General features: G+C 52.0%; 3 protein-coding genes across 11 annotated transcripts; 2 read left to right on the top strand and 1 right to left on the bottom strand.

Moving 5' to 3' along the window:
• Positions 1 to 20,121: 20,121 nt before the first annotated feature.
• On the bottom strand, positions 20,122 to 25,795 carry LOC137456850 (uncharacterized). The gene is given in 4 exon segments (XM_068168518.1): positions 20,122 to 21,143; positions 21,146 to 21,655; positions 22,801 to 23,371; positions 24,110 to 25,795. Coding segments are annotated over 4 exon segments (2,889 nt in total). The 5' UTR covers positions 25,133 to 25,795; the 3' UTR covers positions 20,122 to 20,358.
• Positions 25,796 to 31,805: 6,010 nt separating this feature from the next.
• LOC137456858 (rho guanine nucleotide exchange factor 17-like) lies at positions 31,806 to 37,425 on the top strand. 8 transcript variants are annotated; one of them, XR_010991144.1, is made up of 8 exons: positions 31,806 to 31,891; positions 32,076 to 32,322; positions 33,165 to 33,251; positions 33,664 to 33,731; positions 34,834 to 34,981; positions 35,647 to 35,821; positions 36,438 to 36,830; positions 37,264 to 37,425. XR_010991144.1 is itself a non-coding variant. In XM_068168530.1 (8 exons), exons 4-8 carry the CDS (start codon positions 33,721 to 33,723, stop codon positions 37,380 to 37,382), a joined length of 588 nt encoding a protein of 195 aa, XP_068024631.1. In that variant the 5' UTR covers positions 31,806 to 31,891; positions 32,076 to 32,322; positions 33,165 to 33,251; positions 33,664 to 33,720; the 3' UTR covers positions 37,383 to 37,425. The 8 variants fall into 8 exon arrangements, 3 of the variants coding, with proteins under 3 accessions (XP_068024631.1, XP_068024632.1, XP_068024633.1); XR_010991143.1 differs by having other exon boundaries at positions 33,664 to 33,758; positions 35,531 to 35,821; positions 36,696 to 36,830; XR_010991142.1 differs by having other exon boundaries at positions 33,664 to 33,758; positions 35,528 to 35,821; positions 36,696 to 36,830.
• Positions 37,426 to 39,825: 2,400 nt separating this feature from the next.
• On the top strand, positions 39,826 to 54,600 carry LOC137456852 (centrosomal protein of 131 kDa-like). Of its 2 annotated transcripts, none has more exons than XM_068168521.1 (11): positions 39,826 to 39,918; positions 40,101 to 40,282; positions 40,654 to 41,096; positions 41,675 to 41,803; positions 42,199 to 42,366; positions 42,507 to 42,739; positions 43,270 to 43,404; positions 44,760 to 44,837; positions 48,893 to 48,979; positions 49,350 to 49,562; positions 54,587 to 54,600. In XM_068168521.1, the coding sequence occupies exons 1-8, from the start codon at positions 39,839 to 39,841 to the stop codon at positions 44,782 to 44,784; spliced, it is 1,395 nt and encodes a 464-aa protein (XP_068024622.1). In that variant the 5' UTR covers positions 39,826 to 39,838; the 3' UTR covers positions 44,785 to 44,837; positions 48,893 to 48,979; positions 49,350 to 49,562; positions 54,587 to 54,600. The 2 variants fall into 2 exon arrangements, with proteins under 2 accessions (XP_068024622.1, XP_068024621.1); XM_068168520.1 differs by lacking the exon at positions 54,587 to 54,600 and adding an exon at positions 52,024 to 52,134.
• Positions 54,601 to 68,735: the final 14,135 nt, after the last annotated feature.

Here is a 68,735-nt window from a genome sequence, read left to right as displayed (position 1 = left end):
CCAAATCAAAGCTTTAGATATTTTCTGTCTTTTGGTGGAGAACAGGGAAAAAAAAACCCAATAAAAATACAAAGTTGATAGAATTTGGAGCTTCTCTGCCTCTGCTTCAGGGCCTGGGCAGGGGAGGAGTCATAGAATCAATAAGGCTGGAAAAGACCTCAGAGATCATCAAGTCCAAGCTGTCACCCAACACCTCCTGACTGCTAAACCATGGCTCCAAGGGCCACATCCAGTCCCCTCTTGAACACCTCCAGGGATGGGGACTCCACCACCTCCCTGGGCAGCACATCCCTATGGCCAATCTCTCTTGCTGGGAAGAACTTTCTCCTCACCTCCAGCCTAAACCTCCCCTGGCACAGCTTGAGACTGTGTCCTCTTGTTCTGGTGCTGGCTGCCTGGGAGAAGAGACCAACCCCCAGCTGGCTACAGCCTCCCTTCAGGGAGTTGGAGAGAGCAAGAAGGTCTCCCCTGAGCCTCCTCCTCTCCAGGCTAAGCAAGCCCAGCTCCCTCAGCCTCTCCTCACAGGGCTGTGCTCCAGACCCCTCCCCAGCTTTGTTACCCTTCTCTGGACACCTTCCAGCATCTCAATGTCCTTCTTAACCTGAGGGGCCCAGAACTGGACACAGCACTCAAGGTGTGGCCTAACCAGTGCTGAGTACAGGGCAGGATGACCTCCCTGCTCCTGCTGGCCACACTCTTCCTGATGCAGGCCAGGATGCCCTTGGCCTACTGGGCCCCCTGGGCACACTGCAGGCTCATGTTCAGCCTCCTCTCAACCAGTACCCCCAGGTCCCTCTCTGCCTGGCTGCTCTCAGCCACTCTGACCCCAGCCTGGAGCACTGCCTGGGGTTGTTGTGGCCAAGGTGCAGCACCTGGCACTTGGATGTGTTCAATCTGATGCCCTTGGACTCTGCCCATCTGCCCAGCCTGGCAAGGTGCCTCTGCAGAGCTCTCCCACCCTCTAACAGCTCAACTCCTGCCCCCAGCTTGCTGTCGTCTGCACACTGACTGATGATGGACTCAGTGCCCTCCTCCAGATCATCAATAAAGAGATTGAGCAGGCTGGGGCCCAGCACTGATCCCTGGGGCACACCACTAGTGCCTGGCTGCCAGCTGGCTGTGGCACCATTCACCACCACTCTCTGGGCTCAGCCTCCAGCCAGTTCCTCAGCCAGCACAGAGTGCTGCTGTCCAAGCCAGGGGCTGACAGCTTGGCCAGGAGTTTGCTGTGGGGGACGGTGGCAAAGGCCTTGCTGAAGTCCAGGCAGACCACAGCCACAGCCTGCCCCACATCCCCCAGGCAGTCACCTGAGCAGAGCAGGAGATCAGGTTGGTCAGGCAGGAGCTGCCCTTCCTGAATCCATGCTGGCTGGGCCTGATCCCTTGGCCCTCCTGGAAGTGCTGTGTGATTGCCCTCCAGATGCCCTGTTCCATCCTCTTGCCTGGCACTCAGGTCAGGCTGACAGGCCTGGGATTGCCTGGCTCCTCCTGCTGGCCCTTCTTGTGGATGGGCATCACCTTGGCAGCTTCCAGTCCCCCGGGACCTCTCCAGTGAGCCAGGGCTGGTGGGAAATGATGGAGAGAGGCTTGGCCAGCTCATCTGCCAGCTCTCTCAGCACCCTAGGATGGATCCCAGCCGCTCCCATGCACTTGTGGGGATCCAAGTGGCTCAGCAGGTCTCTAACTACTTCCTCCTGGATCTCAGGGGCATTATGCTGCTCCCTGACCCCACCTGCCAGCTCAGGAGGCTGTTAGCCTGGAGTCCTCCTGCCTTGCTGCTGAAAATGGACAGCCTGAGGCTGCTGCTGAGCAGGGTCGGAGGTGCTGGAGGTGGAAGGAGCACCTAAAACTGGTGCTGAGGAGGGTTGGAGGTGCTGGAGGTAGAAGGAGAGCCTGAAGCTGGTGCTGAGGAGGCTTGGAGGTGCTGGAGGTAGAAGGAGAGCCTCAGGCTGGGGGGGAGGGGCTTTGGGAGTCCTGCTCTGCTCCTTCAACCCAGCTGGCAGCCAGGAGGGTCCCTGTGGTCATCTCCTGGGGGGGGTCCCTACAGGGGGGATCTGGTTGAAGCCCCCAGGAGCTGTCCCCTGGGTCTTGGTCCCTGGCAGGCTGTCTGGGAGCTGAGGGCAGGTTTGCCTACAAGCTGCTCCAGGACCTCTTCTCCAACTACTCCAAGGCCCTGCTGCCTGTGGAGGACACTGACAGAGCCCTCAGCGTCACCCTGCAGGTCAGCCTCTCGCAGATCATCGACATGGTGAGAGCTGGAGCTGGCCCAGGGCCCTCACGACCCCTGCCCAGACCCTGAAACCCAGCCCAGACCCCTCAAACCCAACCCAGACCCCCTCAAACCCAGCCCAGACCCTGAAACCCAGCCCAGACCTCTCAAACCCAGCCCAAATCCACTCAATCCCAGCCCAGACCTCTCAAACCCAGCCCAGATCCACTCAAACCCAGCCCAGATCCACTCAAACCCAGCCCAGATCCACTCAAACCCAGCCTGGCACCGAGCCGCCCAGCGCCACGCCGGACACTGGCAGGAGGTGGCCACGGTGCTGGATCGCTGCTGCATGTGGCTCTTCCTCGCCATGGTCTTCCTCAGCAGCCTGCTGCTGCTGGCCAGAGCTGCCTGCAGGTCATGGCCTCAGGGACCTGAAGGACCTGATGGCCACAGGGAGCTTGCCCAGGACCTCTTCCAGGGCTGGTAGTGGCCACTGAGGCCCCATGAGGGTAGCTTGGGGCCAGCAGCTGTAGGCTTGGAGCTGCACCAGCAGCGGGGAGGAGGAACCCAACAGCAGGACCTCAAGCCCCAGCTTCAGGCTTGAGAGGTCTCAGCTGCCCCAATGACCACACCCAGGCTGTGGCTCCAAGTTCTTCCCTTCCCTATGTCCCAGAAACTGGAGCTAAACCCTGGGGCTGTGTCCTACTCCTCCTGCTTGGAGCCAAAGTCCTCCCAGGACCTCCTGGTCCCAGGCGAGCTGAGGCAGCATCCCTGGAACCAGCTGCCATGGAGCTGCTCCCACCTGGAGCCTTGGGGCTGCTCTCCCCTGGAGCCTTGGGGCTGCTCCTGCCTGGAGCCTTGGGGCTGCTCCTGCCTGGAGCCTTGGGGCTGCTCTCCCTTGGAGCCTTGGGGCTGCTCTCCCTTGGAGCCTTGGGGCTGCTCTCCCTTGGAGCCTTGGGGCTGCTCTCCCTTGGAGCCTTGGGGCTGCTCTCCCCTGGAGCCTTGGGGCTGCTCTCCCCTGGAGCCTTGGGGCTGCTCCTGCCTGGACCTCCCTGATCCCACCCAGCTCCCAAGCCAGGCTCCTGACTCCCCCCATCCCCCAAAGCAGCTCCCCCTGACCCTTGTTGTCCCTCGGGGGGGCACAGGCCCCCAGAAAGTAATTTTTAAGGTGGAATTTGGAAATGTATGTTTATTTTTGCTTCTCACTTTGGGGTCCTTTGAGTTCCATTTGTGACCCCCACATTTGGGAAACACTCCCTCCCCTCCCCATTCCCCCCCCCCAGACTTCTCTCTCCCTGTCCCCCACTGTCCCCCAAACAAAGGTCCTGCCCCTTAAAATGTCCTGAAGCGATTTTGGGACCTTCTGGAGCCGGACCTCCCCACACCAAATCCTTTCCAAACCCTTCCCAAAGTCCCAGGGAAGAACTTGGCCAAATCCTGACCAATTCCCCCCAACACTTCCTCAATCCTGCCCCAACCCCCCACAACCTCACCAAGACCTCCCAAACCTGGCCAAAACCTGACCCAATCCTGACAAATTCCCCCCAAAACCTCCCAAATCCTGCACCAACCCCCCACAGCCTGACCCAAACCTCCCAAATCCTTCCCCAAAAGTACCAAAGTCCTAAGGGAAGAACTTGGCCAAATCCTGACAAATTCCCCCCAAGACTTCCTCAATCCAATCCCAACCCCTGACCCAAACCTCCCAAGCTCTAACCAAGACCTCCCAAACCTGGCTACAAACTGACCAAATCCTGACAAATTCCACCCGAAACCTGCCAAATCCTGCCCCAAACCTCCCAAACTCCCAAAGAGGAACTTGGTCAAACACTGATCAAATCCACCCAAAACCTCCTCAAACCTGTCCCAACCCCCCAAAACCTCCCAAACCTGCCCACAACCTGACCTAATCCTGACAAATTCCCCCCAAAACCTTCCAAATCCTGCACCAACCTCCCACAACCTGACCAAAACCTCCCAAATCCTGATCAAAACCTCTCAACCCTTGGCCAAAACTTGAACAAAGCCTGGCCCAACCCACAGCAATTCCTGACCAAGCCCTGACCAAAACCTCCCAATGTTCCAGGGACAAAGATGACCAAATCCTGAATAAATCCACCCAAAACCTCCTCAATCCTGTCCCAACCCCCCACAACCTGACCTAAACCTCCCAACCTCTAACCAAGAATTCCCAAACCTGCCCACAACCTGCCCAACACCTGACAAATTCCCCCCAAAACCTCCCAAATCCTGCACCAACTCTCCACAACCTGACCCAAACTCCCAAATCCTGAGCACAGCCTCCCCAGTCCTGAGCTCAACTTGGCCAAACCCTGCCCCAACCCACACCAAAACCTCCCAAAGCCTCCTGAGTCCTGCCCCAAACCTCCCAAAGTCCCAGGGAGCAACATGGCCAAAGCCTGACCAATTCCCCCCAACACTTCCTCAATCCTTTCCCAACCCTCCACAACCTGACCACAACCTCCCAGACCCTGGGCACCGAGTCCTCCAAATCCTTCTTCCTAGAGCTGAGAGTCCTGCTAAGGATTACTAAAGCTAATAGCCCTGCTGCTGAGAATGAATGCTGCTAATGATCCTGCTGGGAGGGATCGACACCATGGCTGCAGTGGGGTTGGGGGTGGTGTTGTTGTTGTTATTATTATTATTATTATTAAGAGCTAAAAGTCCTCCTAATAATAATAGAGCTAACAGTCCTGCTGATGATTAATACTAGAGCTATAACCAGGCTAATAATGATAAATAATGAGCCAATATTAATAATGCTCATAATTAATAACAGACCTAATAATGCCACTAACAGTAATGTTTAAAAGAGCTATGAATCCTGCTAACATTGATGAGTAACATGGCTAATAATCCTAATAGTGGAAATAATTAGAAATAGAGCTAAGAATCCTGCTAATATTGAGTAATGGTGCTAACAACCCTGCCAATAATTAATAATAGAGCTAACAGTCCTGCTACTAATACTTAGATGAGCTAATAATCATCTTAATAATTAATAAAAACCTAAGAGTCCTGCTGCTAATAATTAATGGAGCTAAGAATCGAACTAATATTGATTGATAATATGGCTAATAATCTAAAGTATGGTAATAATTAATAAAAGAGCTTATAGTCCTGCTAACAGTCCTACTAATAATGACAAATAGTGTGGCTATGTATCTTAATAATAATACTAATGGCTAATAGAGGTAAAAGTCCTCTTAATAATCACTAATAAATCTAATAGTACTGGTAATGATTAATACTAGAGCTATAATCAGGCTAATAATGATAAATAACCTGGGTAACGATCTTAATTGTGGTAATACTTAATAATAGACCTAATAATACCACTAATAGTAATATTTAAGAATCCTGGCAATATTGATAAAAAACATGGCTAATACTCCTAATAACGGAAATCATTGCTAATAGAGCTAAGAGTCCTGCTAATATTGAGTAATGGTGCTAACAATCCTGCCCATAATTAATAATACAGCAAACAGTCCTGCTACTAATCATTAATGGCTCTAATAATCCTAATGATAAATAATATGGCTAATAGTCTTAATAATTGTAACAGCAAAAACTAATGGAGCTAAAAGACCCCCTAATAATAACTAACAGAGCTAACAGCACCAGTAATAATTAATGCTAGAGCTCTAATCAGGCTAATGATGATAAATAACATGGCTACGAGTCTTACTACTACTAACAATAAAACGTAGCACTAACCATAAAGAACAGAGCTAATATTCCTGCTAATAACAATCAAGGGAGCTAATAATCCTGCTTATATTGATAAGTACTATGGCTAATAGCCTCAATAATGGTAATAATAAAGTAGCTAATATTCCTGCTAATAATAACAACTAATAGAGCTAACAATCCTTCTAATACCTATAAACAATATGGCTAATCATCTTAACAATGAAATAATTAATAATAGAGCTAATAATAATGCTAAGAATAACTAATAGATCTAAGAATCCTGCTAATACCTATAAAGAATATGGCTAATAATCTTAACTATGGCAATAATTATTAATAGATGTACTAATCCTGCTAATAATAATTAATAGAGCTAAGAATCCTGCTAATACCTATAAAAAATATGGCTAATAATCTTAGTTATGGTAATATTTAATAACAGACCTAATAACAGCACTAATACTAATGCTTAAAAGAGCTAAGAATCCTGCTAATATTGATGAAAAATATGGCTAAGAATCTTAGTAATAGAAACAATTAATAATAGAGCTATGAACCCTACTAACATTGAGTAATGGTGCTAATAATCCTGTAGATAATTAATAAAAGAGCTAATTCTCTGGTTAATGACTAATAATACACCTAATAGCAATACTAGTAGTAGCTGGCAGTCCTGCTGAAAATAATTGATAGAGCTAATAACCCTGCTTATAATAATATATAATGAGGCTAATAATCCTGCTACTACTACTACCGGTCTTAGTAGTAGGAGTAATAGTAATAATAATAATAATAAAGCACCTAATAGTGTGCTAATACCAATAGGGCTAATAATCCTGCTGAGGATTACTAACAGGGGATCCCCCCAGAGGACCTCACAGCCTCCCAGAGATGTCTCCTGACCAAGCCCTGACCAAAACCTTCCAAATATTGAGCAGAACCTGACCCAAGCCAGACCAAAACATCCCAAATCCTTCCCAAACCCTTCCCAAAGTCCGAGGGAAGAACTTGGCCAAATCCTCACCAATTCCCCCCAACACTTCCTCAATCCTGCCCCAACCCCCCACAACCTCACCAAAACCTCCCAAATCCTCAGCTCAACCTCACCAAACCCTCACCCAATCCACACCAAAACCTCCCAAAACCTCCTCAAGCCTTTCCCAACCTCCCAACCCCTCACCAAAAGCATCAAACACTTCCCAAAGCCTCAGCACAACTTGCCCAAGTCCTGGCCCAAGCCTGACCACAGCCTGCTCAAAACCTCCCAAATCCTCAGCTCAGACCAAAAACCTCCCAAAACCTTCTCAAACCATTCCCAAAACCTCCCAAAGTCCTAGGGAGGAACTTGGCCAAGTCCTGGCCCAAGCTGGAACAAATCCTGACCAAATCCTGCCCAAAACCAAAGCCTGTCCAAATCCCCCCAAAACCTGCACCAACCCCCCACAACCTGACCAAAACCTCCCAAATCCTACCCAAAATGCCCTAAAGACCTAGGAAAGAACTTGGCCAAGTCCTGACAAATCCACCCAAAACCTCCTCAATCCTATCCCAACCCCCACCCAACTGGACCCAAACCTCCCAAACCCTAAACAAAACCTCCTGATGTCCTAGGGAGGAACTTGGCCACTTCTTGACAAATTCCCCCTAAAACCTCCCAAATCTTGCACCAACCCCCCATAACCTGACCCAATACCTCCCAAGCTCTAACCAAGACCTCCCAAACCTGCCCACAACCTGACACAATCCTGACTAATTCCCCCAAAACCTCCCAAATTCTTCCCAAAACCTCCCAAAGTCCCAGGGAGGAACTTGGCCAAGTCCTGGCCCAAGCCAGAACAACTCCTGACCAAATCCTTCCCAAAACCTAAAAAAATCCCAGGGAAGAACTTGGTCCAAATGAGATCAAAACCTCCCAAATCCTTCCCAAAACCTCCCAAAGTCCCAATGAGGAACTTGAACAAATCCTGACAAATTCCCCCCAAAACCTCCCAAAATCCTGAACAAAACCTCCCAAAGTCCTAGGGAACAACTTGGCCAAGTCCTGGCCCAAGCCAGAACAACTCCTGTCCAATTCCTTCCCCAAACCTCCCAAAGTCCCAGGGAGGAATTTGGTCAAATCCTGACAAATCCCCACCAAAACTTCCTCAATCCTGCACCAACCCCCCAAAACCTGACCCAAACCTCCCAACCTTTAACCAAGACCTCATAACCCTGCCCACAACCTGGCCAACTCCTGACAAATTCCCCCCAAAACCTCCCAAATCCTGCACCAACCCCCCATAACCTGACCCATACCTCCCAAATCCTGGGCAGGATTTGACCAAGGCCTGCTTCAATCCAGCAACAAATCCTGCACCAAATCCTCACAAAACTTCCCAAATCCTGCCCAAAATCTCCCAGATCCAGGATAGGACTTGGCCAAATCCTGGTCCAAACCAGACCAAAACCTCTCAAATCCTTCCCCAAAACCTCCCAAAATTCTAGGGAAGAACTTGGCCAAACCCTGACAAATTCCACCCAAAACTTCCTCAATCCTGTCCCAACCCCCAAAACCTGACCCAAACTTCCCAAGCTCTATCCAAGACCTCCCAAACCTGGGCACAACCTGAACCAATCCTTACAAATTCCCCACAAAACCTCCCAAATCCTTCCCCTAACCTACCAAAATCCTAGGGAACAACTTCCCAAGTCCTGGCACAAGCCAGAACAACTCCTGACCAGATCCTTCCCAACACCTCCCAAATCCCTGGGCACAACTTGGCTAAATCCTGGCTCAACCCACACCAAATCCTGCCCCAAAACTCCCACCAAATTCCCACCAAAATTTCCTCAGTTCTGCACCAACCCCCCACAACCTGACCAAAACCTCCCAAATCCTACCCAAACCCTCCTCAATCCTGTCCCAACCCCCAAAAACCTGACCCAAACCTCTCAACCGCTATCCAAGACTTCCCAAACCTGACCACAAGCTGACCAACTCCTGACAAATTTCCCCCAAAAGCTCCCAAATCCTGCACCAACCCCCCACAACCTGATCCAAACCTCCCAAATCCTGCCCAAAACCTCCCACACTCCTAGGCCAAACTCCCAAACTTGGCCAAGTCCTGGCCCAAGCCAGAACAACTCCTGAAAAAATCCTTCCCCAAATCTCCCAAAGTCCTTCTCCTCAATCCTTCCCCACCTCTCCAGAACCTGACCCAAACTCCCAGATCCTGAGCACAGCCTCCCCAGTCCTCAGCTCAACTTGGCCAAACCCTGGTACAACCCGCACCATAACCTCCCAAAGCCTCCTGAGTCCTGCCCCAAACCTCCCAAAGCCCTACGGAAGAACTTGACAAATCCTGACCAATTCCTCCCAACACTTCCTCAATCCTGCCCCAACTCCCCACAACCTCACCAAAACCTACCAAATCCTCAGTTCAACCTCACCAAAACCTCACCCAATCCACACCAAAACCTCCCAAAACCTCCTCAAGCCTTTCCCAACCTCCCAGCCCCTCACCAAAAGCATCAAACACTTCCCAAAGCCTCAGCACAACTTGCCCAAGTCCTGGCCCAAGCCTGACCACAGCCTGCACAAAACCTCCCAAATCCTCAGCTCAGCCTGACCTAATCCTGACCCAACCCAGACCAAAACCTCCCAAAGTCCTAGGGAGAACATGGCCAAAGCCTGGCCCAATGCAGAACAAATCTTGCCCCAAACCTCCCAAATCCTCAACTGAACCTCACCAAATCCTTACCAAATCCCCACAAAACCTACCAGATCCTGCCCAAAACCTTCCAATGTCCTAGGAGGTATTTGGCCAAAGCCTGACTAATTCCCCCCAAAACCCACCAAACGCAGTACAGAACTTGGCCAAATCCTGGCCCAAACAAGACCAAAACCTCACAAATCCTTCCCAAAATCTCCCAAAGTCCCAAAGAAGAACTTGCCCAAAGCCTGACAAATTCCCCCCAAAACCTCCTCAATTCTGTACCAACCCCCCACAACCTGACCCAAACCTCCCAACCTCTAACCAAATCCTCCCAAACTTAGGTGCAACCTCTCAAGTCCTGACCAATTCCCCCCAAAACCTCCCAAATCCTGCACCAACCCCCCAAAACCTAACCCAAACCTCCCAAATCCTGCCCCTAACCTCCCAAAGCCCTAGAGAAGAACTTGGCCAAGTCCTGGCCCAAGCAAGAACAACTCCTGACCAAATCCTGCCCAAAACCTCCCAGAATCCTAGGGAAAAACATCCCAAATCCTGGCAAATTCCCCCCAAACCCTCCCAAATCCTGCACCAAACCTCCCAAAGTCCCAGCGAGGAACTTGGCCAAATCCTGACCAATTCCCCCCAACACTTCCTCAATCCTTTCCCAACCCTCCACAACCTGACCACAACCTCCCAGATCCTGGGCACGGAGTCCTCCAAATCCTTCTTCCTAGAGCTTAGAGTCCTGCTAAGGATTACTAAAGCTAATAGCCCTGCTGCTGAGAATGAATGCTGCTAATGATCCTGCTGGGAGGCATCAACACCATGGCTGTAGTGGGGTTGGTGGTGGTGGTGTTTTTTTATTATTATTATTATTATTATTATTATTATTATTATTATTATTATTATTATTGTACTGAGCTAAAAGTCCTCCTAATAATTACTAATAGAGCTAACAGTCCTACTATTGATTAATACTAGAGCTATAACCAGGCTAATAATGATAAATTAAATGGCTAATAATATTAATAATGCTTATAACTGATAATAGACCTAATAATACCACTAATAGCAATGTTTACTGGAGCTATGAATCCTGCTAATATTGATAAATAATATGGCTAATAATCCTAATAATGGAAATAATTAGAAATAGAACTAAGAATCCTGCTAATATTAAGTAATGGTGCTAACAACCCTGCCTATAATTAATAATAGAGCTTACAGTCCTGCTACTAATACTTAGATGAGCTAATAATCCTCTGTTACAGTTTGAGCTGGGTGCCCCCCTGCAGTGTTTACTTCCTGTGTCCAGAAGTCCAGCCCAGGGGTGGACACAGGAAATTATGTAGTATTTCATACCACAATCCTTTGCACCCACTATAAGATCCAGTGCGGAGTCTAGCACTATCTCTTTTCTTCCTCCTCCGTCAGCCGGTAACTGGGGAGATGTCTCCTGGCTTTGGGCCTGGCTATGGGCAGTCTCAGATCTGGCCAGCTGAGACTAGCCTAGCAGTGGGAGGGGGAAGAAGGAGCCCTGGGGGTCTCGGGTGTACCCTCAGGTAGGGATGGGATCTCTCTGGCTCTGCTGTGGGATTTTTCTTTATCACTGTGCTTTTGCTTTTCTGTACAAGTTCACTGCTTGCTGTTTAAACTTTCCATCCCTTGTGCAATCCCTTTGTCTGAGTGTTTATTGTTGCCAGGGGTGGGGAAGGGGGCTGCCTCAACCCAGCACATCCTCTTCATAATTAATAAAGAGTCCTGCTACTAATAGTTAATGGAGCTAAGAATCAAACTAATATCGATCAATAATGTGGCTAATAATCTAAATAATGGCAATAATTCATAACAGAGCTGATAGTACTGCTAACAATCCTACTAATAATGATAAATATTGTGGCTACAAATCTGAATAATAATAATACTAATGACTAATGGAGCTAAAAGTCCTCCTAATAATAACTCACAGAGCTAATAGGACTGGAAATGGTTCATACTAGAGCTATAATCAGGCTAATAATAATAAATAACATGGCTAACAATCTTAATTATGGAAATTATTAAGAATAGACCCAATAATACCAGTAACAGTAATTTTTAAAAGAGCTAAGAATCATATCATATTCATAAATAATATAGCTAATAATGGAAATAATAATTAATAGAGCTAGGAATCCTGCTAATAGTAAGTAATGGCACTAACAATCCTGACTATAATTAATAATAGAGCTAATAGTCCTGCTACTTATACTTAGATGAGCTAATAATCCTCTTAATAATTAATAAAAGAACTAATGGTCTTGCTACTAATAATTAATGGTGCTAATACTCCTGCTAATACTGATAAATAATATGGCTAATAGTCTTAATAATTGTAACAGTAATAACTAATAGAGCTAAGAGTCCTCCTAATAATAACGAACAGAGGGAATAGTACTGGTAATGATTAATGCTGGAGCTGTAATCAGGCTAATGATGATAAATACCATGGCTAAGAGTCTTACTACTACTAATAATAAAACTTAGTGCTAATAATCATGCTAATCATAAAGAACAGAGCTAATATTCCTGCTAATAACAATCAAGGCAGCTAATAATCCTGCTTATATTGATAAATACCATGGCTAATCACCTTAATAATGGTAATAATAATGGAGCTAATAGTCCTGCTAATAATAACTAATAGAGCTAACAATCCTGCTAATATTGATAAATAACATGACTAATAATCCAAATATGACTAGCAATTAATAGTAGAGCTAAGAGTCCTGCTAACCATAGCTAATAGAGCTAAAAGCCCTGCTAATGGTTAATAGAGTTAAGAGTCCTGGGAATAAAAATTTATATAGCTAATAATCCTGTTAACAATTAATAACAGAGCTGATATACCTGCTAAGAAGAATTAATAGAGCCAATAATACTGCTAATAATAATTAATAGAGCTAATAACCCTGCTAATAAATATAAATAATGTGGCTAATAATCTTAACTCTGGCAATCATTAATAAGAAATCTAATTATTATGGTAATAACAAATAATGGCGCTAATAATCCTACTAATACCTATAAATAATATGGCAAATATTTTTAACTATGGCAATAACTACTAATAGAGCTAATTATCCTGGTAATAATATTTTATGGTGCTAATAACCCTGGTAATATCTATAAATAATAGAGCTAATAATCTTAACTATGGCAACCATTAAAAATAGATCTAATAACAGTGTTAATAATAATTAATAGAGCTAGTAATCTTGCTAGCATTGATAAATAATACATCTAATAATCTTTATGGTAATATTTAATAACAGACCTAATAATACCACTAATGCTAATGTTTAAAAGAGCTAAGAATCCTGCTCATATTGAAGAATAATATGGCTAAGCATCTTAATAATGGAAATAATTCATAATAAATAATAATACAGCTAATAATAATACTAATACTTAAAAGAGCTAATAATAATTATTACAACTCATAGTCCTGCTAATACTGATAAACCTCCCAAATCCTTCCCAAAACCTTCCACAGTCCCAAAGAAGAACTTCCCAAAGCCTGACAAATTCCCCCCCAAACCTCCTCAATCCTGCATCAACCCCTCACAACCTGACCCAAACCTCCCAACCTCTAACCAAATCCTCCCAAACTTAGGCACAACCTCCCAAATCTTGACAAATTCCACCCAAAACCTCCCAAGTCCTGCACCAACCCCCCAAAACCTAACCCAAACCTCCCAAATCCTGCCCCTAACCTCCCAAAGCCCTAGAGAAGAACTTGGCCAAACTTGGGGGCTAAAAATCTTAACTATGGCAATAATTAATAAGAGAGCTAATTGTCCTGGTAATAATAATTAATGGAGCTAAAAATCCTGCTAATACCTATGGCTAATAATCTTAATGATGGCAGTCATTAAAAATTGATGAATAATATGGCTAAGCATCTTAATAATGGAAAGAATTCATAATAGAGCTGAGAAACCCACGAGTATTGATTAATGGTGCTAATAATCCTGTTACTAATTAATAACAGAGCTAATACTCCTCTTAATAACTAATAACACAGCGAATAGTAATACTAGTAGTAATACTTAAAAGTGCGAATAATAATTAATGCAACTAATAGTCCTGCTAATACTGATAAATAATGTGGCTAATAGTCTTAATAAGAATAATAAATAATAGAGCTAAAAGTCTTCCTAATAATAACCAATACAGCTAATAACTAATAGAGCTAACAGTCCTGTTAGGGACTAATTATAGAGCTATACTCCCAATAATGGTAATAATTGCTAATAGAGCTGGTAGTCCTGCTGAAAATAATCGATAGAGCTAATAACCCTGCTAATAATTATAAATAATGTGGCACATAATCCTGTTAATAATGATAAACAACCTCCCCAGTCCTGAGCTCAACTTCGCCAAACCCTGGCCCAACCCACACCAAAACCTCCCAAAGCCTCCTGAGTCCTGCCCCAAACCTCCCAAATCCTCAGCTCAACCTCACCAAACCCTCACCCAATCCACACCAAAACCTCCCAAAACCTCCTCAAGCCTTTCCCAACCTCCCAGCCCCTCACCAAAAGCATCAAACACTTCCCAAAGCCTCAGCACAACTTGCCCAAGTCCTGGCCCAAGCCTGACCACAGCCTGCTCCAAACCTCCCAAATCCTCACCTCAGCCTGACCAAATCCTGACCCAACCCAGACTAAAAGCTCCCCAAACCTTCACAAACCCTTCCCAAAACCTCCGAAACTCCCAGGGAAGCACTTGGCCAAGTCATGGCCCAAGCCAGAACAACTCCTGACCAGATGCTTCCCAAAACTTCCCGAACTTCTAGGGAAGAACTTGGTCAAATCCTGAACAAATCCCCCCCCAAATCTCCCAAATCCTGCACCAACCCCCCAACAACCTGACCTAAACCTCCCAAGCTCTAACCAAGACCTCCCAAACCTGGCCACAACCTGACCAAATCCCAACTAATTCCCCCCAAAGCCTCCCAAATCCTGCCCTAATCCTCCCAAACTCCTAGGGAAGAACTTCCCAAGTCCTGGCCCAAGCCAGAACAACTCCTGAGCAGATCCTGCCCAAAACCTCCCAAAGTCCTAGGGAAAAACTTGGACACAGCCTAACAAATTCCCCCTAAAGCCTCCTAAATCCTGACCAAAACCTCCCAATATCCCAGGGAGGAAGATGGCCAAATCCTGAATAAATCCCCAAACCTTCTTATACCTGTCCCAACACCTCAAAACCTCCCAACCTCTAACCAAGACCTCCCAAACCTGCCCACAACCTGACCAACTCCTGACTAATTCCCCACAAAACCTCCCAAATCCTGCACCAACCCCCCAAAACCTGACCTAAACCTCCCAAATCCTCAACAAAACCTCCCAAATTCTGGCCACGATCTGACCAAATCCTGCTTCAATCCAGAGACCAAATCCTCACCAAATCCCCACAAGACCTCCCAAATCCCTGGGCACAACTTGGCTAAATCCTGGCTCAACCCACACCAAATCCTGACCAAATCCTGCCCCAAAACTCCCACCAAATTCCCACCAAAATTTCCTCAGTTCTGCACCAACCCCCCACAACCTGATCAAAACCTCCCAAATCCTACCCAAACACTCCTCAATCCTGTCCCAACCCCCAAAAACCTGACCCAAACCTCTCAACCACTACCCAAGACTTCCCAAACCTGGCCACAAGCTGACCAACTCCTGACAAATTCCCCCCAAAACCTCCCCAATCCTGCACCAATCCCCCACAGCCTGACCCAAACCTCCCAAATCCTTCCCTAAACCTCCCAAATTCCTAGGGAAGAAGTTGGCCAAGTCCTGGCCCAAGCCAGAACAACTCCTGAAAAAATCCTTCCCCAATCCTCCCAAAGTCCTACTCAATCCTTCCCCACCTCTCCAGAACCTGACGCAAACTCCCAGATCCTGAGCACAACCTTCCCAGTCCTGAGCTCAGCTTGAACAAACCCTGGCCCAACCCACACCAAAACCTCCCAAAGCCTCCTGAGTCCTGCCCCAAACCTCCCAAAGCCCTAGGGAAGAACTTGGCCAAGCCCTGGCCCAAGCCAGAACAACTCCTGACCAGATCCTGCCCAAAACCTCCAAAAATCCCACGGAAGAACTTGGACAAAGCCTGACGAATTCCCCCCAAAACTTCCTCAGTCCTTCACCAACCCTCCAGAACCTGACCTAAGCCTCCCAAATCCTTACCCAATCCTCCCAAATACCCAAGGAGGAACTTGGTCAAATCCAGGCCAAATTCCCCCCAAAACCTCCTAAATCCTGCACCAACCCCCCATAACCTGACCCAAACCGCCCAAACCCTTCCCTAAACCTCCCAAATTCTGGGCAGGATGTGACGAAATCCTGCTTCAATCCAGAGACTAAATCCTTCCCAAATCCCCACAAAACCTCCCAAATCCTGAACAAAACCTCCCAATGTCCTACAGAGGAACTTGGCCAAATCCTGACCAATTCCCCCCAAAAATTCCTCAGTCCTATCCCAGCCCCCCAACAACCTGACACAAACCTCCCAAGTTCTAACCAAGACCTCCCAAACCTAGGCACCACCTGACCAACTCCTGACAAATTCCCCCCCAAACCTCCCAAAATCCTGAACAAAACCTCCCAAATTTCTAGAGAAGAACTTGGCCAACTCCTGGCACGAGCCAGAACAACTCCTGACCAAATCCTACCCAACACCTCCCAGACTCCAAGAGAGGAAGTTGGCCAAAGCCAAACCAAATCCCCCAAGGCTTGCTGAATCCAGTCCCAACCTCCTCCAATCTGACCCAAACCTCCCAAATCCTGACCCAAACCTCCCAAATCCTGACCCAAACCTCCCAAATCCTGACCCAAACCTCCCAAATCCTTCTCCTAATCTACCAAAGTCCTAGGGATGAACTTGGCCAACTCCTGGCCCAAGCCAGAACAACTCCTGACCAAATCCTGCCCAAAACCTCCCAAAGTCAAACGGAGGAACTTGGCCAAATCCTTCCCAAATCCCCACAAAACCTCCCAAATCCTGCACCAACCCCCCACAATCTGGCCCAAACCTCCCAAATCCTCAACAAAAACTCCCAAATTCTGGGCAGGATTTGGCAAACCCTGCTTCAATCCACAGACCAAAGCCTTCCCAAATCCCCACAAAACCTCCCAAATCCTGCCCAAAACCTCCCAAAGTCTTAGGGAGGAACTTGGCCAAAGCCTGACAAATTCCCCCCCACACCTACCAAATGCTGTACAGAACTTGGCCAAATCCTGGCCCAAACGAGACCAAAACTTCCCAAATCCTTACCCAATCCTCCCAAAGACCCAGGGAGGAAGTTGGCCAAATTCAGACCAAATTGCCCCCAACACTTCTTCCATCCATTCCCAAGCCCCCAACAACCTGACCCAAACCTCCCAAGCTCTAACCAAGACCTTCCAAACCTGGGCACAACCTGACCAAGTCCTGACAAATTCCACCCAAAACCTCCCAAATCCTGCACCAACCCCCCACAACCTGAACCAAACCTCCCAAATCCTGAACAAAACCTTCAAAGTCCTAAAGAGGAACTTGGCCAAATGCTGACAAATTCCCCCAAAACCTCCTGTGTTAGGTTAATGCCAATTCTGGGAACAAAAAACCCAAGCAGGGTGGAGGGCTTGAGGGGACTTTACCCTCCCTGCAGGGCGTTGCCCCCCAGGAAGCTGAGTCTGTTCCACTCCCCCCTCCCTGCCCAGCTAGGCTAGAAAAAGCAGGACATCGTAGCTGTTGGCTCTCCTTTTGGCTCCTGCCCCTGCTGGATGAGAGCCACTGCAGCTGCCCTCCTGCTCCTCTGCCACGTGGTCACACCTGATCCTTCTCCCTGCTGCCTCCTCAGAGAAAGACTGGTTTTGTATTTGTCCCTTTGTTTGTCCCACTCCCATCCATCCTTCTCCCTTGCCCTTGAGAACCTTTCCTGTTATTGTTATATATATATATATATTGTTTAAAGACAACTCTTTACCTCTCTACTTCCAAGCTGACTCCAAATCATTGCCTGGTGGATTTATCCTTCCTTTTCTCCCCTCTCTGTTGGGAGGGAGGAGGGGGTGGTGCTGAGGGCTGGAGGCCCTCCAGGGGGTGGTGCTGAGGCTGGAGGACACCTGGGGGGTGGTGCTGAGGGTGGAGGTCCCCTGGGTGGGGGTGCTGAGGCTTGGAGGCCCTCCAGGAGATGGTGCTGAGGGCTGGAGGCCTTCTCCCTGATCTCCAGCAGCTGCTTTCTTCTTCCTTGCCCAGGTTGACCTCTCCCACTTGTCCCCAGAGGAGCGCTGGAGGTGAGTCTGGGCTGGAGGAAGTCACCCAGTGCTTGAAGCTCCCCCCTGGAGCTGCTCCTCCCAGGAGAGGACAAACCCCCAGCCCTGGGGGCTGCTGCCACAGGGGAGGCCTCAGCTGCCTTGGACTTGCTTTGACCTCCTCTGCTTGGAAATGTCCCAGGGAGGTTGGAGAAGAGGACCTCTGAGGGTCTCTTCCCACTTTGCCAAGTGGATTCTCCAGGCTGGAGGAGGCTTCACCTCCCTGGGGCTCTGGAGGACCAGGAGGAGGCTTCACCTCCCTGGGGCTCTGGACCAGCTGCTGGGTGGCATAGGTTGAACCATGCTCTTCACCTTGGAAGTCCTCACAGCTCAAAGCCACCACTGGTGGTGGTTGGGCCATGGCCTCTGGCAAGACCAAAGCCACCTGAGGACAGCCTCACGTGGATCATCTTCTCTGCCTTTGTGGTGAGGAGGTTATGAAATTTATGACTATGAATTTATGAATTATGAAAAATATTATTTTATTAATTACCAAACTATTAATAACCGATTAATCACCAACTTATATACATGTTCTAGTGCACGTTCGTGAAATAGATTCCACAACTGGCTTAGTGTTATGATTAGAACGTAATTGAACTATCTAGAAACCCTTTCTATATTTATATAAGGAAGGGTGCAGTTCTGCCGCTTGGCCACTAGATGGAGACTCGGCGGGACGCGGGCGGCTTCTGGCTCTACACAGCAATATTATAATCTGTCTATGCGTCAGCGCTTACTCTGCTAGACGCGGATCCTTTGAACCGAGTGCTAGTGGGTGGAAAGCACGTGGACGATATTCAATTCCCTTCAGACAACAGGGATCGGTCCTGGTCGGGGTCGGTCCGTGGGGTCGGCCCTCAGGAGTCGGCTCGCACGGCAGGGCGGGACGACGGTGGCCGGTAGGTGGGCTCGAACGAGGGAAGCAGGCGAAGCTACGGGGGTCGGCCCAACCACGGCGAGTCTCAGGGCTGATGCAAACAGCCTCGGGGAGAGAATGCGGCTGCGTTAGGCGGCGGATTCTCTTTACCGAGCTTAAAGGAGTAACAGGACTCTCAGAGTGGTCCCGGTTCGATGCTAGGCATACGTGGACTCGGTTATCAATCGAGTCCCTTCTCCCCGGTAACTGGGCAGATCTTACCCTCGGGGGTCAGTCCAGTCCTCCGGTGGCACGATGGGCTCTCCCGGTCGGCACGGCTGGCTGCAGCAACGTTGAGCTCCTCAGGCTCAGCAAAGGTCCTCCCTCTGTGCTTCTTCACTACGCAGACGCTTCCAGCATGCGTGCATGTATAACAGAAGCTAATAACAATAAGCTCAATGGCGAAGGCTGCAGCTCGAGAGTTGCTCTCTCGAGCTAGCACAGAGACAAAGTAAATGAGGGGGCAACGTGTTCACCAACTGGGGTGATACTTATAGATCCCTCGAGGCTGGGCTTGACCAATGGGCACTCTCATAAGCAACTGGCTTCAGCCTATAGAAAGCGTGAAGCTAGGCTTATGCCCATACTTGGTGTCAGCACGAGCGCTGCATGCGCTGGGTGCGTGCAAGCCTGGCTAATGCCTTGGCTTTTGTCTTCCTCCTGGAGGAGGGGGAACTTGCCCACATGCTGGGACAAGATTCAGTATCGGGGCATAATGTGCCTTCACCACAGCCTTCCTCTGGAGGGGTCTCCTCTGTGTTCTCCTTCCAGCTCTTTGCTTCCTTGGCCAAGCTCTGAGGCTGTCACCACCCAAACCTTCTTGGGTGTCCTGGTGCTCTTCCCAAGCTGTTGGAGGGTGGCAGGAGAAGATCCAGCAAGAGGTGTCTGGGGTCTCCCAAACCCTTTCCTTCTGTCCCTGCAGATGGTGACCCTCTTCCAGATGTGGGTGGTGCCCCTCTACTTCACCATCAAGCTCAACTTGACTTCGAGAATGACACACAAGAGACTCAGTAAGTTTCTTGTATTATGCTTCTATTCTGGCGCGCCTGACACAGGTAGAATCATTTCAAAAGACCTGTGTGTCTTCAGAGAGTTTTGGGCAAGCTTTTATGCAAAGAGTTATCTGTCTATAATGACAGGGGTCCAGATGCTTCCTATCTATACAAAGCTTATCTATCCAGATGCTTCCTATCTATACAAAGCTTATCTATCTAAAAGAGCAGAAGTATACATATTATGTAGGTGTCCTTTATCTTATACAAAAGATCATCTTGTCCAAGACTAACAGAAGTAAATCACTGAAAAATCCTGCTATTCCTTATCTATCCAAAGGCTGTCTGCCAACCCCTCTCCCCCTCCCTGCATTCCAGCATTTCAGCTAACAAGCAGAAAATTCTTATCAACTCTGTTATTCTGTTAATGAGACTTTTCTGTTCATCAATTCCCCCCCTTTCTTACAGCCAAGAGTATATTCCTATACTATATTTTCTTAAAATAATGTCCTGTTTCCAGCTCATGCCTGAGTTTATAATTTTTATACTTATGGTAGGATTCTACACTACTCTTTCCAGTACACATAATTATCTTAATCAAAACTAGCAGTAATATTATTAATAAAACAATCATTACAATTCCCAGCAACAACTGTTTAAGCCAGCGTATATTGGGCATCCATGAGGTTAACTCTTCCCAGAGGTCTGATAATCCATATGATGTATCATCCTTGCTTACCTCATGTAATACTTTCCCCTGTTCCCTTATATTTTGTACATCAGTTTTAATTTGTCCTGATCTATCTACATAGGTGCAACAAGTGGTGTTTATCAGGGTACACACCCCTCCCATTTCAGCTGTAATAATATCCAAAGCCAGCCTGTTTTGTAGTGACACACTGCTCGCAGACTTAACTTCCACCTGCAGATTCTGCACTGCATCAGCTGCTGAATTAGCAATGACTTCCATTGTAGCTGATATATTTACTATTGCTTTTTCAAGTTGTGCAACGCCTAATGCAGGGAACAATGCTCGAACAAAACTGTGATATCCAGTATTGTATCTGACAAGGGGATTTGCTGTCCTTCTGTGTCTTCTCCAAAGAGTTCTCCAATATCCTCTAGGCAGGATCTCATGATGGACAGTGATTTGTGGGGTTAAGTAGCCTGCAGTGCAAACTCCTGTCCATTTTGGGGGTAAGCTTTTTCTGGCATGCCCATCCCCACATAACCACCAATATCCATAAGGGAGTAAGCAACTAATTTGACTTAATAGGCGACACCAGCCCCTACAACATCCAGCCTGCTTTCTTTAGAAGAGGTACAGCCATTTCCCTGAACCCATGGATTGGCACCTGAGACTTCTCCAGGGGAAGAGTAATTCCAGCTGCAGCCCAACGCTGTTAAATTTTGCCATCCTACCTTATTTTCACTACTTTCATTACTTTCTACAAAAAGGGTTCGTGAAGGATCTACAATTAATAAGTCAAACTTTGGACCCAACCTTTCTGAGCTATCTTTCCCATGCTGACAATTGTGGAAGTTACTATCAGATGTAGTCACCCAGTCTGACGGCCCCCATGTCCAATTCATTGAGGCTACCCCAAATAAAGGGGTCCTCATTTGGCCTCGAGGAAGTTCAGTGCATATCCAACAGTTAGAAAGATTAGTTTGCAAAGCCAATTCTTGACTAACATTTAAGTACATATTGCCTTCCCATCCTTCAATAGTATTAACCAACAAACAAATCACGATTATCGATACAGCTTGAGCTTCAGGGGTCCCTGAGATTCAAGTTTCCATTCTCTTGCTGAAGTCTTCTTGACTCTGGTGTGGTGAATCCAAGCAGCTTGTTCCTTGATTTTGATGGCTGTGAAGGATGTCAATAACACCTGATATGGTCCGGTCCACTTGGGCTCCAGAGGGTTTTCTGAAAGAGATCTCACATAGACATAATCTCCAGGTTCCACATCATGGACTGCTCTGTCTAACCCTCTCACATTGGTTCCAATCACCTGTTTGTTAACAATGCTCAGGTTCTTATAAATTTGCTGAACATACTTGTTCAACATTTCCTCTCTAAATTGCCCTGGTTCAGAAGGGTCCATAGTTCCTACTACATAAGGTCTTCCAAACAGGATTTCAAATGGGCTCAACCCTTCCTTTATTCTTTGCTTAGTTCGAATTCGCAACAGGGCAATTGGTAATGCTTGTGGCCAAGGAAGGTTTGCTTCCTGTCCAATTTTTACTATCTGGTTTTTGATTAAATGGTTCATTTTCTCCACTTGCCCACTCGAATGTGGATTGTAGGGGGTGTGGAGTTGCCAATCAATCCCTAAAATTTTGCTCACCTGTTGCACCACCTTGGCCACAAAATGAGGTCCCCTGTCTGAGGAAATAGCAGCAGGTACCCCAAAACGAGGTATTATTTCTTGTAACACTGCCTTAGTAACCTCCCGTGCTTTGTTTGTGCGACAGGGAAATGCTTCTGGCCAACCAGAGAAGGTGTCAGTGAGTACCAACAGGTACCTGTATCCCCCCTTTCTTGGGAGCTCAGTAAAATCAATTTGCCATTGTTGTCCTGGATAATTTCCTCTGCTAATTTGTCCCAGTCTAACTCCTCTTCTTACTTTGGGGTTAGCCTTAAGACACACCTCACATTGCCGGGTTACCTGTTCGACCGTGGTGTATAATTTCCGTGCTATACACTCCTGAACCAATTTTCGATACAGGGCTTCTGCTCCCCAGTGAGTCTTTGCGTGTTCCATCTGAACAAAAGCCCAGAGAAGGTTCGTGGGAATGATTAATCTCCCATCCGGTGTCCTGGCCCAGCCCTTTCCTGTCCTATTCCCCAAAAGGTCTTTAATTAATTTCTGATCCTCTGTGCTATACACAGGTTCTGGCTCTTTTTGCTCAATTGACAGTTTACCATCTGGGATCAAAACAAACTCTGACACCTTTCTCCCCTCCCTGGCCACCCTTTTAGCTGTTTCATCTGCCAGTCTGTTGCCTCTTTCTTGACCAGTATTTCCTTTTTGGTGTGCTTTGCAGTGCGTTATGGTGACTTTGCTTGGCTTCTGCACTGCTTCTAGCAGCCTCAGTATTTCTTCTGCATGTTTAATACCTTTTCCTTGAGATGTCAACAGTCCTCTTTCTTTCCAAATGGCTCCATGGGCATGTACCACCCCAAAGGCATACTTGGAGTCAGTCCATATGTTTGCACTTTTCCCTCGGGAAAGCTCAAGAGCTCTGGTCAGTGCTATTATCTCTGCCTTTTGAGCGGAGGTGTTACTTGGTAGGGCTTCTGCCTCGATTACCTCTTCTCCTGTAGTTACAGTGTACCCAGCTTTTCTTTCTCCCTGGATCACAAAACTGCTTCCATCGGTGTACCAGTTATGGTCTGCCTTTTCTAGGGGTTCTTCCTTCAGGTCAGGTCTGCTGGAATAAGTGGCCTCAATTGTTTCCAAACAATCATGAATAACTCGTTCTCCATCACCACCCTGGAGGAAAGAGGCTGGATTGACAAAGTTAGCAACTTTAATTTCTACATCATCCTGCTCCACTAGGATGGCTTGGTATTTAAGAAATCGTTGTGGAGACAGCCAGTGTCCTCCCTTGGCTTCTAGAACAGCAGAGATGGTGTGTGATACTAGGACTGTGATCTTCTGCCCCATTGTGAACTTTCGAGACTCTTGAATGTTAATTGCAACTGCTGCCACAGCCCTCAGGCATCCTGGCCATCCCTTGCTTACCTCATCCAGTTGTTTAGAGAGGTATGCCACCGCCCTTCGGTAGGGTCCTAAGGTTTGTGCTAGGACTCCGAGTGCTATCCCTTGGCTTTCATGGGAATACAATCAAAAAGGTTTAGTGACATCAGGTAGGCCTAGTGCTGGTGCCCTCATCAATTCCTTCTTTAAGGTATGGAAAGCTTGTTCAGCTTCTCCATTCCATTGCAAGTCCTTATCAGTCTCTTTCAATAATTCATAGAGGGGTTTCACAAGCAGGCCATCATTATAAATCCACAACCAGCACCACCCTGTCATTCCCAAAAAGGTTCGGAGTGCCTTTACTGTGTTTGGAAGTGGAATAGAACAGATGGCCTCCTTTCTTTCAGGGCCCAGCACTCGTTGTCCTGCTGTTAATTCATATCCCAAGTAGGTTACTTGCTGCTGTACTATTTGGGCCTTCTGCGGGGAAACTCGGTACCCATGAAGTCCCAGGAAATTCAGCATACTCACAGTCCAGCTTTCACATTCCGCTCTGGTCTGGGTGGCCAGCAGGATGTCATCTACATACTGTAGCAGAGCTCCGTTGCCTTCTGGCCTGTTCCACTTCTCTAATTCTTTTGCGAGCTGATTTCCAAAGATAGTAGGGCTGTTCTTAAATCCTTGGGGCAAGACTGTCCGAGTTAATTGACACTTTCGGTTAGTTTCTGGGTTCTCCCATTCAAAGGCAAACAGTGGCTGGCTCTCAGGGGCCAGGGGTAAACAGAAAAAGGCATCCTTTAGATCCAAGACGGTAAACCATTCTAATTCTGTTCTCAATTGATTCAAGAGGGTATATGGGTTTGCCACCACAGGATGGATATCCTTTGTTATTTTATTTATAGCCCTTAGGTCCTGCACTAACCGATACCCTCCAGCTGCTTTCCTTACAGGTAAAATTGGAGTATTGTAAGCTGATTCACACTCTGTTAGCAGCCCATACTTTAAGAATTTTTCTACAATAGGCAAAACTCCTTCCCTATCTTCTTTCCTTAAAGGATATTGTTTTAATCTAACAGGTTGAGCTCCAGGCTTAAGATCTATTATCACAGGTAGGGCATTTTTGGCCCTTCCAGGCTGCTCAGTGTCCCAAACCCCAGGATATACTTGATCTTTTATGCTTTCTTTTATTCCGTTTTTCTCTTGTTGAGGGCTCATTAATGCAAGACTTAAAACCTCAATCAACTGTTCCTCCCTTACTCTGAATTCTACCTTCCCCTTATTAAATTTAATTTCAGCTCCCAATGCTTCCAACAAATCCCTCCCCAGCAATGACTTTGGGGCATTTGGCATATATAAAAATTTATGTAAGCCCCAAGTTTTACCATATTTATATTTAAGAGGTTTAAAAAAATATGCCTTCTCAGTTTGACCTGTAGCCCCTACCACAGAAACATAGCTCTCATCCAGAGGCAGCAGTGCTTGATTTAAGACTGAAAAGGTTGCTCCTGTGTCAACTAGGAATTCCAGTTTATTTTCTTGTTCCCCTAGCTTCATTATAACCAGAGGATCTGCTAGGGTATTTATAGTCTCCTCCGGTCCTCCCTAATCATCCTCTTCTAGTTGTGCCTGTATTCTGTTTTTCTTTTTCCTCTCTGGACATTCTCTTTTCCAGTGTCCCTTCTTTCTACAAATCGCACACTGATCCTTTTCCAACCGCACTCTATTAGTCCCTTTAGTCTTCTTACTTTCCTGCAACGCTGCTACCAACATTCTCTTCTCTTTTCTCCTACTTTCTTCTTCCCTGTTAGAAAATACTCTCCATGCTACATCCAAAAGTGCCTCTAAATCCCTTCCCTGCGGGGGTAACAACTTTCGCAGCTTCTTTCTGATATCACTAGCAGATTGGCCAATAAATAGGGATACCAGTTGTTGTATACCTACTTCTGATCCGGGGTCAAGAGAGGTGTTTTTCCTCATTACTTCCCTCAGCTTATCCAAGAATTCTGAGGGTGATTCACCAGGTCCTTGTCTGACTGAGTATAACACAGACCAGTTAATTGCTTTCGGAATGGCTTTTTCTATTCCCCTGGCTACAAACTCCCGGTATTCCTCCAATCTAGTCCTTTGCAGCGCATTGTTTGTATTCCATTCCGGATTTTGGAGTGGAAATACATCTCCAATGTTTGCCCCCCCTCCCCGGGTTTGAATTCTTTCTGTTGCAAGCTTCAATCCATGTTTTTCAATTAATTGTTTCTCTGTTTCAGTCATTTGTTCTAATAATAACTGGATATCGTCCCAGTCTGGATTGTGCTGCCTAACCATGAATCGAAAATGTGTAGCTGTCCCTGTGGGATCATTACGATAATTTTTAGCCTTTTCTCTCCAACTATCCAAATCATGACTTGTAAAAGGCACCTTAATCCAGACTGGGTCCCCCTCAGGCCCTACTGCTTGTCGCAGGGGGGCTTGAATGAGTACCTGGGAAGCCGGGGCATTTGCTTGCTGTCCTCGGGTCCTTCTTGCCACTGGGCTTCCCTGAGCATAGCTCTGGGAACTGACTCCAGTATCACTCTCTGAATTGCTGCCACTCCCAAAACCTCCGACATTATTTTCCGAACTCTCTGTCACTACCTCTTGCAATTTTCCTGGAGATTGATAAAATTCAGGCAGGTCTTTTATTTCCTCAAGTTTAAGACACCTCTGCCCTATACTACACGCAGAGCAACACCTTTTCAACTGTGTCTGCCTCTTATTCTTGGCCTTGTTTTCTTTTTCAAGGGCCAAAACCATTGGATCTGAGGGAGCTCTAACACCACAGTCCCTTTGAAACTCCGGATGCTCTCGGAGATAGAAAAACATATCAGCATATATTGTCTCATCCCATTTCTTTTCTCTTCTTAAAAACAACATCAATTGCAGTAAAGTATCATACTCCAGACTCCCATTTACAGGCCATTTCTCTCCACCATCTAATTTATATAATGGCCACCACCGGGTACAAAATTTAATTAGAGTCTTTTGATTTGTTGACCCTCCTGGGGGGCCTCCAATTTCCCCCCAGTGGGCAAGTATACAACCAAGTGGGCTGTGTCTTGGGATCTCACTACTTTGTCTCCCTCCCATTTTACACAATACAACACAGTACTTTCTTTTTACAGCACACAGAACACAAAACAAATACAAATACAACTACTACAATAATGACCGGTCCTTAGCACACAGTTATTGGCCACACACACTCAGTCACACATTCAAAACCTCTCGTACTTTATGTTCTTTAGGGACCCTCTTGGCCCCTCGCACACTTAAACGGTACTAATAATTCCCTTTGGGACCCCCCTGGTCCCACACTACAGACAATGTTCATGATACATAAACAATGCCTATAGTTACCTTTGGGACCCCCCTGGTCCCAACCCAAGAGCTCTTTTACCTAGGGGTGCAATAAATGCCTCTCTCCCACGCAGGGCGTCCCCTCGCGACTTACGGAGCTTACCCCTTTCATAGAAGCATACCTTCTCTGTGCTGGCAGTCTTGTCTGTCCCTGCAGCGATCTGATGAGCAGCGGAGCTCTCCTCAAGAATTTCTCGGCGGGCCCTGAGAGGTCCGGCTCCTCAGCAGGTCCTGCAGCCAAACAGAGTCGTCCTGCCGCGGTCGCCAAATTGACTTCGAGAATGACACACAAGAGACTCAGTAAGTTTCTTGTATTATGCTTCTATTCTGGCGCGCCTGACACAGGTAGAATCATTTCAAAAGACCTGTGTGTCTTCAGAGAGTTTTGGGCAAGCTTTTATACAAAGAGTTATCTGTCTATAATGACAGGGGTCCAGATGCTTCCTATCTATACAAAGCTTATCTATCCAGATGCTTCCTATCTATACAAAGCTTATCTATCTAAAAGAGCAGAAGTATACATATCATGTAGGTGTCCTTTATCTTATACAAAAGATCATCTTGTCCAAGACTAACAGAAGTAAATCACTGAAAAATCCTGCTATTCCTTATCTATCCAAAGGCTGTCTGCCAACCCCTCTCCCCCTCCCTGCATTCCAGCATTTCAGCTAACAAGCAGAAAATTCTTATCAACTCTGTTATTCTGTTAATGAGACTTTTCTGTTCATCAAACTGGTGGAGGTTCCTGGTCATCTGGGTCCTCTTCTCAGCTGTCACAGCTTTTGTCACCTTCAGGGCAACCAGGAAACCTCTGGTACAGACAACCTCCAGGTGGGAACAGGGCTCCTGAGCCTCTGGAGGAGGGCAGCTCCTCACCCTCAAGGTTAACCCGGCTGGAGGACCTCTCTCCCCCACCTCCTCTGCCTTGAACTGTGGGGGTGTTGGACCACCTGTTGGTGGCCAGCCTGAGACCTGAGGGACCTGGAGAGCTACCCTTGGGGGGCTGGTGGCATCACCAAGGGCATTCCTGGCATGGAATCCAGGTGCTTGGGGCATCTGGAGATGCCAAGGTTTGGGGCTGGGAAGTGAAGGCCATGAGCAGCCCCTGGCAGCTGCAGGCCTGGGGCTTGAATGAGGAGCTTGAAGCTCTGATGGCCCTGGGAAGTGACCTGGCATGAGGGCACTGAGGCCAAGGGCTGAGACCTGCCCCTGGGGCACAGCAAGCCCAGGAAGGCTCCAGGCTGGGGGCAGAGGGGCTGGGAAGTGCCTGGGGGGAAAGGCCCTGGGGGGGTTGGTGGCAGAGGCTGGAGAGGAGCCAGGGGGTGCCCAGGTGGGCAAGGAGGGCAGCAGCAGCCTGGGCTGGAGCAGCAATGGTGTGGGCAGCAGGAGCAGGGCAGGGATTGTGCCCCTGGGCTGGGCACTGGGGAGCCCACAGCTGCAAGCCTGGGGGCAGGGTTGGAACCTCCCTGTCAGGAGGACCTTGAGGGCTGGAGCAGGACCAGAGAAGGGCAAGGAAGCTGGGGAGGGGTCTGGGGAAGGAGGAGAAGGCTGTGGAGAAGTTGTGAGGAGCAGCTGAGGGCCCTGGGGGGGTTGAGGCTGCAGCAGAGGAGGCTGAGGGGAGACCTTGTGGCTCTCTGCAGCTCCCTGAGAGCAGCTTGCAGCCAGCTGGGGCTCAAGGGCTGCTCCTGAGGGCTGGGCCAAGAGGAGATGGCCTCAGGTTGTGGCAGGGCAGGTTGAGCTTGGCCCTGAGGAGCAATTTGTGCCCCTTGAGGGGTGCCCAGGCCTGTGGCAGCTGCCCAGGGCAGTGGTGGAGTCCCCATGGCTGGAGGGGTTGGGAAGCTGTGGTGCTGAGGGCCCTGTGGTGGTGGTGCTGGGGCAGTGCTGGGGCCATGCTTGGCCTCCATCACCTTCAAGGTGTTCTCCAACCCAGACCATTCCATGACTGTATGAAGCCTGTGACCTTCAGCTTGTCCTCCCCTCACCTCCATCCTCTACCTCAGTTGTCCCTCCTGGCTCCTTCCAGGACCTTCTGGAGCTGGTCTCCTTCAGGAGAAGCAGAAGCAGTTCTACTCTAGGGGGTGGGTGGTGAAATGGATTGTCTTCATGCTGGCTCCTGACCTCCTTGGGTTCCTTCTCCTCCTCAGGTTGGTCTACAAATGGTTCCTCCTGATCTACAAGATCAGCTATGCCACAGGCATCGTGGGCTACATGGCTGTGATGTTCACCCTCTTTGGCCTCAACTTGTTGTTCAGGGGAGGACATCTCAGGTGGCTTCCAGCTCCTGGGAGGGGCTGGGAGGCGAAGGACCTCAAGCAGGAGAAGATAGTGGCCATGGCTTCATGGCAATAGCCCTTGGCTTGGACAGCTGCTGGAGGAGGTCATTCTGGGCATGGCCTTTCCTCCCTGGGAGGGCCAGGGGGGAGGTATTAGGTCCTCAAGGGATGGTCTTCTGGCTGGAGCTGCTGCTCCTCCAGGCTTGATCTTCTCCTGGGTGGACCTGATGCTCCTCAAGGCCTGATCTTCTCCTGGCTGGAGCTGCTGCTCCTCAAGGCTTGATCTTCTCCTGGCTGGAGCTGCTGCTCCTCCAGGCTTGATCTTCTCCTGGGTGGACCTGCTGCTCCTCAAGGCCTGCTCTTCTCCTGGCCAGAGCTGCTGCTCCTCAAGGCTTGATCTTCTCCTGGCTGGACCTGCTGCTCCTCAAGGCCTGCTCTTCTCCTGGCCAGAGCTCCTGCTCCTCAAGGCTTGACCATCTCCTGGCTGGAGATGTTAGGGCCTCAAGGCTTGACCATCTCCTGGCTGGAGATGTTGGGGCCTCAAGGCTTGGGGCTTTAAGGGTTGACATTCTCCTGGCTGGAGATGTTAGGGCCTCAAGGGTTGACCTTCTCCTGGCTGGAGATGTTGGGGCCTCAAGGGAATTCTCCTCTGTCCCTTGGGACTCAGCTTTGGTCACGCCACAGCCACTGCAGAGGAGGGCAGGGAAGCTGGGGAAGGGCCTGGAGAACAAATCTTATGGGGATCGACTGAGGGAGCTGTGGATGGTTAGTTTGGAGAAGAGGAGGCAGAGGGGGAACCTCACTGCTCTTCACAGCTCCCTGAAAGGACATTGTGGAGAGGCTGGGGGTGGTCTCTTCTCACAGGTAATGAAGTGATAGTAGGAAGAGGGAATGCATAGAATAGACTAGAATGGATTAGACTAGGCTAGACTAGACTAGAACTAACCAGGTTGGGAAATGACCTTTGAGATCATGAAGTCACCGTGTCCAGAGAAGGGCAAGAAAGCTGGTGAGGGGTTTGGAGCACCAGCTCTATGAGGAGAATCTGAGGGAGCTGGGGTTGATTAGCCTGGAGAAGAGGAGGCTCAGAGGAATCCCTTATTGCTGTCTAGAACTGTCCGAAGGGAGGTTGTAACCAGGTGGGCATTGGTGTCTTCTCCCAGGTAACCAGCACCAGGATAGCAGCACAAGAAGCAATCCCTGTCCTTCAGCATGGCCTTCCCCCTACAAGGTGCATCTCAGCTCTACCTAAGCTGTTGGCACCCACTCCTTCCCCTTCGAGTTCCCCAAGCCCAATGCCCTGCTCAGCTCGGAGAAGCCTTTGAGGATGCCAAGAAGAAGCTGGGTAAGAGCAGGGGCCGGGGGAGTGGATGTGGCAGTGGGCTCAGCATCACAAGCCAGGATAGGCAGGCCTCCATCCATCTCACTTCCTCATCCTCCAAAGTTGTTTTATTTTCCCATCTTCCAGCAAAATCTGCCTGGACCCAGAGTTCCTCAATGTCATCTCCACCATGAAGATGAGGAGCGGGATGCAGGCACTTGGTGCTGGTGCTTGGGTTCAAGCATCCTACAGGACCTGCAAGTCCCTTCCTGGAGGTGGTCAAGGCCAGGTTGGTTGAGGCCTTGAGCCACCTTAGAACGTCAATAGAGGAGAGATGTGGAGGTGGTGGAGCCGGTGCAGAGGAGGGCAGGGATGCTGGGGAAGGGCCTGGTGAACTAATGTGATGGAGATGGTCTGAGGGAGCTGTGGATGGTTAGTTTGGAGAAGAGGAGGCAGAGGGGGAACCTCACTGCTCTTCACAGCTCCCTGAAAGGACATTGTGGAGAGGTTGGGGGTGGTTTCTTACAGGTAATGAAGTGATAGAACCAAGAGGGAATGAATAGAATAGAATAGAATAGAATAGAGCAGGTTGGAAAAGACCTTTGAGATCTTGAAGTCATCTTGTCCAGAGAAGGGGACAAAAGCTGGTGAGGGGTTTGGAGCACCAGCCCTATGAGGAGAATCTGAGGGAGCTGGGGTTGATTAGCCTGGAGAAGAGGAGGCTCAGAGGAATCCCTTATTTCTGTCTTGAACTGCCCGAAGGGAGGTTGTAACCAGGTGGGCATTGGTATCTTGTCCCAGGTAACCAGCACCAGGATAGCAGCGCAAGAAGCAATCCCTTTCCTTCAGCATGGCCTTCCCCCTACAAGGTGCAGCTCAGCACCACCAAAGCTCATGGCACCCACTCCTTCCCCTTCGAGTTCCCCAAGCCCAATGCCCTGCTCAGCTCGGAGCAAGCCTTTGAGGATGCCAAGAAGAAGCTGGGTAAGAGCAGGGACCGGGGGAGTGGATGTGGCAGTGGGCTCAGCATCACAAGCCAGGCTAGGCAGGCCTCCATCCATCTCACTTCCTCATTCTCCAATGTGTTTTTTTTTTTCCCAGATTCCAGCAAAAACTGCCTGGACCCAGAGTTCCTCAAGGCCATCCCCACCGTGAAGATGAGGAGCGGGATGCAGGCACTTGGTGCTGGTGTTGGGTTCAAGCATCCTACAGGACCTGTAAGTCCCTCCCAGTAGGTGGTCAAGGCCAGGTTGGCTGAGGCCTTGAGCCACCTTGACACCTCAATAGAGGAGAAATGTGGAGGTGCAGGAGCCAGTGCAGAGGAGGGTAAGGAGGCTGGGGAGGGGCCTGGAGAATAAATCTGATGAATTGCAACTGAAGGAGCTGGGGGTGGTTAGTTTGGAGAAGAGGAGGCTGAGGGGAGACCTCTTTGCTCTCTGAGGGTCTTTTCCAACCCAGATGGTTCTGTGATTCTGTCCCCCATTCCTTCCTCCTTCCTCCTCCTGCACAGATGAAGAGCTCCCCAGCTGCACGGAGGCCTCTGTGGAGACCACGAGCTCAGAGGAAGAGCCAGAAGCTGGCTTCATGCCCATCACTGGCCGCTCTGGGCAGAGCCGGCGCGGCGAGAGCCCTGCGGAGGGGCGAGCCCTGCGCCGCTCGAGCCGCGGCTCCTTCACCTGGGGCAGCCTGGAGGACCTCCTCAGCCTGGACCCTGAAGGCCATGAGAGCTCCATGTGGTTGGGCTGTGAGGATGGCTGGTGTGTATCCTGTGAGGACAGGCTGAGAGAGTTGGGGCTGTTGGGGCTGAGTCTGGGGAAGAGAAGGCTCCGAGGAGACCTTCTTGTGGCCTTCCGGTATCTGAAGGGGGCTCCAAGACACCTGGGGAGGGACTTTTTAGGGTGTCAGGGAGTGATAGGACTGGGAGGCTGGATCCAAGCTAGAGAAGGGGAGATTTAGATTAGACATTAGGAAGAAGTTCTTCCCCATGAGGGTGGTGAGAGAGTGGAACACGTTGCCCAGGGAGGTGGTGGAAGCCTCATGCCTGGAGGTTTTCAAGGCCAGGCTGGATGTGGCTGTGAGCAGCCTGCTCTGGTGTGAGGTGTCCCTGCCCAAGGCAGGGGGGATGGAACTGGCTGATCCTTGAGGTCCCTTCCAACCCTGACAATTCTGTGATTCTGTGAATGGGAGAGAGGCTGTGGGGAGACCTAAGAGTGACCTTACAGTATCTGAAGGCGGCTACAAGAAGGGTGGAGCGAGACTGCAAAGGCCTGCAGTGACAGGAGAAGAGGCAATGGCTTCAAACTGGAGCAGAGCAGATTTAGATTGGATGTTAGGAACAAGTTCTGCGCCATGAGGGTGGTGGAACACTGGAACAGGTTGCCCTGGGAGATGGTTGAGGTCCCATCCCTGGAGATATTCAAGGTGAGGCTGGACAGGGCCCTGGGCGACCTGAGCTACTTGAGGATGTCCCTGCTAACTGCAGAGGGGGTTGAACTGCCATGACCTTTGGAGGTCCCTTCCATCCCAGACCATGGATGGGGTATGGGCCCCTCCCCACCCCCATCCCAGGTGAGCCTCCAGCTTTGCTCTTCTCCTGCAGCATCCACGTGTAGCAGTCCTCGGACAACATCCGTAACGGGGAGAGCAGCGTGAAGATGCAACACGCTGCTGCTGTCATGTGCATCTTGTAAGTGATGAGCAAGAAGCTCTTTTGGCTCTAGGATGTGCCTAGCAGGGTGCTTCGGGGTGGGGGGTGGGGGGGCAAGCAGGACTTTCACCCTGTTGATAGGGCAAGGGGCAAGGGATGTAAACTACAGCACAGGAGGCTGCACCTCAGGCCGAGGAGGAACTTCTTGATTGTGAGGGTGACAGAGCCCTGGAGCAGGCTGCCCGGAGAGGTTGTGGAGTCTCCTTCTCTGGAGACTTCCAAGCCCCATCTGGATGTGTTCCTGTGCAACCTGTGCTGGATTCTATGGTGCTGCTCTGGCAGGGGGGCTGGACTCGCTGATCTCCAGAGGCCCCTCCCAACCCCTAGCATCCTGTGGTCCTGTGATCCTGGGACTCTTCATCTGGTTGCCAACGAGTTCTTCTCCCTGCAGGTACCTGGATAACCAAGTTATTGTCTCCTTGGCCAATGGGGAGCCTGTTGTGTACCAATGGGAGGCAGGTGAGGCTGGTCTGGAGACATCCAAAGGTACTGGTGGGGTTAAAGGCAGCCCCAAAGGGATAGTTGTTGGGTGGGTGGCATGGGCAGCCCCTTGTTGAGGGATGCCTGAGGTGCTGGTGGCTTCCCTGCTTGCATAGTATCATAGAATCATACACTCCTATTGGGTTGGAAGAGACCTTAAAGGTCATCTAGATCCAAGCCCCTGCCATGGGCAGGGACAACTCCCACCAGCCCAGGTTGCTCGAGGCCTCACCCAACCTGGCCTTGAACACCTCCAGGGCTGGGGCAGGGAAGGGGCAGCAGGTTGAGGGAGGTGATGCTCCCCCTCTAGTCCAGTCTGGTGAGACCACACCTGGAGCACTGTGTCCAGTTCCAGAGCCTCTATTCCAGGAAGGATCTGGAGGTGCTGGAGGGTGTCCAGAGAAGATCCACGAGGAGGAGCAGAGGGCTGGAGCTCCTCTTCTAAGAGGACAGCCTGAGGGAGTTGGGGCTGTGCAGTCTGGAGAAGAGAAGGCTCCGAGGAGGCCTTCTTGTGGCCTTCCAGTATCTGAAGGAAAGCTGGGGAGGGACTTTTGAGGGTGTCAGGAAGTGGTAGGACAGGAGGGGATGAAGCAAAACTAGAAGTGGGTAGATTCAGATTGGATGTTAGGAAGAAGTTCTTCCCCAGGAGGGTGGTGAGAGCCTGGCACAGGTTGCCCAGGGAGGTGGCAGAAGCCTCATGCCTGGAGGTTTCTAAGGCCAGGCTGGAGGTGGCTGTGAGCAGCCTGCTCTAGTGTGAGGTGTCCCTGGCCATGGCAGGGGGGATGGAACTGGCTGATCCTTGAGGTCCCTTCCAACCCTGACAATTCTATGATTCTATGACATCCCTTGAAGGGTTCTGGAGACCCAAAACTGGAGTCAGGTGGAGGTGTGCCTCCTCCTTCTGGTCCCTGCCTACCAGCTTGCATCCCCTGGTGTCTTCAGCTCATGTCCCCTTTTGCTGAGGACCTGGAGGTGGACATCTCCGCCCCCCACAACATGGGATGGTCCTAATGGCTTGGTGAAGATGGAGATTTCTTTGGCAGACTTTTGACTACCAAGCCCACTCCCACCACCCTCACAGGCTGCTTCTGGGACCCCCAAAACTCCAAATGCCTGTCCCTGGGCTCCCCAGGGATCCTCATCACCGAGATGGTGGCAGTGGCCGGGAAGCTGTGGTGCGGCTGCCACAGCCAAGTCATCGTCCTCAGCACACCACCTTGGCACAAGAGGTACAGTGGGCAGCAGTGGGAGGTCTGGAGGGGTGGTGGTGATCATTAGTCTGTAGAAGAGAAGACTGAGAGGGGATTTGATAAATGTTTTTCAATACCTGAGGGCTGGGGGTCAAGAGGGAGGGGACAGGCTCTGCTCAGCTGCACCCTGGGATAGAGAGGGGCAATGGGTGTAAACTGCAGCACAGGAGGTTCCACCTCAACATGAGGCAGAACCTCCTTAACTGTGAGGGCCACACAGCCCTGGCACAGGCTGCCCAGAGAGGCTGTGGAGTCTCCTTCTCTGGAGTCTTCCAAGCCCCATCTGGATGTGTTCCTGTGTGACCTGTGCTGGATTCTATGGTGCTGCTCTGGCAGCGGGGCTGGACTCGACGATCTCCAGAGGTCCCTTCCAACCCCTGGCCTCCTGGGAGCCTGTGATCCTGTGTTTGTTGGCATTGTGGTGGGTTGAAAGTTCCCCCCCCACCCCCAACACTAAATTTGCCAGAGCAGCTCAGTTGGAAGCAAATGAAAAAGCTGATCTTTATTTTCCCGTTTTCCACCCAGCAGTGATTTGTTGACGTTTGACTGCTTTCTGTTCAAGATCTGTGGGGAAATTTTAAAGGCACAGCCTGAAACCCCCCCAGCAGCCTCACTGGCATGGCTGTGCCTCTTGTCACCCCCAGCACACGCTCCAGGTGGGCCAGGACAGCGGGCGCGGCGTCACCTGCATGGTGAGCGCGGGCAGCGGCGTCTGGGTGGCACTGCAGAGCAGTGCCCAGGTCCGGCTCTACCACGCCACCAGCTACGAGCAGTTGGCCGAAGCTGACATCACCCCTCCCGTGCACAAAATGCTGGCTGGTGAGTCCCCAGCTGGAGGCACAGCTCCTGTGGGTGCCCACTGCGGTCGTACCCATCAGGGTCTCCTGTGGATGCCCGTCGCGGTTGCCAGCGGGTTTTGGATGTGGTGCTTGGGGGCTGTGGTTTGAGGGGGTGAACTTTGTAGGAGTAGGGTTCTGGGTTGGACTTGGTTGATGCTCAGGGCCTCACTTCTGCTCCACCACTGTCCAGCGGCCGTGGCCATGATGCCATATTGCACCCCAGGCACTCCCAGACGTCTCTGGGCTTGGCTGTTGCCTCGCAAGGTTTTTCCTCTCTGGGTGCCTGTGCTCGGCTGGTGCCGAGTTGCCCAGCAGAGACCTTTGGGGGAAGGAAAGTCCTCTTTTGCTTGCCTGTGTCTCATCAGCCATTTGCTCTAAGAGCTGTCAGGCTTTTGAATGAGCTCCAGGCTTTTGAATGGTTTACTGTAGAGGAGTGGGCCACAGAGTTCCACCTCCACCCTGCCCCGCTTTGGATGTCTGACCTGGCTGCCAAGTTGCAGAGACATGCAGAGCAGTTGCCTCAGATTGGAGGGAAGTTGAGTGAGGGCATCACTGACTGGCATGCAGTCAGCACGGCCCTGCTTCAACTCCCCCAGAATGCAAGCCTAAATGTGAGCAGGCAGGAAAGTCAGGGGAGCCAACTGCACAAAGCCCTCCTGGAAAAGACAGAGGCTTTGGGGAAGGCAAAAAGAGCACTGAAGAGGACCAAGGAGGCAAAGGAGCTGGAAGCTCAGCAAAAGAAGCAAGAGGAAGAGGAAGCTGATGGCATGAAGAAGGCAGCAGTGCTGCAGCAACAAGTGGCTTTGTGCCTGTGTGAGCAGCAGCTGTTGTTGATGCTCCTGCCTTTTTCACAGGAGCCACAAGAGGCTGGCATGGCACTGGCAGCGGCGTCTGGAGGAGAACCCTACTCTCACAGCCTGCCTGGGGCTTGCTGGGGAGCGAGGGGAAATTCCTTGGAGCATCTTCCAGTGTGATTCCTCAGTCTTCAGGTGGGTTCAGAAGTCTGGTTGGCTTTTGCCTGTGTTAGTGAGAGAGTGGGAGTCTTTGCCGTGTCATTTGTGGCCAGGTGGAGTGGGAGCAAAGAAGCTGCCTGCTTCTCCTGATGAGGCCAAGGCAGTTCCTGTGAGGTAGAAAAGGTGTAGGGTCTAAGGGTCAGCAGATGCCATTTGGGGGTGTGCCTGGGTTGGTTTGTTTGGAGCCTCTGGACTTTCTTTCCTGGGCTTTAGCAAGCCAGTGGACAGTCATGGAAAATGGTCTTTCTTCCTCTCTGTGTGTCCCTTTCACCCTTTGTTTCCTCTGGAGGGCTTTCATGTCTCCACAGCTTGACAGTGTCCTGTCATGGCCGATGGCTGTGCATGGACATCTCCTGGGCTGGGTCTGCTGCCGTAGAACTAACTCTGGATTTTGCTTTGTCTCTCCCAGCCACTCGTGACAACACAACCAGATGTGCGTGGGCTTCTGCCTGGACATCTCCTGCTCTTTCACCACTGGGAACTGATGTCTATTTTTTATTTGTTGGCACTGATGTCATTTTGATTTGAGCTGACCACAGGTTGTCAGCCACAATAAACTATTTTACCCTGAGAGGAGGTGGCTGTGTGTTTCCATCGACATGCCAGGAGCCTAAACCAGTCCTGCTGCTGGAGACACCTGGGTATCCCCGGCAGGAAATCCAGCTCCTCTTCCCCTGCTCTCAGAATGAGGCTCAAGCTCTCCTTCTTCTGGCGTGGTTTGGTGCTGTTGTTCTGGTGGTGTGGTTTGGTTTTTTGGCTTTAGTGGTGTGGTTCTGGTGGTGTGGTTTGGCATTGTGGCTTGTGGAGAGGGTCCGGTGGAGTGGTTTGGTGGTGAGTTTTTTGTGTTGTGGTTCTTGTGGTGAGATTCTGGTGGTGTGGTTCTAGCCTAATGGTGTAGGTCTGGTGGTGTGGGAGTGGGAGGAGTGGCAGTGGTGGCTGTGGTGGTGGCAGAGCCCGCAGCAAGCTGCCCGTGTGCTGCTGCCGATCACCACGCAGAGGGTCCTGAGGTTCCTGCGGCACAGGACGGCCCGGGTGAGCCCCATGCCCTGTGGGAGCGGCAGAGATGAGCTGCAGCCTGAGGGCCAGGAGCGTGCCAGCAGCAGCCAGCACAAGCAGCGGGCCTGGGGCAGAGGCTCACACTGTCTTCGCTGCAGGGGGAAGACAGGACATCTCACACAGCAGATTTGCCCCCAGCAGGGCTGTATTCCCTAAGAAAAGGTAGAAAAGGGGTCAAAAAAAGGCCATGAATTCCCAAGCCTAGTGGTTCAGCCACCTCTGCCAGGCACAGCCCTTGGACGTTCAACCACCTTTAGGCCCATGAGACGTCGTACATCAGGTGACATCCAGGAGGTCACCTCCACAATGTTCAGGCCTTTGAAGCCAGCAGCAGTCTCCAAAGCCTTGATAAAAAAACACCCAAACCAACCAGATTTGGCATCAAGGAACACATCCGAGCTAGTGGCAATGGTCGAGGCTCTGCTTTCCTCTTCTGCAGCTGAGGAAACCCAGCTTGCACAAACCCGGTCACAGCAGTTCACCATTTCCTCTCCTAACCCCCAGCAAATGCTCCCTGGCCTCCCTTCCCCTTGACCTCCCTCCACCAGTGACACAACCTCCTTTAAAGCCAAGCCTGTCCTGGGCTACAGCCCTGGATTCTGCCCTTCTGCTCTGCTCTGCTCCGCTCTGCTGAGACCCCAGCTGCAGTGCTGGCTCCTGCTCTGGGGGTCTCGGCACAGGAGCTGCTGGAGCAGGGCTGGAGTAGGCCATGAAGGTGATCAGAGGCTGTTCAATGGCAGCATTAGCCTCAGAAATCTCTTTGCCTTCCTGCAGCGCTTCCTACGTGCCAATACAGGGCAGTGGCTGCCCTGCAGCTCCAAAGGGAGACCTCCAGCTCCTTCCTTAGCAGCACCAGTGCCAAGAGCTGCAAAGTGCTCTCCATCAGGCCTGGATCTCCTCGGCTGTGACACCCCTGAGCTGGGATGAGTCAGTAACTGCTGCCACTTGTACAGGGACCTGTGGAGGCTGCTCCAGAGGAGAAGACAGGAATGAGTTGAGGACTACTGTGTGGACAGGCTGAGAGAGTTGGGTTGTTCAGGCTGGTGAAAGCTATGGGAAAAGGCTCCTGAGGAGCCCCCCCCCCCCAAAATGGCAGAACACCGACGGTGCAGGGCGTGCCGGAAGGGATGCCGAGGTGTGGGGGGATGCTCTGAGAGGCATCGGCAGGGCTCCAGGGACAGCGCAAAGGGCCGAGGAAGGAGCTGGGTTGAGCCACTGGCCTCTGCTGCTGGCCTCAGCCAGGGTCCTGCTGATGTCACAGCTGGGTTCCTGAATTGTGGCACCTTGGCAACCGTCTGTGTACTCGGTACCTGGCGGTGCTGAGTGTGCTAGGCGAGTGCGTTGGTGGTGTGCTTTGGTGGTTTGGTTCTTCTGGTGTGGTTCTGGGACGGTGGTTTTGGTTGTTTGGGTTCGGAGGAGTGGTTTTGGGTCTTTGGGTTTGGTGGAGTGGTTCTGGTCTTTGGTTTTGGTGGAGTGGTTTAGGTGGTGTGGGTCTGGTGGAGTGGTTTTGGTGGTGTGGGTCTGGTGGCTTTGGTGCTGTAGGTGTGGTGGTGAGTTGGTGGTGGTGTGTTTTTGGTGGAGTGGTTGAGGTGTTTGGGTTTAGTGGAGTGGTTGTGGAGGTGTGGTTTGGTGGAGTGGTTGTGGTGGTGTGGTTTGGTGGAGTGGTTGTGGAGGTGTGGTTTGGTGGAGTGGTTGTGGAGGTGTGGTTTGGTGGAGAGGTCCTGGTGGTGTGGTTTGGTGGAGTGGTTGTGGTTTGGTGGTGGTGGTGAGGTTTGTTCTGCGTGGGTCTGGTGGTGTGGGAGTGGGAGGAGTGGTAGTGGTGGCTGTGGTGGTGGCAGAGCCCGCAGCAAGCTGCCCGTGTGCTGCTGCCGATCACCATGAAGAGGGTCCTGAGGTTCCTGCGGCGCAGGACGGCCCGGGTGAGCCCCATGCCCTGTGGGAGCGGCAGAGATGAGCTGCAGCCTGAGGGCCAGGAGCATGCCAGCAGCAGCCAGCACAAGCAGCGCAGGTAGTGGGGCTGGGGCAGAGGCAGGCAGGCGCTGGGTGGCAGCCTCCGGGGCTCTCGTCCTGCCCCGCGGCTTGTGGCTCCTCCTCCTCTGCAGGAGCTCCCTCTGGGCCGGGCGGGTGAGAAGGGTCTGTGAGCAGGGCCGTGGTCGGGCCTCCACGGGGCTGTGTTTTCTCTCTTGACAGCTGCAGAGCACGGGCTGTGGAGCCCCGGGAGCAGGGGAAGAGGGCAGAGGTTGCTCCGAGCTGGGCTCTGTGTGCAGCGGGAGCTGCTGGAGAGACGAAGGCTGCCCCTGCTGTGAGCGCAGCAGGCAGCGCTGTGCAGCCGCAAGGAGGCCGTGGGGACGAGGCTGTCAGATGCCCTCTCGGTAGGTTGCTGTGGAGCTGGGAGACCGGGAAGGGTGGTGTGGGGGTGCTGATGATGCTGGGCAAAGATGCTCTGCTAGGCACGGTCCAAGGAGAGCAGGATTCTGTAGACACTGCTTCCTTTGGGGCTGGTTCCTGAGCACCTGGCGACATCTCCCTGGCACGTGGGACAGGTCTGTGTGCTGCAGGAAACCACATTCCCAAGCTGGAAACCAGCTGCGTGTTGGTAGGGGGCTGGCTGGGATCTCAAGGCTTTGCGGTGTGTGTGTCTGCTAAGGGTGCCTCTGGAAGCCAGGTGATTGGGAAGGCACTGGAGGCATCATGGGGCTGTCCAAGCTCACTCTGATTCCCAAACTACATGGTTTTCCTGTAGAGGAGTGCGCCACAGAGCTCCACCCGCACCGTGCCCAGCTGTGGATGTCTGAGCAGGCTGCCAAGTTGCAGAGACATGTAGAGCAGTTGTCTCAGATTGAAGAGAAGCTGAGTGAGAGCATCGTGGACAGGAATGCAGTCAGCAAGGGCCTGCTTCAACTCCATGGGGAGAATGTAAACATAAATGTGAGCAGGCTGGAAGGTGAGGTGAGCCAGCTGCATAAAGCACTCCAGGAAAAGACAGAGGCTTTGGGGAAGGCAAAAAGAGCGCTGAAGAGGATGGCGAAGGAGCTGGAAGCTCAGCAAAAGAAGCAAGAGGAAGAGCAAGCTGATAGGATGAAGAAGGCAGCAGTGCTGCAGCACCAAGTGGCTCAGCTGAAAGAGGAGAACCTCTCCCTCCGCCAGCAGCTGAGCAACTTGCAGCAGGGTGGCCAAGAAGGCCAGGTGAGCGATGCCTGTGCGTGTGAGGCCGAGAGAGTAGATGAAGAGGAGAGGGGAGCACTGCCCAGATTTGTTGTGGGGGTGGGGGTGCTGCAGAAGGTTTGGGCAAGCCTTGAGACACACTGCTGCCTCTGGACGTGTGTGTCTGTGTATCTACTGTCAGCGCCCTGGGCTCATGCAGAGCATTTGACGCTGTCCCACACAACATCCTTGTCTGTAGAGTGAAGAGACCTGGCTTTCTAGGGGTGGCCCAGTGGGTGGGGAAGGAATTGTCTAGACAGACTGCAGAGCTGCGGTCAGTGGTTGGTGTCTGGGAGGCGCTGGTTATGCGCACTTGCAGCGCAGAGAGCCAGTGGCATCCTGGAGTGCACCAGAAGCAGCGTGGGCAGCAGCAGCGGGTGAAGGGGAAGGATTCTGCCAGCACAAATCAGACATGGAGCTGCTCAAGCAGCTCCAGGGGAGGACCACAAAGATGATTGGGGCTGCAGCTGTACCCCTGGGAGGACAGGCTGAGACAGTTCTTGATGTGCCTGGATAGAGACACCTTCATTAATAAGCAATGACATTTCTTGTTTCCCTAGAGAAGAGGGGGACAGCTGCCAGGACACCCTGAGCCTGCCCTCAGTCGCCTGCAGCTAACAGAAACCTCCAGTGCTTCTGCCTGTGCCTGCAGTGGCCTGAAAGAAGAGCTGAAGGAAGATAGGGACAAGGTATGCAAAGTCTCTGAGGGGCAAAGCAGTAGCCTGGGGGCAGCATCTGGGTGGGCAGGAGTGAGGCAGCTATGCTCTTTGGAGCCTCACTTCTGCTCCACCACTGTCCAGCCGCCGTGGCCATGATGCCATATTGCACCCCAGGCACTCCCAGGCGTCTCTGGGCTTGGCTGTTGCCTCACAAGGTTTTTCCTCTCCGGGTGCCTGCGCTCGGCTGGTGCCGAGTTGCCTGGCAGCAGCCTTTGGGGGAAGGAAAGTCCTCTTTTGCTTGCCTGTGTCTCATCAGCCATTTGCTCTAAGAGCTGTCAGGCTTCTGAATGGCCAAGAAGGACAGGTGAGTGACAGTAGGCATCAGACCCCTGTGCCTAAGGCAGGCTGCTTTTTCCCCACTTCAGATAGGCAAATTGACCATGGAGCTGCAGCTGGAGTCCCAGGCATGCCAGCAGCTCGCAGCCAGGAATCAGGAGCTGCAAGGGCTGCTTGTGACTCTTGAAAGGAAGCAGTGTGAGCAGAAGGCACAGGCACGGAGAAGAGAGATGAAGCTTCTGAAGAAGATTGAGCAGGTGAGTTATGTTCCCGTGGGATGTGTGTGGCTGTGGCCCCGTCTGTGAGGTGTCTTCTCTTGGGCATCTGCTTTCTTGGGCAGCCTGGTGGCTTTGGTGCCATGGAGGGAAGCTGTAAAAGGCTACCTCTTCTCTTTTAGTTGGAGGCATCTGCAGGCAATGCCCTGAAACTGCTTGAAGCCTCCAGCTCCTTAAAGATTATAAAGCTGGAGCAGAAGAGTCAAGCTCTGGAGCAGGAGCTGGAGAGGGCCCGGAGAAGGCAGAAGGAGACCGAGCGGCAACTGGCCTTTGAGAAGACAGCTAAAGAGTCCTTTATGGAGTTTTATCAGATGAGCGGGAAAACCATCAGGAGCCTGCAAGTGGATTTAGAACTGTAAGGGCAAATGTTTTCTCTTTGTGCCCACACAAGACACTGGGAACAGTTCTCTTGACAGCCCCTGAGGTACCAGAGCTCCTCAGGCCCATCCGGGGGATGCTGTAGCCAGTTTCTTGTCAGCATTTGCTGTAGGCCTCTCGTCTTCCCGCACGTAGGGTGGGAAAGAGGAGCTCCCTTTCTGCTGCTGCTGTCCTCCCTCTTGGGACAGACAGGCTGGAAAAGGCAGAGGGGACAGAAGAGGAGCCTGTGAGGCAAAACGTCCTCTCTCAGGTGCTGTGCTGACGGTGCATGGCCAGGCTGAGTATGCACTGGGAGGAGAGCAGGAGCCAGGGTCCTCTCCACCTTCTAGCAAAGGTCCCCCAAAGCCAGAGCACAGGTCACTCGGACGCCTGAGCAGGAAGACATGGTGGGGGGGGGGGGCTCAGAAGTCTCTGTTCATAAGTTTAAGAGCAAAATCTCCCACTTGGGGGACAGCTTTGTGCCTGTGTGAGCAGCAGCTGTTGTTGATGCTCCTGCCTTTTTCACAGGAGCCACAAGAGGCTGGCATGGCACTGGCAGCGGCGTCTGGAGGAGAACCCTACTCTCACACCCTGCCTGGGGCTTGCTGGGGAGCGAGGGGAAATTCCTTGGAGCATCTTCCAGTGTGATTCCTCAGTCTTCAGGTGGGTTCAGAAGTCTGGTTGGCTTTTGCCTGTGTTAGTGAAAGAGTGGGAGTCTTTGCCGTGTCATTTGTGGCCAGGTGGAGTGGGAGCAAAGAAGCTGCCTGCTTCTCCTGATGAGGCCAAGGCAGTTCCTGTGAGGTAGAAAAGGTGTAGGGTGTAAGGGTCAGCAGATGCCATTTGGGAGTTGTGTGTGTTGTGGGCCCCCTTTGGGAACATCCCAGGTGTGGCCTGTGCAGTGGCATCCGGGCCGGCACCCAGCCTAAACCACCACACGTACCCAGCTCTTGGGACCATCGTCTCCTTTGCTAGGGTCAGCAGAGGCCCTCTGCACCCAAAACATTTGGGGTGTCACATCCAGGGTCTCTGGAGAAGCCACACCATCCAGACCCTTGAGGTGTCTCTGAAGCCAAGGCCTTTGGAGCATTTCTGCGCCCAGAGCTTTTGGGGGATCTCACACCTAGGGTCTCTGGGGCATGGTTTTACTCCATACTTTTGGGGTGTCTCACAGCCCTCAGGGTCTGTGGAGCAGATCCACATGCAGATTTTTGGGGTGTCTCACAGCCCTCAGGGTCTGTGGAGCAGATCCACATGCAGATTTTTGGGGTGTCTCACAGCCCTCAGGGTCTGTGGAGCAGATCCACATGCAGATTTTTGGGGTGTCTCACAGCCCTCAGGGTCTGTGGAGCATCTCACACGCAACACTTTTGGGGCATGTCTACATTCAGAGTCTTTGGAGCATCTCTGCGCCCCACACTTTTGGGGTGTCTTAGAGCCTGTGCTCTGGAGCATCTTCCCCCTAGGCTGCTCTGCCCTTGGGTGCTGCACTCAAGGTGGGTCTCCAAGCCTCAGCACCAAGACCCCGAGCCACCTGCTTCCCAAGGGCTGACAAACCATCCCCTCTCTCAGCCCCTCTCCATCCCGCTCCAGCACCCCGCGAATCCCCTGGCTAGGGGTCCGCATCCCGGCGCCGGGGTGCTGGGGCGGGAGGTGAATTCCTAGGGGAGCGCTCCGAGCCAAGGCGCCCGCGGAGAGCCGGAGGGCGTCGGGCCCGAGCCGTGTAGGGCTGTGAGCTCCGGGGCGGGCTGCTGACGCTGCCGAGGAGGAAAGCAGGCAGTGTCTGTACGCTCGGTGTCATGTACTTGCTAATCCTCCCGGATTCCTCCATCGGGCTGGAGAGGGAGCAGAGGGGGGAGCTGGAGGCCAGCCGGCCGCCTCCCGGACCTCGCAGCCGCCCCGAGCGAGCCAGCGACGGCCACTAGGTTGCTCCTCTCCGTCGTGCCGTCGTGTCACCACCCCCCCACCCCGCCCCCCAAACCCTCATCTTGTCCTTCTGTCCCCCCTTCCTTCCCGGGTAGGACACGAGGAAACACGTCATCATGACGCTGCTGGACAGCCAGCAGTCCTACGTGGAGTCCTTGCGCACCTTGATGCAGGTAAGGTGGCAGGGCCGGGGGAGGTGACTCCCTCCCCTCCCCTTGCCTCCCCTCCCCCCGCCCCAAATGCCTCGTGGTGTGTAGCCCTCCCTTGCTTGGCCCCGTCCCCCCCAAGTCGCAGCCCTCAAGCTGTGGGTCCCCTGCCAGCACCGAGGTGGCACAGGAGTGGGTTGGGAAGGGGTGGCAGCGCGGGCTGGTGGGGGGCGGTGGGCATCAGGGTGGCAGTGGTGGCAGCAGTGGGGTGTAGGGGTCACATCTGTCCCCCCAAACGAAGCCTGGAACGTTCCTGGTGGGTTGTCACCTGGCAGGTGGTGTGTCCACAAGCCCCTTCCAGTGCTTGACGCCAGCCCCCTCCCAAAGCTCTCTTCGGCAACCTCATCTCCTGGTTGCTGATGACCCTGCCATGGTGGGAGACCCTTTACACCCCCAGTACCCATGCCCCCCCCCATTCTCTGCTCAACTTTACCATCTTCAGCCATGGGCTGAGGCTTCTTCTCCAGTCCTGGGTTGTACATTGTTTTCACTAAGCTGGTTCCAAAGCTCCCCCTGGAGCAACCTGGCCCCAGGGCCCACCCCACGTTTGAGATGTTAATGAAGGTGTTTCAGGTTGATGGTGATCAGTGCCCTGGAGACTTAGGTCAGGCTTGGCTTAGGTGTGGGTTGTCCAACCACATGTCTGCAAGTGGAAACACCGAGAGGAGCAGAGCTCTGCTCTGCTCCCTAGAAAGCAGTGTCTGCAGGACATCTGCTGGGCATGGCCCTGAGGACCTCAATCCCAACCCCCAGCCAGGCTTTTCCCATGGTGGACCCAGAGATGCTCTACCAGATGTTGTTGCAGGAGGGAAGGACCCTTTGAGGCTGCTCCTAGTGCAGATGTTGGCTTGGGGGTGCAAGAGGAGCCCAGCTCTGGGGCTTATCCAGGCAAGGTTTAGGGTCTGGTGGTGCCCCTGATGATCTTGGCGTGGGTGGAGGCTGTCCCTTGGGCTGTGCCCTCCTCTGAGGTGGGACAGGAGGCTGGTTGGAGGGGACAGCCGTGCTGGGGGTCAGTGGTTCCCCACTGGAGGGACTGGGTGGGCATGAATGGAGGCCATGGTGGGCATGAATGGAAGGCCCAAACCCTTGCCCATGGGATATGTCCTGGCACGGTGCAACCAGGGGGATCTGGCTTTCTGGGGAGAGAGTCACAGGGCTCCAGATGCCCCCAGCTCCCCATCTCAGCTGGCACCAGGTGCTTGGATCCATCATGGTGTGGCCTGGTGGCACGTAGCATGGTGGCTACCGAGGGCAAGGACTACCTTGGAGCATGATCTTCCATCCAAGCCAGATGGTACATGAGCAAGCCCTGCCTGCTCTCCCTGTGTGCTGAGGTGGAAGCTGTCTCTGTGCTCTTCTTGCCCATCTGCTCCTTGCTCCCCTAGTTTCATAGTGGGTGGGATGTGTGGCACAGCCCAGCCCTTCTCCTGATGGAGGAGCTGGGCCACCGTAGGGCAGGTGAAGTGGGTTAGGGGCCTCAGGAAGGGTTTGGCTCTTCTGACTTGGGTCTCCATGAGATATCTACCATCAGCTTGAGCAAGCTCATCCTTGGGGTGGAGGTTTGCCAGCTTGGATGGAGATGTTTGAAGCCACTCCAGGTGGGTCCTGTCCTCACTGATCATCTCCATGATCCTTCCAGCATCCTTGAAGGGCACTGGCATCTCGTACAGGTCAGGCTGGGGAGGTGTCAAGGAGGTTCAGAAGACTTTCCCCATCCTGCATTCCTTGCAGATTGCTGAGGGCACCATCCCTGCCCTTCCCATGGGAAAGGGCTTTCCCAGCAGAGCTTCCCACCCAGCCTTGCAGAGGACCTGCTGTTCCTGCTAGCTCTGAGCCGTTGCCCAAGAGAGGCTGCTGGGTGAAGTGGTCCAGGGTTTGATCCACAGCATCTACCCTGCTGGATCCAAACATCCTAAATCCCACCAGGAATGCACCAGATGTGGCCCCCAAGGTCGTGCTGCCATGACTTCCCAGCTGGGTCAGGCTGTGCTGAGGGCTCCAGAGCTGCACACAGCACTCCAGGTGAGGTCTCCCCGGAGCAGAGCAAAGTGGCAGAATCACCTCTCTGGCTCTGCTGCCACCGCTGCTTTGGATGCAGCCCAGGCTGCCCTTGGCCTTCTGTGCTGCAAGCTCACACTGCCTGCTCCTGGCCAGCTTCTCCCCCGCCAGCACCTCCAGGTCCTTTCCCTCAGGGCTGCTTTCTCTGCCCTCCTCCCCCAGTCTGTATTGCTAGTGAGGATTGTTCCAGCCCAGGGGCAGAGCCCTGCACTTGCTCTTGTGGAACCTCCTGAGGTTCACCTGGGCTTCACCTCTCCAGCCTGTCCAGGCCCCTCTGGATGCCATCCTGTCCCTCTGGTGGATCCACAGCCCCACTCAGCTTGGTGCCACCTGCACACTGCTGATGGTGCCTCAATCTCCCTCTCTCTGTCATTGCTAAAAAAATTGAAAGAGCACAGGTCCCAGTACAGACCCCTGAGGGACACCACTTGGCACTGATGATCTAAGTCCAACCCCTCTGCCATGGGCAGGGACATCTTCCAGTAGATCAGGCTCTGCAAAGCACCATCCAACCTCTCCTTGAACACTTGCAGTGATACATTGGAGGCATCCATGCGAGGTGATGATGATCTCTCAGGAGCTGGTGGCCCCTTGGGAGGTTACAAAGACCACGCTGGTGGTGGCCAAAGCTGCAAGGCTGGTTTCTTTGGCAAACCTCTCCTGCATGGAGCTGGTTTCCATCCCCAGCAGCCAGGGCAGCACAGTTGGGGCTTGCTTGGGGGTGCCATGGCATCGCTGATGGGGAGGAGTAACAGCAGGCACCAGGAGAGGTTAGAGGCTGCCCTGCTGGAGAGCAGCTCCATGGAGAAAGACCTTGGAGTGCTGGTGGGCAGCAAGTGCTGCAGGGGACAGCAATGTGCCCTTGTGGCCAAGAGAGCCAATGGGATCCTCGGGTGCAGCAAGAGAAGTGTGGCCAGCAGGGCCAGGGAGGTTCTTCTGCTCTTCTGCTCTGCCCTGGGGAGACCACAGCTGCAATCCTGTGTCCAGTTCTGGGCTCCCCAGTGCAAGAGAGACAGAGAGCTGATGGAGAGAATCCAACAGAGAGCCACAAGGGCACTTGAGCAGGGATGGATGGGTGTAAGAATGGAGAGATGGATGGATTGGTGGACAGAAGGATGGGTGGATGGATGGGTGGATGGATGGATGGATGGAAGGAAGGATGGACAGAAGAATGGAATGATGGATGGATGGATGGGTGGGTGGGTGGATGGATGGAAGGATGGACAGAAGAATGGAATGATGGATGGATGCATGGATGGATGCATGGATGGATAGACAAGATAGAAGAGTGGATGGGTTGGTGGGTGGATGGATGGATGGATGGATGGATGGATGGATGGATGGATGGATGGATGGATGGACAGAAGGATGGACAGGTGGATGGATGACAGAAGGATGTGGACAATATAAAATTCCCCAAGTGTGGGGGAAGACAAGATGAGTTTGGGAGCAGTCAGGGAAGAACCTAGAGGTACCCTGGGTTGGGGGTGGATAGGGAGGCTCCAGGTGAAACCTGTGGAAGTCCTACTGTGCCCATGCCTGATGTTGCCATGGCCTTGATGCTTCCCTGTGAGTGGAGCTCTGTGACTTTGCCTTTGTGGCCATGGCACCCATGTCCCCATCCTACTTCAGGCCAAAGCCACGCCTGGGGAAAGTGAGGCTGGGTTGCACTTCCAGTAGTGGCAGGGGCTGGGTACTAACCCCTTAGTGCCTCCTGCTGCTCTGCAGAAGGCAGTGGGTGGGAAGAAGGAGAGCTCCTTCTTCCTCTTCACCGACCTGCTGGTCTGCACCCCGCTGAAGCGCAAGGCGGGGTCCCTGCGCCGCAGCTCCATGAGCCTGTGAGTGCCACCTGGGGGAGGGAGGGCACCCACCAGCTCCTTAGGGTGGTCCTCACCGCTTGGGATGGACTTTGAAGGCGTTTGGGATGTGAGTGCAGCTCAGCCAAGCCTCCCTCTGCTTCCCAGGCACACGTCGGCCAGCGTGATCGACACCGCCAGCAAGGACAAACCGCTCTGGAAGCTGCCCCTGGAGGAAGTGGGACATTGTCAAAGGTCTGCCCCTGCCTGCTGGAGTGTCCCATCCCAGCATAAACCCAGTGCTCAGAGATCACCAACCCCAATGCCAGAGGAGGATTGGGGCAGCCTCTGAAGGATGCCTGGGGATGGATGAGGGCAGTGTCGTGTGGTGGCCATGACGCTGGCCCCTGGCACCCTTACCAGGATGTCCTCTGGGAGAGAGAGAACCTCTGAAAGGGCTGAAGGCCACGAGTGTGCACTCAGACCCCCAAGATCCCACCAGCCTGAAAGCCAAAGTGGGGTTGGACAGCTTCTGAAGGATGCAGGGGGATGGATGGGGTCCTAACCAGGCATGTGGCTGGTTGTAGCCCATCCCTGAGACCTGAAATGTTGTCCCCCTCCTCAGAGCCTGCATGATGTGATCAAGGACCAGATGGCTGCCATATATCGGGAGCTGGAGGAGAAGCAAACTCTGTCCTTCAGCATGACCTTCCCCCCAGTGAGGTGGAGCTCAGCACCACCAAATCTGATGGCACTGAGGCCATTGTCTTCGGGTTTCCCAAGCCTGATGCCCAGCTCAGCTCGGAGCAAGTCTTTGAGGGTGCCAGGAAGAAGCTGGGTAAGAGCAGGGACCGGGGGAGTGGATGTGGCAGTGGGCTCAGCATCACAAGCCAGGCTAGGCAGGCCTCCATCCATCTCATTTCCTCATTCTCCAAAGTTGTTTTTTTTCCCATCTTCCAGCAAAAACTGCCTGGACCCAGAGTTCCTCAAGGCCATCCCCACCATGAAGATGAGGAGCGGGATGCAGGTGCTTGGTGCTGATGCCTGGGTTCAAGCATCCTACAGGACCTGCAAGTCCCTCCCTTGAGGTGGTCAAGGCCAGGATGGTAGAGGCCTTGAGCCACCTTAGAACCTCAATAGAGGAGAGATGTGGAGGTGCAGGAGCTGGTGCAGAGGAGGGTAGGGAAGCTGGGGAAGGGCCTGGTGAACTAATGTGATGGAGATGGACTGAGGGAGCTGTGGATGGTTAGTTTGGAGAAGAGGAGGCAGAGGAGGAACCTCACTGCTCTTCACAGCTCCCTGAAAGGACATTGTGGAGAGGCTGGGGGTGGTTTCTTAGAGGAAATGAAGTGATAGAACCAAGAGGGAATGGATCGGATAGGATAGGATAGGATAGAATGGAATAGGATGGAATAGGATGGAATAGGATGGAATAGAACGGAGTAGAATAGACCAGGTTGGAAAAGACCTTTGAGATCTTGAAATGATCTTGTCCAGAGAAGGGGTTGAAAGCTGGTGAGGGGTTTGGGGCACCAGCCCTATGAGGAGACTCTGAGGGAGCTGGGGTTGATTAGCCTGCAGAAGAGGAGGCTCTGAGGAGCCCCTTATTGCTGTCCAGAACTACCCGAATGGAGATTATAGGCAGGTGGGCATTGGTGTCTTGTCCCAGGTAACCAGCACCAGGATAGCAGCGCAAGAAGCAATCCCTGTCCTACAGCATGGCCTTCCCCCTACATGGTATATCTCAGCACCACCAAATCTGATGGCATCCAGTCCTTCCCCTTCCAGTTCCCCAAGCCCAATGCCCTGCTCAGCTCGGAGAAGCCTTTGAGGATGCCAAAAAGAAGCTGGGTAAGAGCAGGGGCCGGGGGAGTGGATGTGGCAGTAGGCTCAGCATCACAAGCCAGGCTAGGCAGGCCTCCATCCATCTCACTTCCTCATTCTCCAATGTGGTTTTTTTTCCCATCTTCCAGCAAAAACTGCCTGGACCCAGAGTTCCTCAAGGCCATCCCCACCATGAAGATGAGGAGCGGGATGCAGGTACTTGGTGCTGGTGCTTGGGTTCAAGCATCCTACAGGACCTGCAAGTCCCTTCCTGGGGGTGGTCAAGGCCAGGTTGGTTGAGACCTTGAGCCACCTTAGCACCTCAATAGAGGAGAGTTGTGGAGGTGCAGGAGCCGGTGCAGAGGAGGGCAGGGAAGCTGGGGAAGGGCCTGGAGAACAAATCTGGTGGGGATCGACTGAGGGAGCTGTGGATGGTTAGTTTGGAGAAGAGGAGGCAGAGGGGGAACCTCACTGCACTTCAGAGCTCCCTGAAAGGACACTGTGGAGAGCTTGGGGGTGGTCTCTTCTCACAGGTAATGAAGTGATAGGACGAAGAGGGAATTAATACAGTAGAATAGAATGGTTTAGACTAGACCAGAACTAACCAGATTGAAAAAGACCTTTGAGATCATGAAATCAATGTGTCTCGATAAGGGCAAGAGAGCTGGTGAGGACTTCAGAGCACAGGCCCTTGAGGAGAGACTGAGGGAGCTGGGGGTTCTTAGCCGAGAGAAGAGGAGGAGAATAAATCTGATGGGGATTGACTGAGGGAGCTGTGGATGGTTAGTTTGGAGAAGAGGAGGTGGAGGAGGGACCTCACTGCTCTTCACAGCTACCTGAAATGACATTGTGGAGATGTTGGGGGTGGTCTCTTCTCACAGGTTATGAACTGATAGAACCAAGAGTGAATGAATAGAATAGAGTAGAGTAGTCTAGACTAGACTAGACTAGAATAGAGCTAACTAGGTTGGCAAGGACCTTTGAGATCATGAAGTCACCATGTCCAGAGGAGGGCAAGAAATCTGGTGAGGGGTTTGGAACAGCAGCTCTATGAGGAGAATCTGAGGGAGCTGGGCTTGATTAGCCTGGAGAAGAGGAGGCTCAGAGGAGCCCCTTATTGCTGTTCAGAACTACCCGAAGGGAGATTATAGCCAGGTGGGCATTGGTGTCTTCTCGCAGGTAACCAGCACCAGGATAGCAGCACAAGATGCAATCCCTGTCCTTCAGCATGGCCTTCCCCCAACCAGGTGCATCTCAGCTCTACCTAAGCTGTTGGCACCCACTCCTTCCCCTTCGAGTTCCCCAAGCCCAATGCCCTGCTCAGCTCGGAGAAGCCTTTGCGGATGCCAAGAAGAAGCTGGGTAAGAGCAGGGGCCGGGGGAGTGGATGTGGCAGTGGGCTCAGCATCACAAGCCAGGCTAGGTAGGCCTCCATCCATCTCATTTCCTCATTCTCCAAAGTTGTTTTTTTCCCAGCTTCCAGCAAAAACTGCCTGGACCCAGAGTTCCTCAAGGCCATCCCCACCATGAAGATGAGGAGCGGGATGCAGGCACTTTGTGCTGGTGCTTGGGTTCAAGCATCCTACAGGACCTGCAAGTCCCTCCCTTGAGGTGGTCAAGGCCAGGATGGTTGAGGCCTTGAGCCACCTTAGAACCTCAATAGAGGAGAGATGTGGAGGTTCAGGTGCAGAGGAGGGCAGGGAAGCTGGGGAAGGGCCTGGTGAACTAATGTGATGGAGATGGACTGAGGGAGCTGTGGATGGTTAGTTTGGAGAAGAGGAGGCAGAGGGGGAACCTCACTGCTCTTCACAGCTCCCTGAAAGGACACTGTGGAGAGCTTGGGGGTGGTCTCTTCTCACAGGTTATGAACTGATAGAACCAAGAGTGAATGAATAGCATAGAGCAGAGTAGTCTAGACTAGACTAGACTAGACTAGTGCTAACTAGGTTGGCAAGGACCTTTGAGATCATGAAGTCACCGTGTCCAGAGGTGGGCAAGAAATCTGGTGAGGGGTTTGGAACAGCAGCTCTATGAGGAGAATCTGAGGGAGCTGGGGTTGATTAGCTGAGAGAAGAGGAGGTTCAGAGGAGCCCCTTATTGCTGTCTAGAACTGCCCGAATTTGGGTTGTAACCAGGTGGGGGCTGGTGTCTCGTCCCAGGTAACCAGCACCAGGATAGCAGCATAAGAGCCAATCTCTGTCCTTCAGCATTGCCTTCCCCCAAAAAGTGAACCTTAGCACTACCTAAGCTATTGGGACCCACTCCTTCCCCTTCGAGTTCCCCAAGCCCAATGCCCTGCTCAGCTCGGAGAAGGCTTTGAGGATGCCAAGAAGAAGCTGGGTAAGAGCAGGGACCGGGGGAGTGGATGTGGCAGTGGGCTCAGCATCACAAGCCAGAATAGGCAAGGCCTCCATCCCTCCAGCACCATAGAGCACCAGCTCTATGAGGAGACTCTGAGGGAGCTGGGCTTGATTAGCCTGGAGAAGAGGAGGCTCAGAGGAGCCCCTTATTGCTGTTCAGAGCTACCCGAAGGGAGATTATAGCCAGGTGGGCATTGGTGTCTTCTCGCAGGTAACCAGCACCAGGATAGCAGCACAAGATGCAATCCCTGTCCTTCAGCATGGCCTTCCCCCAACCAGGTGCATCTCAGCTCTACCTAAGCTGTTGGCACCCACTCCTTCCCCTTCGAGTTCCCCAAGCCCAATGCCCTGCTCAGCTCGGAGAAGCCTTTGAGGATGCCAAGAAGAAGCTGGGTAAGAGCAGAGACCGGGGGAGTGGATGTGGCAGTGGGCTCAGCATCACAAGCCAGGCTAGGCAGGCCTCCATCCATCTCATTTCCTCATTCTCCAAAGTTGTTTTTTTCCCAGCTTCCAGCAAAAACTGCCTGGACCCAGAGTTCCTCAAGGCCATCCCCACCATGAAGATGAGGAGCGGGATGCAGGTACTTTGTGCTGGTGCTTGGGTTCAAGCATCCTACAGGACCTGCAAGTCCCTCCCTTGAGGTGGTCAAGGCCAGGATGGTTGAGGCCTTGAGCCACCTTAGAACCTCAATAGAGGAGAGATGTGGAGGTTCAGGAGCCGGTGCAGAGGAGGGCAGGGAAGCTGGGGAAGGGCCTGGTGAACTAATGTGATGGAGATGGACTGAGGGAGCTGTGGATGGTTAGTTTGGAGAAGAGGAGGCAGAGGGGGAACCTCACTGCACTTCCCAGCTCCCTGAAAGGACGTTGTGGAGAGGCTGGGGGTTGTCTCCTCTCACAGATGATGTAGTGATAGTACAAAGAGGGAATGAATAGAATAGAATAGAATAGAATAGAATAGAATAGAATAGAATAGAATGGTTTAGACTAGACTAGACTTGACTAACTAGAATGAATGGGAACTACCTGGGAGGTAGTACTGAATGGGAGGGAATGAACGGAGCAGAGCAGAATAGAATAGAATAGCATGGAACACAACAGAATAGAAAAGAATAGAATGGAAGACAACAGAATAGAAAAGAATAGACTAGACTAGAAGTAACCAGGTTGGAAAAGACCTTTGAGATCTTGAAGTCACTGTGTGCAGAGAAGGGCAGGAAAGCTGGTGAGGGGTTTGGAGCACCAGCTCTATGAGGAAAATTTGAGGGAGCTGGAGTTGATTAGCCTGGAGAAGAGGAGGCTCAGAGGAAACCCTTATTGCTGTCTTGACCTGCCTGAAGGGAGGTTGTAAGCAAGTGGGCATTGGTGTCTTCTCCCAGGTAACCAGCACCAGGATAGCAGCACAGAAAGCAATCCCTTTCCTTCAGCATGGCCTTCCCCCTACAAGGTGGAGCTCAGCACCACCAAATCTGATGGCAGCCAGTCCTTCCCCTTCAAGTTCTCCAATGCGATGCCAGGCTCTGCTTTGAGCAAGCCTTTGAGGATGCCAAGAAGAAGCTGGGTAAGAGCAGGGGCCGGGGGAGTGGATGTGGCAGTGGGCTCAGCATCACAAGCCAGGCTAGGCAGGCCTCCATCCATCTCACTTCCTCATCCTCCAAAGTTGTTTTTTTCCCAGCTTCCAGCAAAATCTGCCTGGACCCAGAGTTCCTCAAGGCCATCCCCACCATGAAGATGAGGAGCGGGATGCAGGTACTTGGTGCTGATGCCTGGGTTCAAGCATCCTACAGGACCTGCAAGTCCCTCCTGGAGGTGGTCAAGGCCAGGTTGGGTGAGGCCTTGAGCCACCTTAGAATGTCAAAAGAGGAGAGATGTGGAGGTGGTGGAGCGGGTGCAGAGGAGGGCAGGGAAGCTGGGGAAGGGCCTGGTGAACTAATGTGATGGAGATGGACTGAGGGAGCTGTGGATGGTTAGTTTGGAGAAGAGGAGGCAGAGGAGGAACCTCACTGCTCTTCACAGCTCCCTGAAAGGACATTGTGGAGAGGCTGGGGGTGGTTTCTTAGAGGAAATGAAGTGATAGAACCAAGAGGGAATGGATCGGATAGGATAGGATAGAATGGAATAGGATGGAATAGAACGGAGTAGAATAGACCAGGTTGGAAAAGACCTTTGAGATCTTGAAGTGATCGTGTCCAGAGAAGGGGTTGAAAGCTGGTGAGGGGTTTGGGGCACCAGCCCTGTGAGGAGACTCTGAGAGAGCTGGGGTTGATTAGCCTGGAGAAGAGGAGGCTCTGAGGAGCCCCTTATTGCTGTCCAGAACTACCCGAATGGAGATTATAGGCAGGTGGGCATTGGTGTCTTGTCCCAGGTAACCAGCACCAGGATAGCAGCGCAAGAAGCAATCCCTGTCCTACAGCATGGCCTTCCCCCTACAAGGTATATCTCAGCACCACCAAATCTGATGGCATCCAGTCCTTCCCCTTCCAGTTCCCCAAGCCCAATGCCCTGCTCAGCTCGGAGAAGCCTTTGAGGATGCCAAAAAGAAGCTGGGTAAGAGCAGGGGCCGGGGGAGTGGATGTGGCAGTGGGCTCAGCATCACAAGCCAGGCTAGGCAGGCCTCCATCCATCTCACTTCCTCATTCTCCAATGTGGTTTTTTTTCCCATCTTCCAGCAAAAACTGCCTGGACCCAGAGTTCCTCAAGGCCATCCCCACCATGAAGATGAGGAGCGGGATGCAGGCACTTGGTGCTGGTGCTTGGGTTCAAGCATCCTACAGGACCTGTAAGTCCCTCCTGGAGGTGGTCAAGGCCAGGTTGGTTGAGGCCTTGAGCCACATAGGCACCTCAATGGAGGAGAGATGTGGAGGTGCAGGAGCCCATGCAGAGGAGGGCAGGGAAGCTGGGGAAGGGCCTGGAGAACAAATCTGGTGGGGATCGACTGAGGGAGCTGTGGATGGTTAGTTTGGAGAAGAGGAGGCAGAGGGGGAACCTCACTGCTCTTCACAGCTCCCTTAAAGGACACTGGAGAGCTTGGGGGTGGTCTCTTCTCACAGGTTATGAACTGATAGAACCAAGAGTGAATGAATAGCATAGAGCAGAGTAGTCTAGACTAGACTAGACTAGACTAGTGCTAACTAGGTTGGCAAGGACCTTTGAGATCATGAAGTCACCGTGTCCAGAGGTGGGCAAGAAATCTGGTGAGGGGTTTGGAACAGCAGCTCTATGAGGAGAATCTGAGGGAGCTGGGGTTGATTAGCTGAGAGAAGAGGAGGTTCAGAGGAGCCCCTTATTGCTGTCTAGAACTGCCCGAATTTGGGTTGTAACCAGGTGGGGGCTGGTGTCTCGTCCCAGGTAACCAGCACCAGGATAGCAGCATAAGAGCCAATCTCTGTCCTTCAGCATTGCCTTCCCCCAAAAAGTGAACCTTAGCACTACCTAAGCTATTGGGACCCACTCCTTCCCCTTCGAGTTCCCCAAGCCCAATGCCCTGCTCAGCTCGGAGAAGGCTTTGAGGATGCCAAGAAGAAGCTGGGTAAGAGCAGGGACCGCGTGAGTGGATGTGGCAGTGGGCTCAGCATCACAAGCCAGAATAGGCAAGGCCTCCATCCCTCCAGCACCATAGAGCACCAGCTCTATGAGGAGACTCTGAGGGAGCTGGGCTTGATTAGCCTGGAGAAGAGGAGGCTCAGAGGAGCCCCTTATTGCTGTTCAGAGCTACCCGAAGGGAGATTATAGCCAGGTGGGCATTGGTGTCTTCTCGCAGGTAACCAGCACCAGGATAGCAGCACAAGATGCAATCCCTGTCCTTCAGCATGGCCTTCCCCCAACCAGGTGCATCTCAGCTCTACCTAAGCTGTTGGCACCCACTCCTTCCCCTTCGAGTTCCCCAAGCCCAATGCCCTGCTCAGCTCGGAGAAGCCTTTGAGGATGCCAAGAAGAAGCTGGGTAAGAGCAGAGACCGGGGGAGTGGATGTGGCAGTGGGCTCAGCATCACAAGCCAGGCTAGGCAGGCCTCCATCCATCTCATTTCCTCATTCTCCAAAGTTGTTTTTTTCCCAGCTTGCAGCAAAAACTGCCTGGACCCAGAGTTCCTCAAGGCCATCCCCACCATGAAGATGAGGAGCGGGATGCAGGTACTTTGTGCTGGTGCTTGGGTTCAAGCATCCTATAGGACCTGCAAGTCCCTCCCTTGAGGTGGTCAAGGCCAGGATGGTTGAGGCCTTGAGCCACCTTAGAACCTCAATAGGGCAGAGATGTGGAGGTTCAGGAGCCGGTGCAGAGGAGGGCAGGGAAGCTGGGGAAGGGCCTGGTGAGCTAATGTGATGGAGATGGACTGAGGGAGCTGTGGATGGTTAGTTTGGAGAAGAGGAGGCAGAGGGGGAACCTCACTGCACTTCCCAGCTCCCTGAAAGGACGTTGTGGAGAGGCTGGGGGTTGTCTCCTCTCACAGATGATGTAGTGATAGTACAAAGAGGGAATGAATAGAATAGAATAGAATAGAATAGAATAGAATAGAATAGAATAGAATAGAATGGTTTAGACTAGACTAGACTTGACTAACTAGAATGAATGGGAACTACCTGGGAGGTAGTACTGAATGGGAGGGAATGAACGGAGCAGAGCAGAATAGAATAGAATAGCATGGAACACAACAGAATAGAAAAGAATAGAATGGAAGACAACAGAATAGAAAAGAATAGACTAGACTAGAAGTAACCAGGTTGGAAAAGACCTTTGAGATCTTGAAGTCACTGTGTGCAGAGAAGGGCAAGAAAGCTGGTGAGGTGTTTGGAGCACCAGCCCTGTGAGGTGAATTTGAGGGAGCTGGAGTTGATTAGCCTGGAGAAGAGGAGGCTCAGAGGAAACCCTTATTGCTGTCTTGACCTGCCTGAAGGGAGGTTGTAAGCAAGTGGGCATTGGTGTCTTCTCCCAGGTAACCAGCACCAGGATAGCAGCACAGAAAGCAATCCCTTTCCTTCAGCATGGCCTTCCCCCTACAAGGTGGAGCTCAGCACCACCAAATCTGATGGCAGCCAGTCCTTCCCCTTCAAGTTCTCCAATGCGATGCCAGGCTCTGCTTTGAGCAAGCCTTTGAGGATGCCAAGAAGAAGCTGGGTAAGAGCAGGGGCCGGGGGAGTGGATGTGGCAGTGGGCTCAGCATCACAAGCCAGGCTAGGCAGGCCTCCATCCATCTCACTTCCTCATCCTCCAAAGTTGTTTTTTTCCCAGCTTCCAGCAAAATCTGCCTGGACCCAGAGTTCCTCAAGGCCATCCCCACCATGAAGATGAGGAGCGGGATGCAGGTACTTGGTGCTGATGCCTGGGTTCAAGCATCCTACAGGACCTGCAAGTCCCTCCTGGAGGTGGTCAAGGCCAGGTTGGGTGAGGCCTTGAGCCACCTTAGAATGTCAAAAGAGGAGAGGTGTGGAGGTGCAGGAGCCGGTGCAGAGGAGGGCAGGGAAGCTGGGGAAGGGCCTGGTGAACTAAGGTGATGGAGATGGACTGAGGGAGCTGTGGATGGTTAGTTTGGAGAAGAGGAGGCAGAGGAGGAACCTCACTGCTCTTCACAGCTCCCTGAAAGGACATTGTGGAGAGGCTGGGGGTGGTTTCTTAGAGGAAATGAAGTGATAGAACCAAGAGGGAATGGATCGGATAGGATAGGATAGAATGGAATAGGATGGAATAGAACGGAGTAGAATAGACCAGGTTGGAAAAGACCTTTGAGATCTTGAAATGATCTAGTCCAGAGAAGGGGTTGAAAGCTGGTGAGGGGTTTGGGGCACCAGCCCTATGAGGAGACTCTGAGGGAGCTGGGGTTGATTAGCCTGCAGAAGAGGAGGCTCTGAGGAGCCCCTTATTGCTGTCCAGAACTACCCGAATGGAGATTATAGGCAGGTGGGCATTGGTGTCTTGTCCCAGGTAACCAGCACCAGGATAGCAGCGCAAGAAGCAATCCCTGTCCTGCAGCATGGCCTTCCCCCTACATGGTATATCTCAGCACCACCAAATCTGATGGCATCCAGTCCTTCCCCTTCCAGTTCCCCAAGCCCAATGCCCTGCTCAGCTCGGAGAAGCCTTTGAGGATGCCAAAAAGAAGCTGGGTAAGAGCAGGGGCCGGGGGAGTGGATGTGGCAGTGGGCTCAGCATCACAAGCCAGGCTAGGCAGGCCTCCATCCATCTCATTTCCTCATTCTCCAATGTGGTTTTTTTTCCCATCTTCCAGCAAAAACTGCCTGGACCCAGAGTTCCTCAAGGCCATCCCCACCATGAAGATGAGGAGCGGGATGCAGGTACTTGGTGCTGGTGCTTGGGTTCAAGCATCCTACAGGACCTGCAAGTCCCTTCCTGGGGGTGGTCAAGGCCAGGTTGGTTGAGACCTTGAGCCACGTAGGCACCTCAATAGAGGAGAGTTGTGGAGGTGCAGGAGCCCGTGCAGAGGAGGGCAGGGAAGCTGGGGAAGGGCCTGGAGAACAAATCTGGTGGGGATCGACTGAGGGAGCTGTGGATGGTTAGTTTGGAGAAGAGGAGGCAGAGGGGGAACCTCACTGCACTTCAGAGCTCCCTGAAAGGACACTGTGGAGAGCTTGGGGGTGGTCTCTTCTCACAGGTAATGAAGTGATAGGACGAAGAGGGAATTAATACAATAGAATAGAATGGTTTAGACTAGACCAGAACCTAACCAGATTGAAAAAGACCTTTGAGATCATGAAATCAATGTGTCTCGATAAGGGCAAGAGAGCTGGTGAGGACTTCAGAGCACAGGCCCTTGAGGAGAGACTGAGGGAGCTGGGGGTTCTTAGCCGAGAGAAGAGGAGGAGAATAAATCTGATGGGGATTGACTGAGGGAGCTGTGGATGGTTAGTTTGGAGAAGAGGAGGTGGAGGAGGGACCTCACTGCTCTTCACAGCTACCTGAAATGACATTGTGGAGATGTTGGGGGTGGTCTCTTCTCACAGGTTATGAACTGATAGAACCAAGAGTGAATGAATAGAATAGAGTAGAGTAGTCTAGACTAGACTAGACTAGAATAGAGCTAACTAGGTTGGCAAGGACCTTTGAGATCATGAAGTCACCATGTCCAGAGGAGGGCAAGAAATCTGGTGAGGGGTTTGGAACAGCAGCTCTATGAGGAGAATCTGAGGGAGCTGGGCTTGATTAGCCTGGAGAAGAGGAGGCTCAGAGGAGCCCCTTATTGCTGTTCAGAACTACCCGAAGGGAGATTATAGGCAGGTGGGCATTGGTGTCTTCTCGCAGGTAACCAGCACCAGGATAGCAGCACAAGATGCAATCCCTGTCCTTCAGCATGGCCTTCCCCCAACCAGGTGCATCTCAGCTCTACCTAAGCTGTTGGCACCCACTCCTTCCCCTTCGAGTTCCCCAAGCCCAATGCCCTGCTCAGCTCGGAGAAGCCTTTGAGGATGCCAAGAAGAAGCTGGGTAAGAGCAGGGGCCGGGGGAGTGGATGTGGCAGTGGGCTCAGCATCACAAGCCAGGCTAGGCAGGCCTCCATCCATCTCATTTCCTCATTCTCCAAAGTTGTTTTTTTCCCAGCTTCCAGCAAAAACTGCCTGGACCCAGAGTTCCTCAAGGCCATCCCCAGCATGAAGATGAGGAGCGGGATGCAGGTACTTTGTGCTGGTGCTTGGGTTCAAGCATCCTACAGGACCTGCAAGTCCCTCCCTTGAGGTGGTCAAGGCCAGGATGGTTGAGGCCTTGAGCCACCTTAGAACCTCAATAGAGGAGAGATGTGGAGGTTCAGGAGCCGGTGCAGAGGAGGGCAGGGAAGCTGGGGAAGGGCCTGGTGAACTAATGTGATGGAGATGGACTGAGGGAGCTGTGGATGGTTAGTTTGGAGAAGAGGAGGCAGAGGGGGAACCTCACTGCACTTCCCAGCTCCCTGAAAGGACGTTGTGGAGAGGCTGGGGGTTGTCTCCTCTCACAGATGATGTAGTGATAGTACAAAGAGGGAATGAATAGAATAGAATATTATAGAATAGAATAGAATAGAATAGAATAGAATAGAATAGAATAGAATGGTTTAGACTAGACTAGACTTGACTAACTAGAATGAATGGGAACTACCTGGGAGGTAGTACTGAATGGGAGGGAATGAACGGAGCAGAGCAGAATAGAATAGAATAGCATGGAACACAACAGAATAGAAAAGAATAGAATGGAAGACAACAGAATAGAAAAGAATAGACTAGACTAGAAGTAACCAGGTTGGAAAAGACCTTTGAGATCTTGAAGTCACTGTGTGCAGAGAAGGGCAAGAAAGCTGGTGAGGTGTTTGGAGCACCAGCCCTGTGAGGTGAATTTGAGGGAGCTGGAGTTGATTAGCCTGGAGAAGAGGAGGCTCAGAGGAAACCCTTATTGCTGTCTTGACCTGCCTGAAGGGAGGTTGTAAGCAAGTGGGCATTGGTGTCTTCTCCCAGGTAACCAGCACCAGGATAGCAGCACAGAAAGCAATCCCTTTCCTTCAGCATGGCCTTCCCCCTACAAGGTGGAGCTCAGCACCACCAAATCTGATGGCAGCCAGTCCTTCCCCTTCAAGTTCTCCAATGCGATGCCAGGCTCTGCTTTGAGCAAGCCTTTGAGGATGCCAAGAAGAAGCTGGGTAAGAGCAGGGGCCGGGGGAGTGGATGTGGCAGTGGGCTCAGCATCACAAGCCAGGCTAGGCAGGCCTCCATCCATCTCACTTCCTCATCCTCCAAAGTTGTTTTTTTCCCAGCTTCCAGCAAAATCTGCCTGGACCCAGAGTTCCTCAAGGCCATCCCCACCATGAAGATGAGGAGCGGGATGCAGGTACTTGGTGCTGATGCCTGGGTTCAAGCATCCTACAGGACCTGCAAGTCCCTCCTGGAGGTGGTCAAGGCCAGGTTGGGTGAGGCCTTGAGCCACCTTAGAATGTCAAAAGAGGAGAGGTGTGGAGGTGCAGGAGCCGGTGCAGAGGAGGGCAGGGAAGCTGGGGAAGGGCCTGGTGAACTAATGTGATGGAGATGGACTGAGGGAGCTGTGGATGGTTAGTTTGGAGAAGAGGAGGCAGAGGAGGAACCTCACTGCTCTTCACAGCTCCCTGAAAGGACATTGTGGAGAGGCTGGGGGTGGTTTCTTAGAGGAAATGAAGTGATAGAACCAAGAGGGAATGGATCGGATAGGATAGGATAGAATGGAATAGGATGGAATAGGATGGAATAGAACGGAGTAGAATAGACCAGGTTGGAAAAGACCTTTGAGATCTTGAAATGATCTTGTCCAGAGAAGGGGTTGAAAGCTGGTGAGGGGTTTGGGGCACCAGCCCTATGAGGAGACTCTGAGGGAGCTGGGGTTGATTAGCCTGGAGAAGAGGAGGCTCTGAGGAGCCCCTTATTGCTGTCCAGAACTACCCGAATGGAGATTATAGGCAGGTGGGCATTGGTGTCTTGTCCCAGGTAACCAGCACCAGGATAGCAGCGCAAGAAGCAAGCCCTGTCCTGCAGCATGGCCTTCCCCCTACAAGGTGGAGCTCAGCACCACCAAATCTGATGGCATCCAGTCCTTCCCCTTCCAGTTCCCCAAGCCCAATGCCCTGCTCAGCTCGGAGAAGCCTTTGAGGATGCCAAAAAGAAGCTGGGTAAGAGCAGGGGCCGGGGGAGTGGATGTGGCAGTAGGCTCAGCATCACAAGCCAGGCTAGGCAGGCCTCCATCCATCTCACTTCCTCATTCTCCAATGTGGTTTTTTTTCCCATCTTCCAGCAAAAACTGCCTGGACCCAGAGTTCCTCAAGGCCATCCCCACCATGAAGATGAGGAGCGGGATGCAGGTACTTGGTGCTGGTGCTTGGGTTCAAGCATCCTACAGGACCTGCAAGTCCCTTCCTGGGGGTGGTCAAGGCCAGGTTGGTTGAGACCTTGAGCCACGTAGGCACCTCAATAGAGGAGAGTTGTGGAGGTGCAGGAGCCCGTGCAGAGGAGGGCAGGGAAGCTGGGGAAGGGCCTGGAGAACAAATCTGGTGGGGATCGACTGAGGGAGCTGTGGATGGTTAGTTTGGAGAAGAGGAGGCAGAGGGGGAACCTCACTGCACTTCAGAGCTCCCTGAAAGGACACTGTGGAGAGCTTGGGGGTGGTCTCTTCTCACAGGTAATGAAGTGATAGGACGAAGAGGGAATTAATAGAATAGAATAGAATGGTTTAGACTAGACCAGAACTAACCAGATTGAAAAAGACCTTTGAGATCATGAAATCAATGTGTCCCGATAAGGGCAAGAGAGCTGGTGAGGACTTCAGAGCACAGGCCCTTGAGGAGAGACTGAGGGAGCTGGGGGTTCTTAGCCGAGAGAAGAGGAGGAGAATAAATCTGATGGGGATTGACTGAGGGAGCTGTGGATGGTTAGTTTGGAGAAGAGGAGGTGGAGGAGGGACCTCACTGCTCTTCACAGCTACCTGAAATGACATTGTGGAGATGTTGGGGGTGGTCTCTTCTCACAGGTTATGAACTGATAGAACCAAGAGTGAATGAATAGAATAGAGTAGAGTAGTCTAGACTAGACTAGACTAGAATAGAGCTAACTAGGTTGGCAAGGACCTTTGAGATCATGAAGTCACCATGTCCAGAGGAGGGCAAGAAATCTGGTGAGGGGTTTGGAACAGCAGCTCTATGAGGAGAATCTGAGGGAGCTGGGCTTGATTAGCCTGGAGAAGAGGAGGCTCAGAGGAGCCCCTTATTGCTGTTCAGAACTACCCGAAGGGAGGTTGTCGCCAGGTGGGCATTGGTGTCTTCTCGCAGGTAACCAGCACCAGGATAGCAGCACAAGATGCAATCCCTGTCCTTCAGCATGGCCTTCCCCCAACCAGGTGCATCTCAGCTCTACCTAAGCTGTTGGCACCCACTCCTTCCCCTTCGAGTTCCCCAAGCCCAATGCCCTGCTCAGCTCGGAGAAGCCTTTGAGGATGCCAAGAAGAAGCTGGGTAAGAGCAGGGGCCGGGGGAGTGGATGTGGCAGTGGGCTCAGCATCACAAGCCAGGCTAGGCAGGCCTCCATCCATCTCATTTCCTCATTCTCCAAAGTTGTTTTTTTCCCAGCTTCCAGCAAAAACTGCCTGGACCCAGAGTTCCTCAAGGCCATCCCCACCATGAAGATGAGGAGCGGGATGCAGGTACTTTGTGCTGGTGCTTGGGTTCAAGCATCCTACAGGACCTGCAAGTCCCTCCCTTGAGGTGGTCAAGGCCAGGATGGTTGAGGCCTTGAGCCACCTTAGAACCTCAATAGAGGAGAGATGTGGAGGTTCAGGAGCCGGTGCAGAGGAGGGCAGGGAAGCTGGGGAAGGGCCTGGTGAACTAATGTGATGGAGATGGACTGAGGGAGCTGTGGATGGTTAGTTTGGAGAAGAGGAGGCAGAGGGGGAACCTCACTGCACTTCCCAGCTCCCTGAAAGGACGTTGTGGAGAGGCTGGGGGTTGTCTCCTCTCACAGATGATGTAGTGATAGTACAAAGAGGGAATGAATAGAATAGAATAGAATAGAATAGAATAGAATAGAATGGTTTAGACTAGACTAGACTTGACTAACTAGAATGAATGGGAACTACCTGGGAGGTAGTACTGAATGGGAGGGAATGAACGGAGCAGAGCAGAATAGAATAGAATAGCATGGAACACAACAGAATAGAAAAGAATAGAATGGAAGACAACAGAATAGAAAAGAATAGACTAGACTAGAAGTAACCAGGTTGGAAAAGACCTTTGAGATCTTGAAGTCACTGTGTGCAGAGAAGGGCAGGAAAGCTGGTGAGGGGTTTGGAGCACCAGCTCTATGAGGAAAATTTGAGGGAGCTGGAGTTGATTAGCCTGGAGAAGAGGAGGCTCAGAGGAATCACTGATAGACCCGAGAGGGAATGGATAGGATAGGATAGGATAGGATAGGATAGGATAGGATAGGATAGGATAGGATAGGATAGGATAGGATAGAATAGAATAGAATAGACCAGACCAGGTTGGAAAAGACCTTTGAGATCTTGAAGTCACTGTGTGCAGAGAAGGGCAAGAAAGCTGGTGAGGTGTTTGGAGCACCAGCCCTGTGAGGAGAATTTGAGGGAGCTGGAGTTGATTAGCCTGGAGAAGAGGAGGCTCAGAGGAAACCCTTATTGCTGTCTTGACCTGCCTGAAGGGAGGTTGTAAGCAAGTGGGCATTGGTGTCTTCTCCCAGGTAACCAGCACCAGGATAGCAGCACGGAAAACAATCCCTTTCCTTCAGCATGGCCTTCCCCCTACAAGGTGGAGCTCAGCACCACCAAATCTGATGGCAGCCAGTCCTTCCCCTTCAAGTTCTCCAATGCGATGCCAGGCTCTGCTTTGAGCAAGCCTTTGAGGATGCCAAGAAGAAGCTGGGTAAGAGCAGGGGCCGGGGGAGTGGATGTGGCAGTGGGCTCAGCATCACAAGCCAGGCTAGGCAGGCCTCCATCCATCTCACTTCCTCATCCTCCAAAGTTGTTTTTTTCCCAGCTTCCAGCAAAATCTGCCTGGACCCAGAGTTCCTCAAGGCCATCCCCACCATGAAGATGAGGAGCGGGATGCAGGTACTTGGTGCTGATGCCTGGGTTCAAGCATCCTACAGGACCTGCAAGTCCCTCCTGGAGGTGGTCAAGGCCAGGTTGGGTGAGGCCTTGAGCCACCTTAGAATGTCAAAAGAGGAGAGATGTGGAGGTGCAGGAGCCGGTGCAGAGGAGGGCAGGGAAGCTGGGGAAGGGCCTGGTGAACTAATGTGATGGAGATGGACTGAGGGAGCTGTGGATGGTTAGTTTGGAGAAGAGGAGGCAGAGGAGGAACCTCACTGCTCTTCACAGCTCCCTGAAAGGACATTGTGGAGAGGCTGGGGGTGGTTTCTTAGAGGAAATGAAGTGATAGAACCAAGAGGGAATGGATCGGATAGGACAGGATAGAATGGAATAGGATGGAATAGAACGGAGTAGAATAGACCAGGTTGGAAAAGACCTTTGAGATCTTGAAATGATCTAGTCCAGAGAAGGGGTTGAAAGCTGGTGAGGGGTTTGGGGCACCAGCCCTATGAGGAGACTCTGAGGGAGCTGGGGTTGATTAGCCTGGAGAAGAGGAGGCTCTGAGGAGCCCCTTATTGCTGTCCAGAACTACCCAAATGGAGATTATAGGCAGGTGGGCATTGGTGTCTTGTCCCAGGTAACCAGCACCAGGATAGCAGCGCAAGAAGCAATCCCTGTCCTACAGCATGGCCTTCCCCCTACAAGGTATATCTCAGCACCACCAAATCTGATGGCATCCAGTCCTTCCCCTTCCAGTTCCCCAAGCCCAATGCCCTGCTCAGCTCGGAGAAGCCTTTGAGGATGCCAAAAAGAAGCTGGGTAAGAGCAGGGGCCGGGGGAGTGGATGTGGCAGTGGGCTCAGCATCACAAGCCAGGCTAGGCAGGCCTCCATCCATCTCACTTCCTCATTCTCCAATGTGGTTTTTTTTCCCATCTTCCAGCAAAAACTGCCTGGACCCAGAGTTCCTCAAGGCCATCCTCACCATGAAGATGAGGAGCGGGATGCAGGTACTTGGTGCTGGTGCTTGGGTTCAAGCATCCTACAGGACCTGCAAGTCCCTTCCTGGGGGTGGTCAAGGCCAGGTTGGTTGAGACCTTGAGCCACGTAGGCACCTCAATAGAGGAGAGTTGTGGAGGTGCAGGAGCCCGTGCAGAGGAGGGCAGGGAAGCTGGGGAAGGGCCTGGAGAACAAATCTGGTGGGGATCGACTGAGGGAGCTGTGGATGGTTAGTTTGGAGAAGAGGAGGCAGAGGGGGAACCTCACTGCACTTCAGAGCTCCCTGAAAGGACACTGTGGAGAGCTTGGGGGTGGTCTCTTCTCACAGGTAATGAAGTGATAGGACGAAGAGGGAATTAATAGAATAGAATAGAATGGTTTAGACTAGACCAGAACTAACCAGATTGAAAAAGACCTTTGAGATCATGAAATCAATGTGTCTCGATAAGGGCAAGAGAGCTGGTGAGGGCTTCAGAGCACAGGCCCTTGAGGAGAGACTGAGGGAGCTGGGGGTTCTTAGCCGAGAGAAGAGGAGGAGAATAAATCTGATGGGGATTGACTGAGGGAGCTGTGGATGGTTAGTTTGGAGAAGAGGAGGTGGAGGAGGGACCTCACTGCTCTTCACAGCTACCTGAAATGACATTGTGGAGATGTTGGGGGTGGTCTCTTCTCACAGGTTATGAACTGATAGAACCAAGAGTGAATGAATAGAATAGAGTAGAGTAGTCTAGACTAGACTAGACTAGAATAGAGCTAACTAGGTTGGCAAGGACCTTTGAGATCATGAAGTCACCATGTCCAGAGGAGGGCAAGAAATCTGGTGAGGGGTTTGGAACAGCAGCTCTATGAGGAGAATCTGAGTGAGCTGGGCTTGATTAGCCTGGAGAAGAGGAGGCTCAGAGGAGCCCCTTATTGCTGTTCAGAACTACCCGAAGGGAGATTATAGGCAGGTGGGCATTGGTGTCTTCTCGCAGGTAACCAGCACCAGGATAGCAGCACAAGATGCAATCCCTGTCCTTCAGCATGGCCTTCCCCCAACCAGGTGCATCTCAGCTCTACCTAAGCTGTTGGCACCCACTCCTTCCCCTTCGAGTTCCCCAAGCCCAATGCCCTGCTCAGCTCGGAGAAGCCTTTGAGGATGCCAAGAAGAAGCTGGGTAAGAGCAGGGGCCGGGGGAGTGGATGTGGCAGTGGGCTCAGCATCACAAGCCAGGCTAGGCAGGCCTCCATCCATCTCATTTCCTCATTCTCCAAAGTTGTTTTTTTCCCAGCTTCCAGCAAAAACTGCCTGGACCCAGAGTTCCTCAAGGCCATCCCCACCATGAAGATGAGGAGCGGGATGCAGGTACTTTGTGCTGGTGCTTGGGTTCAAGCATCCTACAGGACCTGCAAGTCCCTCCCTTGAGGTGGTCAAGGCCAGGATGGTTGAGGCCTTGAGCCACCTTAGAACCTCAATAGAGGAGAGATGTGGAGGTTCAGGAGCCGGTGCAGAGGAGGGCAGGGAAGCTGGGGAAGGGCCTGGTGAACTAATGTGATGGAGATGGACTGAGGGAGCTGTGGATGGTTAGTTTGGAGAAGAGGAGGCAGAGGGGGAACCTCACTGCACTTCCCAGCTCCCTGAAAGGACGTTGTGGAGAGGCTGGGGGTTGTCTCCTCTCACAGATGATGTAGTGATAGTACAAAGAGGGAATGAATAGAATAGAATAGAATAGAATAGAATGGTTTAGACTAGACTAGACTTGACTAACTAGAATGAATGGGAACTACCTGGGAGGTAGTACTGAATGGGAGGGAATGAACGGAGCAGAGCAGAGCAGCATAGAAAAGAATAGAATGGAAGACAACAGAATAGAAAAGAATAGACTAGACTAGAAGTAACCAGGTTGGATAAGACCTTTGAGATCTTGAAGTCACTGTGTGCAGAGAAGGGCAGGAAAGCTGGTGAGGGGTTTGGAGCACCAGCTCTATGAGGAGAATCTAAGGGAGCTGGGGTTGATTAGCCTGGAGAAGAGGAGGCTCAGAGGAAACCCTTATTGCTGTCTTGACCTGCCTGAAGGGAGGTTGTAAGCAAGTGGGCATTGGTGTCTTCTCCCAGGTAACCAGCACCGGGATAGCAGCACAGGAAGCAATCCCTTTCCATCAGCATGGCCTTCCCCCTACAAGGTGCAGCTCAGCACCACCAAATCTGATGGCAGCCAGTCCTTCCCCTTCGAGTTCCCCAATGCGATGCCAGGCTCTGCTTTGAGCAAGCCTTTGAGGATGCCAAGAAGAAGCTGGGTAAGAGCAGGGGCCGGGGGAGTGGATGT

Source organism: Melanerpes formicivorus, unplaced genomic scaffold, assembly GCF_026170545.1.
Source record: "Melanerpes formicivorus ecotype bairdi unplaced genomic scaffold, bMelFor1.0.p_v2 SCAF_141, whole genome shotgun sequence".
Taxonomy (NCBI): Eukaryota; Metazoa; Chordata; class Aves; order Piciformes; family Picidae; genus Melanerpes; species Melanerpes formicivorus.
This window is presented reverse-complemented; position numbering and strand designations above follow the sequence as displayed.

Excerpts from the sequence above, each read along its gene's own strand:
- LOC137456852 (XM_068168521.1), top strand. The coding sequence starts at position 39,839 with ATGCCCTGTGGGAGCGGCAGAGATGAGCTGCAGCCTGAGGGCCAGGAG. Across the intron at positions 39,919-40,100 it reads AGCCAGCACAAGCAGCGCAG|CTGCAGAGCACGGGCTGTGG; the intron begins GTAGTGGGGCTG and ends CTCTCTTGACAG. Across the intron at positions 41,097-41,674 it reads AGGGTGGCCAAGAAGGCCAG|AGAAGAGGGGGACAGCTGCC; the intron begins GTGAGCGATGCC and ends TTGTTTCCCTAG.
- LOC137456858 (XM_068168530.1), top strand. Across the intron at positions 34,982-35,646 it reads ACACCACCTTGGCACAAGAG|CACACGCTCCAGGTGGGCCA; the intron begins GTACAGTGGGCA and ends TGTCACCCCCAG. Across the intron at positions 36,831-37,263 it reads TGTGATTCCTCAGTCTTCAG|CCACTCGTGACAACACAACC; the intron begins GTGGGTTCAGAA and ends TGTCTCTCCCAG.